We start from the raw sequence: 60,948 nt of genomic DNA, 5'->3' as shown, positions 1-60,948 counted from the left end.
TCAACAATCCCTTAAAGAAACAATGTCACTTTATTAGAGATTCAATATCAAACACGGGCTCATATGTAAAATATGACTAGATTACTTATGACATTTCTCTGTTATACATGGATTTCATAGCATTCTTCACTGCGAAGCACACCACAGAGTTCCTGTTGTGAGCTACACTACAGGTGCAATAGAGTTAATTGGCATCAGCGTAGACAGTACTAAAGAACTGATACAGCATGGTCTTTTGTAATTATAGTCTGCTTCCTCCACTTGAGAAAGGTGTGATAGCCTCTCTGGGAGACTTTCTTTTGTAGCAGGCACAGGGATAATGTCTGCTGTTCTCTAACTACTGCCATAGGGAGTCACAAAAGCACATTTCAGTGGAGGACATGGATGGGGTAGGATTTTGCAAGACACCCCATTACCTTCCCTTCGAGCGGAGGTGGGGGGAAGCTCACAGCCCTCTCCCCCTCGTCTCCTCTGCCCCTTCCCTTTATTCCTGTGTTGTTTCCCTGCTGAGCTTCTCTTTGGGCCTGAATCTCCTCTCACTTACACCGGGGTAAGTCAGGAGTAACTCTGCTGCACCCAAGTTATGCTGGTATAAAGCCAATGTAAATGAGAGGGAAATCAGGCTCTGATTGCAATAGCCATTGAATGTCAATGAAGCCGACTACCATCCCACACTCTGAAATGGAAACTACCTTTGCTTTTGCCCTTCTTTATACAGCCACTCTACAAAGTGGGAATGAGACAGAGGGTGAGAGACAACAGAAAGGGTAGAGGAGAGAAACGGGGGAGACAAAACAAGGCCAGGAACTTTCCTACCTGGACTAGGCTTCTCATTTATGCAGAACCATTTCCTTCTTTTCCAGGTTATCTCCCTGGAAAGGGCATAAGAAGGCCCCTTCCTCACTGATAACAACATGATGATGCATATAGAGTCCCAGTTCAGTGCTGTCTGCACCTTTGACCTCTCTCAGTCTCACTGAGTGCATCCGCTCCAGGTGACAAGCCCTGTGCCTTCACGTCTCTGGGGTGAAATTCCACAATTCTCCCACTTGTTAGGGGTGGGTGGATGAGGTGCAGCATCCCGTGTACCAACGGTGATTGCTCAGTGGGCCCAATTGAACTTGGGTGTCCTGCAAGACTTCCTTTTGGGAACACAGAGACATACAACTGACTTTTTTCAAACAAAGTGCAAAGCTCTGTGTCTCTCTCTCCCCTGAGCACCAGGGGTTCAGTTTTATCCACTCCAAAGTTCTTTGCTGTAGTTTCCTGCCTGGATTTTCCCCGCTTTGTACAAAGCCAGTGGTGTTGAACTCAGCATGGTCAGAGGTAAATTTCAAAGGGATTGACACCTGCTTTCTCCTTTTCTATATCTGCAAATGGGGAATATCAAGAGTTATTGTCCACTTTCTGGCCTATCCACTGTCTACTACTGTTGGAAATAACTCCATGTAACTATAGTCGCAGCCACACAATAAAAAACAGCCAGACATACCACATTTTATAAAATATTACAGACAGCCTCCACATCCTTTGTCTAGGGATGATAGTGTAAGTAAATTATAATGCCCCTTCCTCACATCCAACATCACAATTCCTCCGCAGCACCATGCTGACTTTTCATCAGGCCTGCAAAAATTGGACATGTCCAAGGTATGAATAAAGTCTTATCTACCCCACAAATTATAACTGTATTGTAACTGACTTGTAGTAGGAAGAGAGCCTGAAACATAAGCTCTTGTATCAGAGGCCTGGTATGAGGCAGGACCTGCTCACAGAATCTGGCAAGAACAGGGCTGATATTGCAAAAACACACATTCCTAAGAAGTTCCAAGCACAGAGTACACATGCAAACACATCCCAATATCAAGTGGTACCAGAACACCCCAATATCAAGGATGGTACAAAAACATTCCCCAAGAATTACAGAAACACACTGACCCCTCCTAAAAGATAAGGTCAGGATGACAGTACATAATGAAAATGTTTTAATTGAACCAACATCTACAAGGTAATAACTAATCACATCAGGGGACAGTGACTAACTATGTTGTGACGAACTGGGACTGTTCTTAATGTGGTCTTTGAATGGTGAGTGTTGGCTGGGAAGTGTGGCTAGGATGGTCTGCACTGGGGGATGGGAGACTGGCTGTGAGGAAGAATACCTGAGTATGTAACATGAGAACCCAGGAAGGGGTTAGAGGCCAGGTGACACCTCTGCCCGGGAAACTGAACAAAGGCTGGGGGGAGAGTTTTCAGAGCGACCTAGTGGAATGGCTGGGAGGCAGACAGGACTCTGACCTCCTAAGGGGGCTGTGGTGCCCTGGGACCCCAAGATGCCTAATGGGGGGGGTGGTCCTGTTGTCTGTGCCTGCAAGACCTGTCTTGGACTGTATTCCTGTTGTCTAAATAAACCTTCTGCTTTACTGGCTGCCTGAGAGTCATGTCTGACTACAAAGTGGGGATTCATGCAGGACCTCTGGCTTCCCCAGGACCCCGCCTGGGCGGACTCGCTGTGGGAAGCGCACGGAGGGGCATAGGCTAAATGCTCCCAGGAGAGACCCAGGAGGTGAAGCTGTGTAAGCTTCTTGCCCTGAAGACAGTCTGCTCCAAGGGAGAGGAGGCTCCCCAAAGTCCTGACTGGCTTTGTGGGGAGCAGTTCCAGAGCATCGCCCGGGGACTCCGTGACATATGTCAAAGGCAGTTCTAACTTGTTTGTATCAGGGTATAAAACTTTATCTCAGAGGAAGTATCTTTGTCCAGCTGAAGGAGAAATGGAAAGTCCTGCCATTCACTAAGTTGCATCCATTGTCATGGGCATACATGTCTTAGTATCCTTGTAGAGTCTGCCAGGTGCTATTACTGTGCTTTGTCAACAATAAACGTGGCCTGGTGCCTTCGTACCTTAACAGATCTTGTGATCATTGGGCAGTTCACTCGAAGTCTGTTGTGCCAGCTGACTGTGCAGAGCTGGGGCAGCACACAGGGAGAACACACACACACAGCCAAACATCTAACCACATGACTCACCAAATTGATTTCATTTATAGGTAGGATCTTAGTATAGGCAAGCAGTGGTTTGTTTTCGTGTGCTTTCCTTGTTTAGGGGTGTTTCAGTGAAACAAGACCACCTTTCAACCTATCTGTTAAAGCACTTGCAGTTCCTCTCTCAGGGCAGGTGAAATTGTAACAAATACCAAATCCAGAAAGTTATTCAGTATTCAAAGTATTTAAAAAGTGTTAAAAAGTTGCAAAAGGAAAAAGAACCAAACAATCAGGACATTCCCATGGGCTGCTGGCAGCTTTGGTTTTTGCAAATATTTATAGCAAAAGGGAAGATTTTTGCAGATGCTGAAAGACACTGAAAGACACTTCTGCATTTTAGCATTCCACATCCTGTTCCCTCTTGCTCACTCCAGCTTCAGTTTTAATAAATCACAAAAAGGAACTGTGATCAGCCCAGTCAAATATTGCTGATTTTGGGCAATCAGGTCTTGCAAAAGAATGCTAGCAAGGAGCTTTTTGCTAGTTGATTCTATGCTCTTTCTCTGCTCCTCCTGTCACCCTCCCTCTGACCAGTTTCTGAGCTACTGTAGCGAGGCCTTGGGACACCCCACAGCCCCGCTAAGGGCCGAACCTCCCCGAATCCCAATGTGGGCGGAGGCACTGGGTCAGGTGCTCGCCCCTCCGAGGTCACGGCCCCGACCCGGAAGTATAAAAGCTCGCCTGCAGCGCTCAGTGGAGCCCAGGCCAGCGGAGAGAGCAGATGTCTGTGGCCAAGCTCCTGCTTGGGAAACAGCCGCAGGCCACGACAGGCCTGCTGAGTCACCAGGCTGGACGAGCCTGCCCCGTGCCAGGTACCCTGAGGAGGACTGGCCAAGCCTGCCCCGTGCCAACTACCCTGAGGAGCCAATGCTGGTGGAGAGCACCGATGACAGCAAGATGGCCCAGGAACCATATGAGGGGGAGTGTGGAAGTAGCCTGGGGTCAGCCGACCCCAGTCTGGCTGCTGCACTGCCAGAGCTGATGTTAGTGTGTTGCGGCCAGGATCACCACTGACAGCAGTGAGTTTCCGTTGCTGCTAGGGCCCCGGGCTGGGATGCAGTGGAGTGGGAGGGCCTGCGTTCCCCCTGCCTCCCACTCCTTGGGTGGCAGACTTCCCCCCCTTTTTCCCTGGCCTAGAGAGGCTGGGGGCTGCTACAAACCCCGATCCAGCCCCTGCTTAAGGACTTGGGCCTCTGACTATTTGCTTGCTACCCTGCCCTGGCCTAGGGCCTGGGCTGCTACCAACTCCGACCCAGTCCCTGCTTAAGGGCCTGGGTATTGGCCTAACTGTGTGATTACTGCCCCAGCCTGATTGGGGCTCGGGGCTCTTTTCGGACTGTAGCAAAGCCGTGGGCTACCCCACAGTCCTGCTGAGGGCCGAACTGTGGCCCAAAACTACTACAGCTACATTTCCAAATATGATGGGCAAACTATAATGTCTAGTTAAAGTTCTTTGTGTTTCCAACCAGGGGCTCAATTCTCTACTCCCTTGCACCTTGTGCAGGCATAAACACCAATGCAAAATGGGTCTCAGACACTGCCATTCTAAAGTGATAGCATTTTACATCTCCTTTGCATTCACTTTTCACAAATACTGTATGGCAAATGACTAAATACACTGCAAGGCCATGGAGAATCAGGCTTCAAGACATTAGAGACAGAATCATGACTGAGGGTATGTCTACACTGCAATGGGGACTCAAATCAACTGACCCATGTTAGGGGATCATGGCCTTGAGCATCTACATTGTATTTAAACCCGAAGTTAAGACTCTGTTAACCTGTGCTCAACCTAGGGCTCTGGTGTCCACAGGGCTGGCTTTAGAACGATTCCCCAGAATTGGGCCCTACAGATAAGAGGGCCCCGCACCTTAGACGCACCCAGCGGCGGTCCACTCTGGCGGCATTTTGGTGGGGGGCCGCTTCGGGGTCTTTGGCAGCATTTCAGCGGCGGGGGGTCCTTCAGTGCCACGGAAGACGTGGAGTGGACTCCCCGCCGCCGAAGTGCCACCGAAAACCCAGACTGCGGAATCAGGCCCTGCAGGTCCTAAAGCTGGCCCTGGGTGTCCACACTGCAGTGAGCAACTCTGAGGCAAAGTAACCTACGGTTACCATACGTCCGTTTTTTCCCGGACATGTCTGGCTTTTTGGTAATCAAACCCCCGTCCGGGGGGAATTGCCAAAAAGCCGAACATGTCCGAGAAAATGCCGGCCGGGCACTTCCCCTCCCACGGCTGCTCTGTTTAAGAGCTGAGCTGGCCGAGCGCTATGGGCTTCAGGCAGCCCCCTTGCCTCCGGACCCCAGCCGCCGGCCGGGCACTTCCCCTCCCGGGCTCCGGCGGTGCAGGGTCCGGAGGCATGGGGGCTGCCCGAAGTCCGAGTGCTACCGGCTTCACGGCTTGCCAGGCAGCCTCTAGACCCTGCGCCCCCGGCTGGGAGCTTCCCCTCCTGGGCTCCAGCTGCTCTGAGGAAGCGCCGGCAGGGTCTGGGGGCTGCCCGGCAAACCATGAAGCCGGTAGCACTCGGGCAGCCCTTTTCGCGTGGCTGGGAGTGGGAGGGAGGAGGGGTTGGGGTGGGAAGGGGCAGGGTTGGGGCGGGGCTGGGGTGGGAAATGGGCAGGGCCAGGGCCCCATGGAGGGTCCTCTTTTTTTATTTGTTAAATATGGTAACCCTAAAGTAACCATATCCCATGGTCCCTAGCATCCCCCACCCTGAAATGTGGCCACTCAAGCCTTAGGATTGTGGTGCATTCTGGGAAAACTTCACTGCCCGCCCTGCATATTACAAAGAAGCAGCTTGATTTGCAAAAGGCTTGATGGGTTTGCTCTCCATTGCAAACTCAGGAGGCTCTCTTATTGTGTGCTTGCACATCCATGATCAGAAGAGAATGGGTTAATGCTGACCTGAACTGCTGCTGTTCTCCAATGGGGGGGGGGAATGGGGAGGCTTCCATTTTCAATAGGGTAGATTGCAGATGCAATAGAGTGGATTGCAGGCAATTGAGGAAGTTGTCCCATGGAATTGTCAGATATTTCCAGCTGACTCCTGGGACCTGCAGCAACCCTGCAAAGCAATAGGGCTTGGGTCCTGGGTCCTGGCTTGAGCTTGGGTCCTGGGTCCTGGCTTGAGCTTGGACCCTCCAGCCCTGCAGGGTCCTGGGACCCTGGATCTGAGCACTGGATTAGTGAAATTACAGTTTAGCTGCAAGAGGGGTTAGCTTTGAGCCTGGGCTCAAGCTTACACTGCAGTGTAGACATACCCTAAGAACTAGAAATTGCTGAGGCCTGACCTTGACAGTCCCTTTCTGACCTCAGGCAAGTCACTGAGGGTATATCTACATTGCAATTAAAGCCCCCCAGCTGGCCAATGCCAGCTGACACAGGCTCATGGGGCTCAAGCTAAGGGGCTGTTTAATTGTGGGGTAGACATCTGGCTTGGGCTGTAGCCCAAGTTCTGGGACCCTCCCACCTTGCAGGGTCCTAGAGCTCAGGCTCCAGCCCGAGCCCACAGGTCTACACCACAATTAAACAGCTTCTTAGCCTGAGCCCTGGGAGCCTGAGTCAGGGCCAGCCACGGGTTTTTAATTGTGGTGCTGACGTACCCACAGTACAACATTTTTAAAAGTTCCACTACTGATTTGGCTGCCAAACTTGAGAGACCTTGTGTTTGTTTTACAGGGTAGCTGAGATCCTGCAGTTCCCATTGACTTCAGTTGTAACTGGTCACACCTGGGAACTGGCTAACTGCCTGACCTTTGAAACTTTGTGCTGCAAGTACTTGAGAACAGGTTATTAATGTCACAAAAGAGGAATGCACATAGGGCACTTCCCTGTCACTACAGGCAACTTTTGCCTAGACCCATATTTCCTTTGGACTAAGGTACGATAGGGTAATTAGAAGTCCATGGCAAGGTAAGGTACAAGCCTCTAGAATCTGGTTTATCACCCAATTATTTTAATTTTAAAACCGTATAAATGTGAAACTAAAAATAATGAAAATTAGTCTTAGATAAATTGGGCCCAATCTAGCCATTGACTTGAATGTTGGTACACTGGAGATTTGTTATATCCATTACCTAAAAATTTCCTGAGCAAATACCAATACCTATCACTTTTCACTTTCAAAGCACTATCACATAACATCTCACAGTGCCCGAGAAACAAATATCATTAGCCCCATTTTATGGTTGTGGAGACTAAGTAATTTGCCCAAGGGCACAAGTCAGGTGGTGAAAAACTACCTTGTGGCATCAACTCTGGGGAAAAAATGAGCACACCAGGCAGCTGCTTAAAAGGACTATTTTTCTAACATCCCCTTCCATTTCAGAAATCTAGTGGCATATCCCTGAGATCAACATTATTAGAATTCTCTCAGCAAAACAAATTTGAGATGAATGGTTTTTGTGTTGCTGTTTACTTGTTTGCTTCTTTCTGGGCATGCGGAGAACACCTTTATCTCGGTGAAATCTCCCTGCTTCAAAAGGCATTAGCTAGCAGCTAGTGTTTGGCAGCCCTGGCCTGTCAGTCTGCATCTCACTCTCGCTGTGTGTCCTTCATCTCTCTGAGTGTGATATTTTTGCATGCAATTCATGTGGAAGGAAAGGTCCGGTTGAGCTCTGCTGTCACATACACTGTGGCAGGGAAGGAGGGAATGAAGGGAGAGTATAGAAGGGGAAGGGAAAAGGAGACATTTATTTTCTTTTGGTCTCAGCCATCAATTTACAAAGCTGCTGTTGAAGCCAATCAGAACAATCAAAAAGCCTAGAGCTGACCACCCCTGAATTTTGAGGTATGTGACACCTAGATCAGATTAGTGCCATTCATCCCCAAAGATTCCAGAGTTCTCTACACAGGGATCACGTCACCCGCAGAACTGCAGCCAACTCTGGGATGGAACGTGGCAGCTGTTTAACAGGGCTCAACAGTTCTATTTAAGGAAGTGAAGAAAAATATTGTATTCAGTTCAAACCCCAGAGTGACTTTAGGCAGACAGGATGGAGTTACTGTTAGGTAGTGCCCGGACTTCCAAGTTGAGGTCAGTATGGTTAACTGATAGCATTTCTGTTTGATAGAGGTGTTTTTTTTTTTTTTTTTTTTTTTTTTTTTTTTTTTAAAAAGCATAAAAAACTACATTCAACACCCTCCCCAACTTCAACCCCTCCAAAAAACAAACAACCCCCCATGTTAAAGAATATTAACATTGCAAAATCAAATACTCCCAAATTAGTAAATAGCAATATTAAGATTGTCCATATATGGTCCCCTTGCACATATACACCCCTGCACTCCTCTTACCCCTCTCATCCCTCCCTCTGCTTCTACTCTCTCCCACCTTTTGCCCACCTCTGCTTCTGTTCTCCCTTCCTGGCTCCTACTCCTAATCTTCTCCTACAAGCATGCTTCCAGTTCCAAATGAGGCACACAGGCACCGGCTTCTAATTTTCCTTGGGGGTGCTCAACCCCCGTTCAGCCCCAGATGCTGCCCCAACTCCACCCCTTCTCCCAACATCCCACCTCACCTCTTCCCACCCCCACTCTGCCTCCACTCCGCTTCTTTCCTGCCCTGTTCTGTCCCTTCCCCCGAGCATGCCCAATCCCTGCTCCTCCCCCTCCCTCCCAGCGCCTCATGCATGCTGCGGCATGCAGGAGGCGCCAGGAGGGAGTGGGAGGAGTTGATCGGCGGGAGTGGGGGGGGAAGATGGGGAGCTTGGCTGTCGGTGGGTGCTAAGCTGGAACACCCATGGAGTCGGTGCCTGTGAAATGAGGTGTGTGGTTGACCGGTCAGTTTGTAACTCAGGTGTTTGTAACTCTGAGGTTCTACTGTGCCATATTTGTGTGGCAGTGACATATCTTTTAATTTCTGGTCCCCCTGCTTTAACAGCTAGACACACTCCCTACCAGAGCTGGGCCCAGAACATAGATTTCTTAACTTTCAGTCCTCTGTATTAGGAAAATGATCTAAATGCCTTCCAAGCAGTGTCCCCTTTTGTTTACGTACAATAAGACTCCTGCAGAAGCCGCCTCTGTATGGAGGCCTACTAGCTGCTGTAACACAGAAGCTCTGAGAGAGGTCACCGGCTGGCCCCTCTGTTGATTTGACTCTCGAGCATTTTACTGGCCTGAGGAACTGTGGAGAGATCAGAGGTGGGACCCTCACAGCTGATTAGACATATGCTGTCAGGGATGAGCAACTGCAAATATGAGAAAGAATTAAGTCAGCTGCTGAGGAGGTGTCTTGCAGTGACACTTACAACAGATTGTATCTGTCATCACATGACAAACCACATGTCTTTACCCTTTATTTTTATAGTTTGCCAGTGAATTTGGTACTCAGAAAAGAGAGAGACTAGAGGCAGTGGAGGAAGGCGAAGAGACATACAGATGGATTTTGATATCAGTTATTATCTGTTTTACAGTAATGCTTAGAGGCCACAATTCAGCAACGTACTTAAATACTAAACTTTACGCGTGAGGAGTCCTATTGGTTTCAACAGAACTTCTCCCTTGCTTTTAAAGTTAGGGATGTGCTCAATACATTGCTACATAAGGGCTGAGTTGAGGCCCCGTTGTGCTAGGCACTGAATAAACACATAGTCCCTTCCCTGAAGAGATTACAGTCTAAATAGATAAAGTGGACAAAGGGGTGGGAATGGAAACAGACAGAGGGAAAGTGATTGACCAAAGGTCACACAGCAGTGGTATAGCTGGAAATAGAACCCACGGATCCTGAGCCTTCAGCCAGCATCCTAGCCACAGAGTAACTCTGGATTCACCTTAGTGTAAACATGCTCCATATTTGGTCCATAGGGCCAGATACTGTGGAAGTTATATTTTTGCATGGGTCTGTACTAGAGCTACGGAATCTGTTCTGTGGGAAATAGTGACATTTTGAAACTTGTTTTGGTTCCGAATCGGAACAAAGAGTCAACATTTTGAAATTTACCACAGAATGGATATTCAGAAAAATTTCCGTGTGGAAACATCCACACATTTCATTTCAATAACGTCAAAACACTTACTATAATACAAAGTATTAAATATATTATTAAAGATACTGTATGTAAATATATCAAAATTAATAGTGTAACATAATGGAAAAGTTTAGATGAATTTCAACAAAATTATAAAGTTGAAACTAAACATTTTTATTTTATTGAAGCTAAATGTTTCAACACTGTCACTGGAAAGTCAAAATGATTTGTTTCAACTGACTCTCACTGAAAATTCATTCAATCATCCTATTGCCACACAATGTGTTGATTTTCGCAAACTCCATTTTCTGATGTGTTGAATTTTTTCCTACCCTTTCTAGTCTGTATTCCCAGGGAACCAGGCCATTTAGGTCTTGGACAGCTGCTAATACAATTGCTGTTGGAAAGGGCACACAGGGTCATTTTCTTATAGGAAATAAGCTTTAAGTGCCCAATTCACCATTGCCTTGCCCTGCACCTGATGCCACAGTTTGCAGTCACTTTGCACTAGTGTCATGTAGTGCAAGGCAACCCAGCGTTGAGCTCTATGGCTCCAATCCTGTTCCTGTTAGTGAAAAGTTTTGGTACTGGCCTCAGTGGAAGCAGGATCTGCCCCAAACTCTCTGTACCCTTGACTGGACCACTGATGCCAAGGCATAAGAAAATTTAAAAAAAGACTTTGCACAGTCCAGGTGGCAGATTGTGGGCACTGACAATCAAAAGGTGCAAAAAGCTGATTCTAAAAATGGATTTTGATGCAACGTGAAGAAAAAACAAAAACAAAGCCACCCAGCCCCACTACCTTTTTGTAATTCTAGCACTCTATGCAGCCTGTCTGTACCTAGCACCCCAAATGCTAACAAGTCCTGAGGCTGAAGCACAGTTTTAAAGTACTGTCTCACTCGCTGCTAGCACCTCTCTGTTCTTCACATTGTCACATTCTCCAACACGTATGTGTGTGTAAAAAGGAAGAGACCTTTAGGAGTTTAGAATCCATCATCACAAGGCAGTGGGAGAGAGCTTTGTCTAATGAACTGGATACAGGCCAAAGAGTCAGGCAGCTTGGGTTCTTGAACGTCTTGTTCTAGTACAGCTGCTCATCCACTGTGTACCCGAGGCAAGACACTTTTTGTCTGTAAGCCGGGTCCTCTCCTACCTTCAGTCTAATTAGCTTTTTGGGGCAGGGACTATGTACAGTGTTCATTACAGTGGGGTCTTCATGCACTACTGTTATGAGTAATAATAAGCAGAAGCACCAACTGAGCTTTTGTAATAACAGGATGTGCTGAAAGATTGCATTTGGTGGTTGGTGTCTTACACTTATGCTGACAGGGGTCAGCAGCAGAGAAGTGGTGGCTCCACAACTGACACGGGGCATTGTTGTTAAACTGCACTGTTTCCCAGACACAATCACATCTGTTCAATTTTGGTTTAGGTTCTGCATATTGCAGCTGTTTGGAGCTGGGGACAGGATGGTAGGGCTGTCAGCTCACCTGCATTTGGAAGGCGACACCTGCAAACTCACTATCCAAAATATTCTCAGGAGGACCTGAGCTCTAGCCGCTATCCCAAGAGGAATAGGTTGGAGATGGGAAAGGGAGACAGTATCAAGGGCAAGGGATAGAGGAGAGAGAGGACCAGGGAGGGGGTTGAGAGAAAATGATTGGAAGAGATTGGGGTAGAGGGGGGGAAACAAGAGTTTCCTTTAATCAACATTTTGGATCTGTCATTTAAGGGGGAAGAAGGGGAGTGGCTGTTAGCAGTGACAAAAATTGGAAGGACCCAGGCCCATGCTCCTGCAGATGCACCTCCCATTTTCTCTGAAGAACTGAGAATTATGGGATGTGCAGCCTATGTCCTCTTCCAGGCTGAGACACTGTGAAAAGGAGGGATACAATTTCAGAGCACAGTTCATCATCTGTTCAGGCTTGAAAAGGGTTTTTCCTAATGGCCTCACTCTTGACATTTCCCACAGGATGGAAATTTTGAATTTGGCTCAGTTCTGTCCATAACTGACACATCAGCACTGTGGGATAAGACCTTTGTACCACCCTGTCCAGGTATCCTGATAGCAAAGGCTAGTCCTAGATGAGTCAAAGGAAGATATAAACTCCCCATAATGCAGCCAGCCAGGTGGGCATTGGTTTATGGGCCTGAGCCAAAGCCCATTAAAGGCAGGAAAAGATTCTTATTTACTTCAGTGAGCTTTGGATCAGGCCCCACGTATATAGTATGATAAGTGGAACTGGAGACAGAAAGCTAGGTTTCAGGATGGACCTAGTTTGATGTGGCACTACAGGCTCAGGAATGCAAGCTGGCTACTACCACCCAAACAACACCTCAGAGTAGAACACTGGTCTCCCAGCAGGCTTAATAAAGATCTCTTTCCTACAACTCTGCCTGTCACATCACTTACTAATGTGAGGGGAGGGATGGGAGGAATTCTTCTTGAACATTGTGGCAATTATCTTCTAGGTCTGAAGCATGAGATTTGAGGTGCGGGAATCATGGCCTCTCCTCCTCTCATTTTCTCTTCCCTCTGGTTCCAATAAATCCTGAAATGTTCTGAATCCCAAAATGACAGAGGTGTGTGAGGGAGCTAATGACACTGTGGAAAAGCACATTTCTAACTGAGAGTGAGTTGTCATTTCAACCTTTCTGCACTGACTTTGATGATGACATGGTGAGAAAAGGTCCTATTGTTTATAGGTCTCTAAGTGATTTTGCGTCATGACTGAAGTGAATCCTGCACCACTGTCTGCAGAAGGAGAAGGAAAGTGACATGCCTGAAATGTCATCTTTAAGGAAAAAAACCTCTCTGAACTGCACCCCAATTGCACATACAGAAAGCATAACTGTCACATTTCCATTGTTCCACCAAATGCAATAATGTCTTCTTTGGTGAAATGATCAATCACTCATAAAGACCTTTAGTGAGCGTTGCCTCTGCTCTGATGCCCTGGTTCTAAGTGTAGCCTGGACTACTGAGTTCATGCAATATCCATTTTGTAAATGTCAGATTTCACGTCTCCTATGCTGGTTTGTGGGAAGTGTATTAAGTGCAACTAAGGTTCTCTGTGTATGCACTGTTGTGTCTCCAACATCCTTAGTACATTAGTAGCCTTTCTCTCCTTGTAGCTGATTGTACTTTTGAATTTGCATATGTCTGTAGGTTGTGTTCTCACTTCAAATACTTCACTGCTATTTTCTTGTTAAGGGCAGGGGAGAATCAAAGGCAGTAGCTCAGCACACATGATCAGTCTTATAATGTTAAATTAGTGTATATAGCGAGCTCATGAACAACCCTATGATAATAAATTAGTGTACATAACTGAGCGCTCAGGACTAACCCTATAATAACATATTTGTGACATCAGCAGAAAACTCAAAAACAAGCCGACAATAACAAAGCCACCATGTGCAGCCCAGTACTAGAATAGTAGGGGGAGCTGTAGGTTAGATTAGAGGTAAATTTATAGAGCTATTATGGGAGCCACCTGTAGCTAACGGTATCTCTTTTTTTAGGTGCTAAATTAACTCACAGGGCATTTTTTTTTAATTAAAAAGAAAATCAAGTATTTACAGCTAGATGGAGCCATTGACCTATCAATCCCAACAAAAAAATCTATTATGTTCTATCAAGGGACCTTCATTCCAGACTTCATTCCATGTAGGGTGTGGAGAAATTTTTAAAAACACCATAATAGAGGCTGATACCATAGATATACCCCAAATTAAAAAAAAAAAAGTAGCAGAACCACCCCACACGCAAAAAATGCCACCATGGCTAAACAACAGAGTAAAAGAGGCAGTTTGAGACAAAAAAACAAACAAAAAAAAACACACACACAACTTTTAAAAATTGGAAGTCAAATCCTACTGAGGAAAATAGAAAGGAACAATCTCTGGCAAACCAAGTGGAAAAGTATAATTAGTCAGGCCAAAAAAGAATTTGAAGATTAACTAGCAAAAGACACAAAAACTAACAGTAACTTTTTTTTAAGTATATCAGAAGCAGGAAACCTGATGAATAGTGGGGCCACTGGATAATCGAGTTGCTCAAGGAAGACAAGGCCTTTGAGGAGCAGCTAAATGAATTCTCTGTATCGGTCTTCACTACAGAGGATGTGGGGGAAATTCCCACACCTGAACCATTCTTTTTTGGTGACAAATCTGAGGAACTGTCCCAGATTGAGGGGTAAATAGAGGAGGTATTGGAACAAATAGATAAACTGAACAGTAATAAGTTGACAGGACCAGATAGCATTCACCCAAGAGTTCTGAAGAAACTTTAGAACTAGGTCTTGTCTTTAGGCACCAGAGCAGCTGCACCTCTGTAGCAATTTAGTGAAGACCCTCCTATGCTGACAGGAGACCTTTTCCCATCGGCGTAGTTAATCCACCTCCCCAAGAGCAGTAGCTATGTTGATGAGAGAAGGTCTTCCATCGCCATAGCACTGTCTACACAGGGGTTAGGTTGATATAACCACATTGCTCAGGGGGTGTGGATTTTTCACACCTCTGAGTGACTTAGTTATACCAATATAGGTCTATAGCATAGACCTGGCCCTACTAACTGTGGTATGTAACCTATTGCTTAAATCAGCTTCTGTACCAGATGACTGGTGGATAGCTAACAGAATGCTGATTTTTAGAAAAGACTCCTGGGGCAATCCTGGCAACTAAAATCCAGTAAGACTAGTTTCAATACCAGACAAACTGGTTGAAACTGTAGTAAAGAACAGAATTATCAGACACATAGAAGAATACAATACATTGGGGAACAGTCAACATGGCTTTTGTAAAGGGAAATCATGCCTCACCAATCTACTAGATTCTTTGAAGGTAACAACAAACATGTGGATAAGGGTGATCCAGTGGATATAGTGTACTTGGACTTTCAGAAAGCCTTTGGCAAGGTCCCTCATCAAAGGCTCTTAAGCAAAACATGTAGTTGTGGGATAAGAGGGAAGGTCCTTTCATAGATCAGTAATGGTTAAAAAATAGGAAAACAAAGGGTAGGAATAAATGGTCAGTTTTTACAGTAGAGTGAGGTAAGGGTACCCAAAGGATTTGTACTGGGATCAGTACTGTTCAACATATTCAAAAATGATCTGGAAAAAGGGTAAACAGTGAGATGGCAAGGTTTACAGATGATACTAAATTACTCAAGATAGTTAAGTCTAAAGCTGACTGTGAAGAGTTACAAAGGGATCTCACAAAACTGGGTGACTGGGCAAGAAAATGGCAGATGAAATTCAGTGTTGATAAATGCAAAGCACTGCATATTGGAAAACATAATCCCAACTATACATACAAAATGGGGTGTAAATTAACTGTTACCACTCAAGAAAGATATCTTGGAGTCATTGTGGATAGTTCTCTGAAAACATCTGCTCAATGTGCAGTGGCTGTCAAAAAAGCTAACAGACCGTTAGGAACCATTAGGAAAGGAATAGATAATAAGACAGAAAATATCATAATATCATTAAATAAATCCATAATACTCCCATATCTTGAATACTGTATGAAGTTTTGGTTGCCTGATCTCAAAAAAGATGTATTAGAATTGGAAAAGGTACAGAGAAGGACAACAAAAATGATTAAGGACATGGAACAGCTTCCATACGAGGAGAGATTTTAAAAGACTGGGGCTGTTCAGCTTAGAAAAGAGACAACTAAGACGGGATGTGATAGAGGCCTATAAAATCATGAATGGTGTGGAAAAAGTGAACAGGGAAGTGCTATTTACCCCTTCACATAACGCAAGAACCAGGGGTCACCCAATGAAATTAAGAGGCAGCAGGTTTAAAACAAACAAAAAGAAGAACTTCTTCACACAATGCATGGTCAACCTGTGGAACTCATTGCCAAGGGATGTTGTGAAGGCCAAAAGTATAGCTGGCTTCAAAAAAGAATTAGAGACGTTCCTGGAGGATAGGCTATTAGCCAAGATGGTCAGGAATGCAACCCCATGCTTTGGGTATTCCTAAACCTCTGACTGCCAGAAGCTGGGACTGGACAATGCAGGGGTGAATCACTCAATAATTGCCCTGTTCTGTTCAGTCTCTCTGAAGCATCTGGTACCGGCCAGTCAGAAGACAGGATACAGGGGTAGCTGCACCATTGGTCTAACCAAGAATGGCCTTTCTTATGTTTTTAGATGTGTGCACTGGGCTCAGATCTGTGGCTTTGTTCTTAATAACAATAATAGTTACCCAGTTCTAGAGCTACTCTTCTATCACTCCTCTGATTCCTCCAAAAGAAAAGAAGAAAGACCAAGTAAAAAAGGAGCAAATATTGTGCCATGAAATTCCCCAGAGCAATCTCATTTAGCTTGAGAAAAACCATAAGATGCTACATGCATAAAGCTTGGCCATCTGGTGGGGTGTCTTGCTACCCATCCTGAAATACACGAGACTGTCTCCGTTGGAGTCTTTCCTATGTTCTGTAACAACAATCTGGATTTCCACGCAGGGCTCAAATTCTCAAAAAGTATTTCCCAGGCCCTCCTCACGAGGCACTGGGGCTCAGGGCTTCAGCCCCATGGGAGGTGCTGGGGTTTGGGGTTTCAGCTCCTTGGGAGGTGGGCTCTTGGCTTCTGCCCCGTGGGTTTAAAAGTGTTTACCGGAGCTCCATTCCGCACAGCTCCGGCTGAATTTAAGCCCTATTTCCAGGTTTATTTTAGGTGTCTTTACTTGAGCACACAACAATATGATGCGACTGTCATTGTGCACTGATGCACTGTCACAGGGTGATCACATTTGCATCACTCACAATGCAGTATCACAAATTCTGACTTGGAAAAATAAAATCTGAAAAGTGGAAACCCTATTACTGGAAGACTGATTTTGATATACAAATAGTGTCAGTCTTAACTTTGAGGCTACATCCTTCCCATCAATGAGTTCTCCAGTGCTAAGAGAAGCTGAATTTTGTTCAGGTCTGGAAAGAACTCATTTCATGAATGAATTGTAGTGAGCATGAATCCTTTATAGCCTGGTTTATCTATAAGATAACTTTGTTCCAAACCTTGGCAATTGACTGCTGAGAATGTGTGCATGTATTATGTCCTCTTAAGCATTTATCTGGCTGACAGTCTGGAAAATGCCAATGTTCAAAGTGTTAATTATGTCGGAGAGTTATACGAAGATGAACAGAGATACACAGAGCTCCCATGAGATATGCTTAGAAAAAGGCATGAGAAAGATAGGCCCATCTGTTTTGATCAAAACTTCTAATGTACACTTATGAGACAAGTCAAGGCAAGAAACCCAAAATAGGCAGCTAATGGATGACATAATATATCACTAGATATTTGTAATGACTCTGTCATACTGTGTTGGGGTTCTAGTAAGTGACACCATAAATCCCAAGAGTAAAGCTTGAATTGCCAGAATGCCAGGATGGAATTGCAATCTTAATTTATGTACATTTTTGCAGTGCATTATCCAACACTGTTACACACATGAGAGAGATCCTTGTTCATGCTAGGCTTTAAAAGGTAATGCAATGAATTGTTACATTTCTCTTACTTATTTCCTCAGAAATCAATCATACCCAGATCTGGAACAAAATTATCCAGTCAGATCACCTATGCAAATGTGTACATCCAGACTGGCTGCAGGTAATTCCATGGCTGTGCTTGATCTTATTAGAGTAAGTAAAGAATAGGTGTTTTGGGTCTTTAGCTTCACCTTTGCCTAGCTAGCTTTTGGTGTAAGCCTCTCAGATCTCAAAAGTTAAGCAGTGGTGGGCTAGGGCTGTACTTGTATGGATAACCTTTGAGGAGCATATAGGCCCTGTAAGATATGGTGCTGATGATTCAGTAGGTGTCAATTCTCCCTCTGAGTTAGCACTGACAATGTGAAATACCATACTGTGGGAGGTGCTATTTTTGTTTTTTTGTTTTTAAAATCCAGCATCAGTAATGTTTATATTGCTGATGCTCTCATGGGCCTCATTGTGCTATATGAATATGTATGAAAATTGGGGCCCTCTCTCAAAAAAGCTTACAGTCTAAAACAAAGGTCATGATGTCTTGTGGTCGTCAAAGACGCTATAGCATTTGTCATAAGAGGAGGTATGTTAGTTATGCTGTCCTGGCTGACTTCCAACTTTCTGAAGCAGATAGACTGATAATATGGAGATACCTAAGGCGGGACTCCATGTCACATCCAGAAATAAATAAATAAAAACGTTATGCTGAATGCATATTAGGTCAGGAGGGCTCTGTGCTATAGAAATGGAGATTCTGGTACCCATTGACAGCTGGAAACAGGAAGAAAGGTCAGGGTCCTTTGAACTTTTCTGCTGGCTCTGCCCTGCTATTACAGATGTTCTGGATCCAAAGGAGGGATGGTATTAAGACTGTTAGCATTCAGTTGTTTGATTTCTGGTTTTACCAATAATACAAACAAACAAAACAACCCTCCTCCCCCCCAAAAATATCACCACCTTCTTCATTTTCTCTCCTGCACGAGAGGTACTAAAGACAGACCAACTCAAAATACATGATGACCATGACACTGCTGTACTAGTGATGAGTGTGGTATAAATGCCAGACAGACTGGAGAGATGACCTCCAGGCTCTATCTTTTTGAAATTTAGCATCACCCCCTTACTCTGAGCTGTGCTACATTTGATAATGGCAGCTAAAAAGAGAGTAGGTCAATAGTGGAAAAGCTAATGCTGACCTTAAATAAATGAATGCAAGGCATTTGGGAGAAGCTGGATGAACAGGGCCCAAATTATATAGCTGTAGGGCTATGAGTAGGGAGGAATGGATAGAATTGATGTGTCCAAATCACAGAGCTTTCATAACTTTCTCTACATAAATTAAAGTATGGCGGTTACCTTGTTCCTTCACTTATGTATATGTCCCTTCCTTCCTTAGGATCTGTAGCCCCAACCTACCCTTCCCAGTGTGCCATGGAACCATAGAAAGGAGAGATTTATTATCACTGGTCATACAGTCTATAGTGTGGAAATAATGACCATTGGCATATCTCTTCTTTTCAGGAGGTGTGAACTTAGATCCCAGGGTTAGAGGAGCTGTTGTGTTTGTTTTGTGTTCCAGGTTTTTATTTGTTTCTTGTTGACATATTTCTTTCTTACAACAATCTTTGCAGTGGAAATATGTACAGAGCAACCGCATGGAAAATTGTTACTTATTGCTTATCTGTACTGTGTCTTGTTTATTTGTAGCTTTTCCCAGTCAGAACTCCTTGAACATAAATGAATGACTAGTGCCATGATAAACTCCATTATCCTTATCACACGGAACTTGAAAAGGACAATCAGATTACAAGCTGAAGATGGTAATGAGAAAGGCTTCTGCTAGTACTGCTACTCCCTGCCAAGAAATACCCTCTTACGGTACTTTCTGTAATGCTGTAGCTCATTGCCCACTTGCACATTATTATTGCTCAGTGATAGCCAAATCCTGCAGTCCTTGCTCTGGCAAAATGTATACTGACTTCTGTAGAGTGTTACCTGATTAAGGACTGTGTAGGAATGAAAGAATCTGGGCTCAGATCTCAAAAGTATTTAGGTGCCTAACTCCCATTGATTTCATGTAGCAGTGTAACTTCTTGCCCAATAGCAATGCAAGGCATAATACACTGTTACTCAGTTTGACCACTTCCCAGTATTACTACAAGTATTGCTTCTTGTTTACAATGTCACCTGAAAGTGAGAACAGGCGTTCGCATGGCACTGTTGTAGCTGACTTCGCAAGACATTTACGTGCCAGATGTGCTAACGATTCACATGTCCATTCATGCTTCAATCAACATTGCAGAGGACATGCATCCATGCTGATATGGGTTCTGCTTGATAACTATCCAAAGCAGAACGGACCAACGCATGTTCATTTTCATCATCTGAGTCAGATGCCACCAGCAGAAGGTTGGTTTTCTTTTTTGGTGGTTCAGGTTCTGTAGTTTCCATATCTGAGTGCTGCTCTTTTAAGACTTCTGAAAACATGATCCACACCTTGTCCCTCTCAGATTTTGGAGGGCACTTCAGATTCTTAAACCTTGGGTTGAGTGCTGTAGCTATTTTTAGAAATCTCACATTGGTACCTTCTTTGTGTTTTGTCAAATCTCCTGTGAAAGTGTGCTTAAAACAAACATGTGCTGGGTCATCATGATGACCTGGGATAGCTGGGATACTGCTATAACATGAAATATATGGCAGAATGCAGGTAAAACAGAACAGGAGACATACAATTCTCCCCCAAGGAGTTCAGTCACAAATTTAATTAATGCATTATTTTTTTAACAAGCATCATCAGCATGGAAACATGTCCTCTGGAATGGTGGCTGAAGCATGAAGGGACATATGAATGTTTGGCATATCTGGGATGTAAATAACTTGCAACGCTAGCTACAAAAATGCCATGCAAACACCTGTTCTCACTTTCAGGTGACATTGTAAATAAGAAGCCGGCAGCGGTATTTTCCCTAAATGTAAACAAACTTGTTTGTTTTAGTGATTGGCTGAACAAGAAGTAGGAGTGAGTAGACTTGTAGGCTCTAAAGTTTTACTTTTGAGTGCAGTTATGTAACAAAAAATAATCTGCGTTTGTAAGTTACACTTTCATGATAAAGAGATTGCACTACCGTACTTGTATGAGGTGACTTAAAAAATACTATTTCTTTTGTTTATAATTTTTACAGTGCAAATATTTGTAATAAAAATAATATAAAGTGAGCACTGTACACTTTGTATTCTGTGCTGTAAAAGAAATCAATACACTTGAAAATGTAGAAAAACATCCAAAAATATTTAATAAAATACAATTGGTATTCTATTGTATAACAGTGTGATTAATCATGATTACTTTTTTTGAGTTAATTGCGTGAGCTAACTGCAATTAATTGACAGCCCTAGTAAAGAGTTAAGACAAAGTGTGCCAGTATATGGCACACAAGAACATGTAGCATTGCTGATGGATTTTGTAGGACCAGTAACTTTTGTTGTTACTGTGCACTGCAAAAGACTTCCTCTGTGTGGCTCTTTACATCAGCTTTTAATATGGTATCGGAAGTAAAAGAGTTTTTATTCCTTTATTTTTTGTGGCAACCGACCCGAGGCACTGAGCCATTTTGGCTGTGAGCAACATGCTGCTCCCTGCCACAATGCAGATCCAGGGAGATATCTGAAAACTGGAGATTCTTCAAGGCCTCATGGATTTATGTCTATCGGGAACTTGAGCATATCTTTGTGACAGTTAATTACTCTTTGGATTAGTGGGAAATAGAGCCCTTAAATACAATAGCAGCCGGTGACACTGAATACTGCCAAGCTCTGTTTTCCTGGCATGGAATTCCAGAGACTGTTCTTGCAGGTAATGAACCTGCATGCCGGTTGGGAAACTTCACAGTTTACAGAATCAGTAGAATCTGAACATATCACAGGCTCTCTGCACCGTGGCCAGTCTAATGGCAAAAAAGAAGCCGCTGTCAAAACTGTCAAGAAACTATTTTGAAAAGGCAAACTAAGATAACAAAGACCGTGAACTACATTACTGGACTGGAGAAATACACTTAAAAAAAGGCATGGGCAGCAACCCTGTACAGCACCTCATGTCACCCATTACAAAGACTCTACTGCCTATAACAAATAAACTTCTGAAGCCAGCAGTAGTGGAAAAGGTGACAGAACAAATAACTCTGTGGTGACAGCAAGCCAAATACTACTATGACAGAGGAACCACAGAGCTCCTGGACAACCAAAGACAGTACTACTAGCACCCGACAGAGACAAGAGATGGAGGGCAAGGACAGGTATGCAAAGACTAAGATCACCTCCAGTAAGTGAAAGGACAACTCCACTGTCTCAATTGTTATTTCCTGAGAAAAACCAACGCACAGTTTTTTAAATGAGGCCCACCATGCGGATGCAGACACAAGGAAAAATGGCAACGAAAGGACTTCACCTATTAGGGACTTCCATAAGATGGCAAAGCAGATGCCAGAAAATTTAGGAGACTAGAAATCTCAGGAGGGCAATCAAAGCCACACAGAATGGAAAAGTAGGAAAGTTGCCTAGTAATTTCAAAGCCTGTGTAGTTAATTATCAATTCATAATTTTCCATTATCGGCAGAGAGATATTATGAGAGTTCTGAGGTGTGTGTGTGTGTATGTGTGTATGTGTGTGTGTGCGCGCGCGCGCGCGCGCAACAGAAGATGTGCCAGTAGATGGTGGTCAAGACTATGTAGCACTGTTTAGGGGTTTTGAGGACCAATAAAGTTTGCTGTGGTAGAGTGCCTCAAATGGCTTCCTTTGTGCTCTTTACACCAGTTCTTAATACAAGCTAGGAGGTTCTTCGTTATCCATGAAAATAAAAATGTTGCCAAGATTGAGATCGTCCCATATAGATATAACACATTCCTCTTAGCTTGATTTTTGTAATGATCAGAATTACCTTCAAATCTGTCATTTCCACAGTACTCAGGTGACACATCCCTAGTTCCTGTATATGGCTTGGAGCTCAGCTGTGAAAGCAGCCACAGGAGTTGCTCCAGTCTTAAGTATCTAGGGTGTGTATGTACGTGAGAGTGTGTGTGGGATTAAGGGAGGCAGCATTGCCTCATGGATATAGCATTGCACAGGGATATAGAACATCTGGGTTCTATTCCTGGCTCTGCCACTGTCCTGCTGGGTGACCTTGAGCAAGTCCCTGCCATCTCTGTGCCACAGTTTACCCATCTGTAAAATGGGGATAATGATACTGACTTCCTTTGTAAAGCACTTTGAGATCTACTAATGAAAAATGTTTTACAAGAGCTAGTGATTATTATGTCAGCTACCACAAAAATGTTTCTGTTTTCTTTATGTACCCACCCCCAGTTGATACAGTAGTTTGACTGAAAGAAAGATGGGCTGGTAGCTGAAGGACAAATCCCTGAATTGGAAGTGTTTAGCTCCAGAGCTCAAGATCTGGACATAGATCCGAAATGCGAAAGCTATCATAGACTCAAAGCACAACCTCCACCTGTCTCCTCACCCTGGTGGTTTTCAGGAAGCACTGGCAGGCCACTCTCCCACCCACTTTACTGGCACCTTCAGGGAGGCTGCCAGGTTGAAATACTGACCATCTGAGTTTTATTCGGCCTTCTGGGCTGCTCCCTCCCACTGACCCCTGGAGCTGCTAAGGAACTTTGCAAAGGCCTCTGGGATTTGTAAAACAGCCACAACATTTCGGGAGCCCATTCAGAATTGCCTTCCTGTTCTAAAAACCTTTCCAGACTCCTTCATGGACTCTCCCTCTTGCCCCACCTCAATCTAGAATCTGTCTCTTTAAACTATCTCACCACTTTTAGTGCAAGAGCCATCTCTTCCACAGCCCCAGCCCTCTGAAACAGACTTACCATCTCTCTCTCTCATCAGCTGAAAACGCATCTTTTCTCACCAGGCTCTTAATTTCTGCCTCCTTCTGCTGTGATTGAAGATGGTGAAGTGCTTTGAGATAGAGTTTTACATGAAAGACACTCCACAGGATCACATTACATTGTATTCTATTCATTCATCAAATGCTCGCCCACTCTATCCTTAATGTACACTATTGAGTTTCTCCTTCCTTTCAAAATGCCACGAGTTAAAGTGAGAGTACCTGCCTTTTAATACCCTGGTGCTTATGGGGTTTAAATGAGGCACTTCACATTATTCAGACATACAAGAGATGTCTTGTGTTTCTGGGGGAAAAGCGGCATCATCTGAAAATGTTTTTAAAACATCACACCCCAATGCAGCGCATCGCTGGTAAAAACAGAATTCAAACCACTGACATGTTGCAGTGACACTAATAAATGAAGACACTTTTATCTCCCATCATGCAGCCCACTGTGTTAGAACCCATCAGAAATCCTTTATGTGCCCAAATCCCCATTAAAATAAACAAAAGAAACAATAGCTGTGTTCTGGCATCCTTATTTTCTCCACATGCCTTGTGAAGGCCACGTCCTGCGTTACTCATCTCGGCACATTACCTTTTGTTCTGCTCTCACAAGTTGCATCGTTATGTTAAATTCTCAGGGATCGGCACACCATGTGATTGCAATAATAAGCAAATATTTTATTTATAAGCGTGGCAAAAGCATATACACGATATCATCTCAGCGGGGCTAGTTCACTTCACCTCCTGTTTATGTTTAACTCTGAAGTTTTGTTTCCTTCCACTCTCTGCTTTTGGTAGCTCCTTCTAATCACTTTCTCTTTCACCTTAATTGGAGCAGAACATACAGACACCCATAATAGGATTATCAGAAGCAGTTGTTTGCATTTTATTATCATTCATTACTGATGGGGTTTGGCTTCTAGAGTCATTATCAAAACAAGGGGCCTGATCGATGTGGCTCACGCCAGGCTCAAGGCAAGGGGGATCTTTGCAAGTTCCCCACTCCTCATCTTGTTTTGCAGCACTTTCTGACACCCCATGGAGCTCTCCATTACACCTCATTTGGGACTTGCAGCAGTCCCTTCTACCTATGATGTTGTTATGAGCTAGGTCAGGGATAGGCAACCTATGGCACGCGTGCTGATTTTCAGTGGCACTCACACTGCCTGGGTCCTGGCCACCGGTCCGGGAGGCTCTGCATTTTAATTTAATTTTAAATTAAGCTTCTTAAACATTTTTAAAACCTAATTTACTTTACATACAACAATAGTTTAGTTATATATTATAGACTTATAGAAAGAGACCTTCTAAAAATGTTAAAATGTATTACTGGCACATGAAACCTTACATTAGAGTGAATAAATGAAGACTCGGCAACCACTTCTGAAAGGTTGCCAACCCCTGAGCTAGGTTATGGGTTGAGTTAAAACCTCACTGAGTTTGAAGGTAAACTTTTCCTTCAATTAATGGAACAGTCAGAATTAGCCCCCACCTAAGACAAAATAAATATGTGAGCCCGCCCAGGAGCTTTTCCTGAATATTGTTTTGGGTTGGGGGAATGTATGTGTGTGAAGGTGGAATAGACAAAAAAAAAAAAAAAAAAAAAAACAACAACAAACCCCAGCAACTGGGAAAGAGAGAGAGAGAGTGAAGGCTGACCGTGGAAGAAACCAGGGGAGCGGATTTTGGTTCAGGGATGCAGCCTGAAATGAGTGCTTTTGGAGTTGTGGGCAAAAGAAGCTTTTTCCTACTGTTTGATTCCTTCTGAGTTCAGAGAAACAGGATTTTGTACATTCTTTGTAAATGAGCACAACTGCATCAGAGAAATACTGGACTATGACCAATTTCTTTTCCTAACTGGAACTACATACTTGACTCTCAATATTTGACTAGCTAGTTGAGTCAAAAGGGTTAACAGTACTTATGTGGCTCCTATTACAGTAATATCTGATCACTGAAAAAGTTTTATCCTCACAACACCCTTCTGAGGTAGGGCAGTGCTATTATCCCCATTTTAGGGATGGGGAACTAACATACAAAGAGTGACTTGCCCAAGGTGTCACAGGCACTTTGGTGGAGCAAGGAGTTGAATCTGGGTCTCCAAGATCTAAGCTAGGGCCCTAGCCACTGGACCATCCTTCCCTTCCAAGCCAAGTTCTGTACACAGCTCCCGCTATGACTAAGTGGGTCATTCAACATTTCAGGGAGATCAGCTAGGTAGGTGGATGGGTATGAAAATGAGCCTTATAATGGGAAGCTAGCTTCAGCTTTAACTCGCTGCAACCCCGCAATACATGTCAAGGTTAGTAGGATCAAAATTGGACCAATCTACTGTTTTATATATGAGTTTGCAAAGTCTGTGTGTTTCTTTACTAGTCTGATAGTTTTGTTAATGATTTCCATACTCTTTGCCTTGAAATAAGTGTCAGGCACGCAGTATACCACATAACAGAGGATATATTTCACGTTTGAGAGTTCAAGGGGTTATCATAAACTCAACCCCCCACCCCACATAACCTTATTGTCCTTTTAAAATGAAAACTTCACACTCTCTCTCTCGCTCGCTCTCGTATGCAGATATCAGAGCTTGATGTCCAGATTCTGTAACCAGACAATAGCCTCTGTATCAAAAAAGGCTAAACATTGTAAACTGCTCTCCAAATGTTGTGCTGGTAGGGTGACCAGATAGCAAGTGTGAAAAGTCGGGACAGGGGGTGGGGGTTAATAGGAGCCCTATTAAAAAAAGCCCCAAAGATCGGGACTGTCCCTCTAAAATCGGGACATCTGGTCACCCTATGTGCTGGGCACTGTTCTACCACATGAGTTGTTGTCTGTGCTGCTGCCCCACAGTCACAGCATGGGGAGGAAACCAGGCCAAGCCGGTGCATGGCCACAGCAACTCTGGAGAAGCCAGAAGGCAGCTGTTGAGCCCGGTCCAGGATATACAAGCCAGGAGACAAGGAGGCAAGTGCAGTGATGGACAGAGAATGGGGCATCAGTCAACTGGAGATATAACAGGTTGGTTCCATCTGTTGCAGCTCTCCAAGCAGAATTAACAGTAATGGCAACTCATTGCACATACAGACTGGAGGTCGGTGTATAGTTCAAACAGCCACAGCTTCAACGTAATGTGTATAGTCGCTCAGCCCATGCCTTGTGCTGTTGGAATGCACCATCACAGTGTTCCAGGTGGGCCTTTCTGTGTCCCTATTCCAAGAAGTAAATAAAAAGGAACTACACTAAAGGAAAAAATTTTGAGTATTTTTTTGTAGCTAAATATCATCCATTTTGTTCTGTGTTAATCACTCACTGCCTCGGTTAATTATGACTCAGGTTTAACACCATGTTGTTAAACTCATGCTGTTTTATGCCCTTTTTGACCAAAATCTAGCCTCTGTTAGTCATTCCATCATACTGTGTAAAAATGCATGAATTCAATACCAGTTACCTTTCCCTTAGATAAAGAAATAAGTGTTTATTGTGTCAGTAATATGGAAGATTACGAGCTTGTTTCTGCTCTCACACACTCTACAATTGGTATAAATCACAAGCAATTCCTAAGAAGTTAATGGAGTAACTCTAGTGTAAAACCAGCATGAGATCAGAATGCAGTACTAGCTACTACCATTTCCTAAGCAGGTCTCAATTCCACAATATTTTGCGGCCCTATTCGTTGTCACCGTGAGCCAAAGGCATCCCGGGTGTAACTCTACTTCAGTAGAGTTTAGTACAATCTGAATTACCAAGGTAAACACACTTACAAAGTAATATCTAGCAATTTGCAAAACCACTAACTATAGACCACTGTGCTCAGGTTCAAAAGAAGGTTTTGTAAAGGTTTCAATATTAGCATTCATTTGAATCAGAGAGTGGTAAATTCACAGAATGTTGGGGGAGGAGGGAAGAACCAGCCTCCATTAAAACTGCAATTACAGGCATTGATTCAGAAAGATACTTACCCACATTAGTAACTTTAAGCATGTGAGAAGTCCCACTGATGTCAACTTTCTGAACCAGGACCACAATACATAACTCATAATGAAATAAAAGGTTTTGCCTTCTCTACTGTACCATTAATTCTACTCCAAACAAAGGCCCTGATTCAGAAAAGAACTTAAGCATATGATTTTTCTCCCATTGAAGTCAGTGAGATATAAGCACATGCTTAAAGTGAAGCACGCTCCTAAATGCTTTGCTGACCCTGGGCCAAGGTCCATCTGCATTGCCCACTTATCTGCCCTCTGGAAAAAGTCACAAAGTTAAGGTATTTTCATTTGATTGTCATGGCTTAAGTAAGTTTTAAGATTCCTTCCATTATTGCAATGGCTGGGGCCATTTGTGGGTGTTCAGGTTTAACTCTTCAATTGTCAGTCTGTGCAGTGGCAGTGCACTGAAGGAAAAAGGAAACCAAGTGGATCCTTATATCCCACATCATGGCAAAAGTATCCCAGAAAACCTCCTTCTCCTCCTACTTTGCTCTAGCACAGTATCTGGGGTGTGTGTGGGGATGACTTTTCTGGAAGAAACCATGGTCCTGAACAATAATCTTTCTGTGGCCAGTAGAGAAATATATTATTGTCTAGGGCAGTATCTAGCTGGTCTCTAATGCACTGTATACCTGCTGTATGTATTTTTGTGGGTTCAATTTTTATTGACCTATAATATTGAAATTGAAAAAAAAAGAATGAAATTAATGGAGATATCCCATCTCCTAGAGCTGGAAGGGACCTTGAAAGGTCATTGAGTCCAGCCCCCTGCCTTCACTAGCAGGACTAAGTACTGATTTTGCCCCAGATCCTCAAGTGGCCCCCTTAGGGATTGAACTTACAACGCTGGGTTTAGCAGGCCAATGCTCAAATCACTGAGCTATCCCTCCCCCATATCAAGCAGACTGTCTGAAAAAGACAGCACCTTCATCCACATGGTAAGGAAATAGGCTCTCAAATGATTAATTAGCCTTCTTCCAGCCCCCAAGGGGGAACCTATGTATTAAAATCACATCAGAAAGAATCATCAGAAAGAATCTGGACATTAAAAGAAAGGAGATGAAGGAGGAGGAGGCAGTATGGCCCAGTGGCTAGGGCCTGAGACTCTGGAGACCTGGGTTAGTCCTGACTTTGCCTGCTGGGTGACCTTTTGAAAGTGATTTTAACCACTCTGTGCCTCAGTTTCCCCATCTGTAAAACAGTGAGACCGATACTTACATCCTTCTGAAAGCACTTTGGCCCAGATTTGTAAAGGTATTTAATGTGTTGTGGTGCTCACCGTGGGAATGCCTAACTAATTTAGGAGCCCAAGTCTAATTTTCAAAAGGGATTTAGGCACTTAGGAGCCTAAAACACTTGAAAATGGGATTTAGGCGTTGTCACTCAGCACCGCAATCTTTATATACCTTAACAAATGTGGGCCTTTGAGATCTACTGGGGAAGAGAACTATATAGGAGCTAGTTATTATTATTTGGTGGGACGAATGGGAGGAAATTATTTGATAAGCTACACATATTACATACATACAAGACTATCAACAGTTTTCTGATCCAGCCTAAAACATATGATTTGGGGAGCAGTCCCATGTGTGTTGGGCAGTGTAAGGAGAACTTGGTTGCCCAGTCTGCCCATCTGTTTCAGGCAGGACAGGGAACACTGCCAGACTAATATTCTAGTAGGGAAGGCAAGAAGGTAGCTTGATACCAGATGAACTATGGCAAAGGGTTACAGCTAGATAATTAAGGAGAAATAGTGTAAAGTGGACACAACTGTTACACATTTTACATACATGCAGGGAGCCAGGACTAGAACTGTCATCCCTCAACTCTAAAAAGCATAAGCCTTTACTAGCTGACTTAAAGGAGAGCTCTTGTAGGTCCCTTATGCTCGCCATATGCCAAGTGCTGGAGGAGACATCATTCACTCACAGATGCAAAGGCAGGACATTACAGTAGTGGGGGGTAGGGAGACCACTGTGGACTCCGAGCCCCTATGCATATGGAACGGAATGATGGAGTTTCTTCAGTGGGTTTGAACTAGAATAAAGCTACTATCCATTATACCCTAAATGGAATTTCATTTATTTCCAACTCGGAGTCCCGGATTTTCCTGACACTCTTTGGAGCGTTGCTCTCAGGTTAAGATGTCAGCGAAAGACATTGATGACATTATTAGTAGTGTAATCAAGCAAACAGATTTCCCTTTGTTTGTCTGAATTACAGTGATGTATCAATTCCCGCATTTCATGGTTTTTAATATGCCATGAATCAGGCAGCATTGGTTCTGCAGAATGCTTATTTATCCTGTGTGATAACAATGCATTGCATTTCTATCGAGACGTGCATCTGAGGCTCACAAAGAGCTTTGCAAATGCTAAGCCATTACATAGCGCAGCACATATCATCCCTTTGAGGTAGATATTATTAATTACATCCCGCTTCCCGAGCAGAGGAAAAAGAGGTTAAGTGACTCATTTGCAAGGTAACGTGGCAAGACAGTGGCATAAACTGGGATAGAACTGAGCACTTCTGATGCCCTGTCCCCCTAGCTCTAGCCCCTGGACGAAACTCTCCTCACTTTTGATGTTTTCTAAAGGGTACAGAATAATATTCAAATAACCATCCAACTGTCTTATAAGAGGGAAAGGAAGGAAGGTTTTAGTGAGTGGATGAACTTGTTACACTTTGGAATGACACTGGAATTCTGAGCCTGGCAGGGCCGGCTCCAGGGTTTTGGCCGCCCCAAGCAGTCAAAAAAAAAAAAAAAAGAGCCGCGATCGTGATCTGCGGCGGCAATTCGGCGGGAGGTCCTTCGCTCCCAGGCGGAGTGAGGGACCGTCCGCCGAATTGCCGCCGAATACCTGGACGTGCTGCCCTTCTCCAGAGCGGCCGCCCCAAGCACCTGCTTGAGAAGCTGGTGCCTGGAGCCGGTCCTGGAGCCTGGACTGAACAGAATCTTTGCTCAATGGACCCATATGGCCAGTTTCCATTTTAGAGAGTCATTTGTTCTGGTTCTCTGTGAAAGAGAAAGATGGAGGGAAGCAGAGTCTGTATAAATCCCCTAGAGGATAAAATTGGAGCACCAAACTTCTGATGGAGTGGGGAGGCATTGAAATCTGGAACTGGTCCACTTGCCTTTCATCAGGCACTGTCACTCAGCCAACAAGCAATGCCGAAGTTTCTTTAGATTCTGCCGTGGGGACTTATTAGACCGTCTCCCTTTGGTGCAGGATCATTTTATGATCCCACACTGTGTGTTATTATCGGCAGTTCTATATATTCCAGAGACGTCAAAGAAAGTCAGAAATCCACACAAAACAGTTTATGCCATTAAAATAAAAATAAAACAAACAAACAAACCAAAACAAAACAAAACAACAGAAAACAAGACAATTTCTTTATTGAAGATATGGGTCCTGATTAGCCTTGCAGATCTGAGGTCATCATCAATTCCATCTGTTGCTGGGACTGCAGCAGCAAAAGAAGAGACCTAGATGAGCTTAAAAAAGAAAACCAAACAAAAACCTACATTTTTTTTGAGAAAAACTACAGTTTTCTTGATTCCCAAGGATTCGGGGCCCTAATTGGGAGAATGTTCTTTGTTATTAGATATTTAGCATTTACCGGTATGCAATGCTTTATATGCTCAAAGTGCTTGACAGATATTAACTAACAACTCTGAAGTGAAATTGTTATCTTTGAAGGGAGATCACTGCCAGAGCTCCTCCTTGTGGCTGGATATGGTGTGGTGGCTCTCTCCCCATTCTGGTACTCCTTGCCGACAGCCATGTTAATCCTCTGGTGGTCCACCTCTTCCCATGGTTGGCTCTCCAGCAAAGTCATGGTTTATTTCCCCACCCCTTCTGGGATAACAAAAGTCCAACTAAAAGTCCAACAAGTGTCCCAGCACAAAAGATCCTTCTGTCTCCTTTGGGTTATTCCTCGGCCCATTTTAGAGACATCATCTTCAGCCCCACCCTGGGCTCTGTAGTCCTTACTTCAGGCTTGTATGCCCCTTCCCGGGGACTGGTAGGGAAACTCCATCCAACCCTCTGCTCTGGGTTCTAGCCCAGGGACCCTATATTAAGCATCTAGGTCTGCTCCTTTAGATTTGTTGTTTCCCTGAGCCACTTCCTACCTCCAGGCCCCATATGCTGCTTCCCTGCAGCCTGTGCTTAACACACCCTCTGCTCTGGCTCCTGGGCCTCTGTCTTCTCCTTAGATCCTCCTAGTTCCTGACTATCCTGGAACACCAATCTTTCAGGTCTGCCTCTCTGTGCCTTGCCTCCTTTCCAGAGCCCACCACTGGGATTAATTCCATCCCTGTGGCCTTCTGCTGTCTGCCTTCCCCAGGCCCCTCTCAGAGCTAGGAAACTCCCTACCTCCTCTCTCTGGGGTTTCTCTGCTCTGGATAATCCCAGAGAATGAGAGCAGACTCTTTCTCTCTGCAGCTCTCTTCTGCTCTCAACTTCCTCTGTTTATAGTCCTCCCTCAGCTTCTCCCTTTCTGGACTTCATCGTCAGGTAAGCCTAGCTCTCCCTCCAGATGCATCCTGGTCTGTTAACTGGCCTCCTCAGGCCCCCCTTAATCCTTCTGGAGCCTGTGTGGCATACCTGCCCTATCACATATCCCCATTTCACAGATGGGCAAACTGAGTTATGGAATGGGACGTCACTCACTCAAGACCCAAAGGAAAGCAGTCAGTGGTAGAGCAAGGATTAGAACACAGGAGCTTCCAAGTCTTCATTCACGGCCATCCTACTAGGCTATCCTTTCTCTAATATAGGAATGAATTAGGGCTGGCACAAATGCTGGAGAAGAGTACACAAGGAAATTCCCCATCTCTTGTGTCCCCCATGGAGGGAACAGCTGTAGCTTTTCTGCTCACGTGAGTGCTGGGACTGCTTCCTGCTAGTGCCCACAGGGTGTAGTAGTCAACTAAATGGGTCAGGGAGAAGAAGGAAAGAAGTGGGGCACATAAGTAAGGGATTGTAGAAGGAGTTAGGAGAACAGTGGAAGGAAATTTCCTGTTAAACGGGGGGGGGGGGGGGGGGGGAAGGGGGGGGGGGGAAATACCTAAGGCTCATAGAAAGGAAGTTTACAATGGCTTTCTGAGAGAATCTACACATACAAGCTTACAATTCACTTTCTGTGGATATTTGTCCTTGCAATGTTCAGTTGCACACGCGTCCTGGAAAGCTGAACACAAAAGAGTCCCCAGAAATGGAACACAAAAGAATCTGTTTCAAAACAAGGATGAATATTCATGGGGATTTTTCTGAAGCGTTCACCCAGCTCTGTGTGACATGAAAATTAATTGCTTCTTGTCTGAGCTCACCAGCAGCAGCTCAGCTGCTTCCTTACACTGCAGTTACAAGGAGAGGGCTCCTGAAGTTGTAGCAAAAATGTGATTTGTCTGCCTTGTTTCCATCCAGTCAGGGACATCCAGCATTCAGATGTGCCTCTGAATCACTGTATTCTTTATATCCTCTAACTTGATCTTAAATCACTTTATCTTCCATAAGGAGCTTTCCAGGGATCAAATCATACCTTTCAATAGAAGTCTCCATTTCTAGCATCATTTCTCCCCCTAGCCTACGATATGTATCTTTTGATCCCTTTAAATGTTTCTGCTACCTGAAATAATTTTCTCTTGAAGTGCATTCAGTCTGCCCTATCTGTTCAATGTTGTTGTTTCTCTGCGATATCTTCAATCAATAGAAAGGCTGATCATTGATGTCTGCATAAGCGTGGGGCCATTATTCCTTCTCCCTCTCCCCTTGCTGCTGTTTAACATGGTGAAGAACAGTCTCGAGCATGGGAGGCTTGGATTGCAATATTTAAATGAAATAACAATTCTCTTTCAAGGCACACGGTTGTAACCCTCTAGATGTCACCAGACCATGGCTGCTTGAAAGATTGTTGAATGGTGGGGCTAAAAGGCTGATTTGCCAAAAGCACAGGCCCCTTAGAGGGAAGGTCAAGAGCTGCTAGTAACGTGGCACACATTTGAGCAATTGCGATCCCAACTAGTGACAGGTGCATGGATGTGCGCGTGTGCACACACACACACACACACACACTACATACTACTAAATATCCTTTCCTTTCTCCTGAGGTTCCTTTAGATTGTAAATTGTGCTCATACAGTGCCCAGTACAATTGGCCTGGCTCTCATTTGGGACCTCTAGATGCTAATGAAATACAAATAATAACACTTAAAAAGGAAGGCTTAAATGAGTCTTTGATGTATAGATTTAGTGGGCCATATAGGCAGAATTCTTTGATTGCTTCTTAACCCCATAAAGCCACAGCCTGTGTTTAGGAGGATGAGTGGGGTTTTTGAAGGGGATGCATGTAACTGTGGCAGCTATGCTCAACCTGCAATAATTCTGTCCTTGGGATACTGTTTATCTCAGAGTCAGCAGTATTTTGTACTGTAATAGCTTCACTTTTAATGTGTGCCATTAAATCATACAAGCAAATTGCATGATGGGCAGAATTCAGCATCATACCTCATGTCACCCTAATCATAATACCACCCCTGGGGCTACTACCCCCCACTGAGGTGCAGTCTGCTCCCCACATGCACCAGCGCACTCCACGAATGGATGCAGAGCAGTCCCTGTTCTCCTCCAGCCTGTTGTGTTTGCAGCTGTAGTTTCACAGGTGTAATAAAGGTTTGGCACATAGGAGAACTGTTAAGAGACTGATATTTTCTCCCTGGCTCCCAGTCACATGATATTGATTAAGGTTGGAAAAGGTTAAACCCCTGTCACATAGCAGTGATCATTATCCACCGACTCCAGGGACTACTATTACAACATACAAAAGGATGAACAAAATTCAGCCATGAAATGCAGTTTCTCCTCTCAACCACTAGATGCCTCTGAGAGCCCTTCGAGTCAGTGTTTGCCTCTGATAATTCAAACTGTTACTAGGGAAAGAAAGCAAAAGATATTAGATAAGTCATGAGAAAAATAGCGTCCTGGCATTTGGGGTATATTTTAAAGATTAAAACAGTAACTGCTGCATAAATGTATTCAATTCAAAGGCTGACAGAAAAACACTATACATATTAGGGAATTTATCAATAATAGGTGATCTGTGTAACAAGGATGAAAGATTGTTCCCCCGGGCCATGCTGATAGAAGCCAAGAAATTAATATTACAGAGATGGAAAATAATCTTTTGATTACCCAAAATAATAGATAGTTCTGCAGCATCAGTGAGAAACTTAGAAGCTCTAGTGAAGGTATCCTTCAAATTACAGAACACCCCAGAGACAGTTAATACACTCATTTTGGTCTTGCTTTAGCAAAGCATTTAAGAACATAGTTAATTTTAATCAGGTGCATAGTCCCATTGGCTTCAGTGGGAGCATGCACGTACTTAAAGTTAAGCATGGGCTTACTGTGCTCTGCTGTATCAGAGCCAGATTGCTCAGCAACTAGCAGGATCAAGCAGTAAGGCGCCGAATCAGCAAGGTATTTAAGCAGGTGCATAATTTAAGCATGTAAACAGGTTTACTGGCATCAGTAGGACTCGTCAGATGCTCAAAGAGAAGTTCCTGCTTAAGTACTTTGCTGAATTGAGGCCTGAGGACCTGATCCAAACCTCACTGAAGTCAATAGATATTTTTGTGCTGATTTCAATCAGCTGTGGATCAAGTGTTATGTATTCCCGATAGAGGAATACATTTACTCAATTAGGATATACAAGCAGGGCCGGCTCCGGGGTTTTGGCCGCCCCAAGCAGCGGCGGCAATTCGGCAGAAGATCCTTCGCTCCGAGTGGGAGTGAGGGACCGTCTGCCGAATTGCCGCCGAATAGCTGGACCTGCCGCCCCTCTCTGGAGTGGCCGTCCCAAGCACCAGCTTGCCAAGCTGGTGCCTGGAGCCGGCCCTGTATACAAGGTATATATTTAAGATCCTGGGGCCAGGTCCTCAGCTGGTGTAAATGGGCATAGCTCCATTGATTTTAATTGAATTATTCCAATTTATGCTATCTCAGGATCTGGCCCATCTTGTTTAGTGATGATACTTTTCTACTTGTAGTATATGACAGTTTCTCCCCAAGGATCTCAATGTTCTTTACATTTTGGATTGGCATCACTATCCCCATTGTAGAGAAGGGTTAACAGAGGCACGGAAAGGTTTCATGACTTGCCTAAAGCTACACAGGGAATCAGTGGAGGAGGTGGGGAAAAAATCCAGGTATCTGGACTTGCAGCCTCCTGCTTTAACCACTACTTCCCGCTACCTTATTGTTATCCTTTCTTGAGCTCCCCTCCTTTTCTCTTTTTGGTACTATAAAGAGCTCTCTTGAACTGTTTGGAGGATCCCAACATCAAGAGACTGCAGGTGAGAGCAGTGACTTATAATAAATAATGTTTCTCCCTGTGAACTGTCTGTTGCTTGGCTCTACAAATGCACTCATTCTGTAGCTAGGGAGTGGTTTTGTCCCCCCTTTCTATTTTTCTTCTTTAAAATATTTTATCACAGTGTTTTCCTTGGTTTGCAGCTTTGGGCCTTTGAGTGTCTTCACCTCCTGAAGGAATTTCACAAATAAATGGTGGGTGAGGAGTTCTTGGAATTACCCAGTGCGAGCAAGACTCAAAAAGAGGCAAGCAGGGAATCCCTTACATATATATTTTATAACACCCACCCACTCAAGTTGGTTTAGAAGAACCTATGCTCTAGACCAGTGGTTTTTAACCTTTTTTCATTTGCAGACCCCCTAAAATATTTTGAATGGAGGCATGGACCCCTTTGGACATTCAACCTGTGGTCCACGGACCCCTGCCATAGAAGTCTTAGACTGAAAACTGACTGAACAGAATTCAATTATAAATGTTGCATATGCTTAGCACAATATGTGATGCAGCGTGAAAAAGGGCGCTAAACTGTGGGCTTCTATGGTAACAACAACACTTTCCCCCTACTTACAAGGGCAAAACCGGAATCACATACTTTTGATTGATCAGAAAAACAGAATGCCTTTTTCTGGGATCTGAAACTTTATTTTCATAGGCACCAGGGGCCTGTGAACCACAGGTGAAAGACCACTGCTCTAGACACAATTTATATGTGCAGTCACTGGAATTGCACATGTGCTTATGATAATTATGTATGCAAATTATGTATATGTACATCCACACCTAGTACTTTTGAAAATCTGACCTTATTACTTTCACTCCTTGCCCTCATAATAGGGAAGTGGAGACTTGCATCTTTGTCTTTTAAAACGTAACTTGTATATAATGTATTGCCTCTTTTGGGCTCAATATATTGAAGTTAGAGTCTATGGAAAGAGCTTCATTGATTTGTGAGCTGCTTTGACTGTTGATTACTTTTATGTACACTGTGGACATAAATACACCAGTTCATTCTGTTGTCTATGTAGTTGATACATTTAATAAAATAAATTGAAATACATATTGAAAACATCCACCCACTTCATCTTACACATTCAACTACCCAACAGATACTGTACATGTAGTGAAGTTTAGAAGATCTGACATCTATGTCCTACCATGCATGCAGTGTATAAAATATGCACTAAACACACACACACACACACACACACACACACACACACACACACAAAGGGTCTAATTTCCTGATACTGTAGGTTTGTAAACACACCACAATTGTTCATGTAAATCAGGTAGCTGTGCCCAGTTGCACTGATTACCCTTGGTGTGTACAACTACTCAATGTGCAAATGCACAGATTCAACATGCAACTGAAGAGCATTTTATGTGTCCACATATATGCCTAAACTGTCTATCTGGCTCACAGAGTATAGTGCATACAGCATATTGAATGATATTTGCACATATACACTTATAGAGATGAGTTGTTCCTTATGGCATACACATTGAATACCCACTCCTTGTTGCTCTTTTTATTGATTTGTAGATAAGGAGGTAGTTGGCACAAGTTGCTGTCACAGAAAAGCATATGTTTAGGTGTACCCACTAACTCTTGTAGTTCTCCTGTCACTGGCAGTAGCATAAGGACAATTTGTGTTTCAAACCAAGCTGTAATACACTTCCTAGCCCTGGCAAGTACTCAGAGTCACAGTTCCATGGCAGCAAGTCTGATGGTAAAGAGAACCTCTGAGTCACACCATTGGAGATGTTGATCTCTACCGTGGTGAGAAGGTACAAGAACAGAAGGATGGGGGAAAGGGAGAATGGCTTGGCTGAGAGCACTGAGCTCCCAGTGACCTATATCGGTCAGAAATGATGAGGTTCCAGATCTGGGCCTTCAGCAAGGCTGGGGCAGTGCAGAGGAGGCTGGCTGGGAGATGTTTTTGTAATGCACGTGAGCAGTGGAATGCAGCATTGGAGAGTCAGGTCACAGCATTTAGCTGGCAAGTGGACCTTCAGAGCTTTGGATACAGAGATGTCATCAATTTCTCAGAGAGTTCTTCTCTCCTGAATTTGAATGTGATGAAAGAGTTTCCCAGGTTGGGACTATTTCAGTCATACACAGAGGTTAGATTAGCTCCATTTCATTTCCCTTCACACTGTTCTTGTCACACCCATCCCTCAGGTCCCCGGGACTCTTTCTCTTCCTGCTGCTGTGACTACATGTTTCTCTTCTCCCCAACTACCCCTTCATAAAATCATAGAATATCAGGGTTGGAAGGGACCTCAGGAGGTCATCTAGTCCCATCTCCTGCTCAAAGCAGGACCAACACCAACTAAATCATTCCAGCCAGGGCTTTGTCAAGTGAGACCTTAAAAACCTCTAAGGATGGAGATTCCACCACCTCCCTAGGTAAGCCATTCCAGTGCTTCATCACCCTCCTAGTGAAATAATGTTTCCTAATATCCAACCTAGACCTCCCCGCTTCATCTCCCAACTGCCACAGAATGCTAGGGAACTGTCAGAGTCCAATATTCCATCCCTTTGCCTGCTAAAGGGGCATAACCCAAAACAGTCTGCTTCATGTTTGAACAGGAATGCCATGCGATAAACAGTGCTAGGCAAGTGCAACCCTCACCATTAGTGAGGACTGGACAGAGGACTGACAGTACTAAAAGTGTGAGCCTCTACCTCGGGAGCTAAAGGAGTGTGAAGGGGTCCCACTTCCTGCAAGTGGGCCTCCTTGTGGCTAAGTCTGGGAATTAGTTCTTGCCCCATCTGGTGCTACTTCACCCTTCTTGGCCTCTTGCCAGACTTCCCAGTCCAGGGCAAGACCCCAGGATCACCTCTCCCTGGATCACCTCCTTATCCCTGTCCTACTCCTTTTCCCTCTAGGTAGTGACTACAGATTCCTTCCCTACAGCCTCTTCTTGCACTCACTTCCTGGTTTATAATCCTATTCCAGCTCCTCTCCCAGCTGGGATTAATCTGCAATTAGTGTTTATCAATCCCTGTCTTCCCTCCAGGTGCATCATATGAGGTTAACTGGCCCCTTCTGGTCCTTGTTAACCCGATCTGGGCTTGTGTGGGGTGGACACCCTTTCACAAGGAGTAACTCCCTTAATGGATAGCTGTAGTAAACTCTTATTCTCATATGTAAACCATATGAACCCGAGGAGGACAAAGACTCACACTTTTCCAGGATCAGACAGCACCATCGAATATTCATTTATCAATGGAATGTTTTGCCTGGGCCTCTCCAGACTTTGAAAAGGCAGCTGCAGTTTGCAGGGCTATCCAGACTGCTTACACCTGGCATCCCCTGGTGAGCAGCCGCCTTGTTTACTCAGGTGTTCCTTTTCTGCAGTTGTTTGACTCCCCTGGGAAACCTTGACCATTGAGGAGCAAAGGGCAAAACTCAGTTCTCTTTGTTTAGAGAGGGACAGTATTGTCTGAGTCTGGGACAAAGATCAACTAGAAGCCATAACAGAATCTCACTTGAGATGCTTTCTGGTGAGAAGGAATGGTCTGGTTTCTACTCCAGCGCTGTCTCTGCTGAATGAATGATCTGTGTGATGCTTTATTGACTTTCATATGCAGAGAGTGAGACAGAACCTTAGACTATCAGGATCTTGAAGATACATAGATTCCAAGGCCAGAAGGGACTATTGTGGTCATCTAGTTTAGCCTCCTGTATAACAAGGCCATAGATTTCATGTAGTGATTCCTGTAACAAGCCCAGTAACTTGTAAAAGAGCAGGAAAGGGGACTCCATGCATCTGCTTTATTGAAGGTGATATACACAAACCACACTGTAGATACAGTGTAAAGGATTCAGTCCATTAATCCACGTAGCAGATCATCCAGATAATCTATTCACTGTGTCCCATTTCCATTTTCTCTCTGTGCCCTTTGCCTATGCGTCTCTTTTCAAAGTCCATAATAATCATCTTCATCATCCAGTTTTAACACCCGCCTTAACTGAACTCCAGGGAGCAATTTATTTAAATGAAATGTCCCTGTAATTATTTTAATTAACCCCCCCAAAAAACCTTTGTTTGATTACAATGAAAAACTCATATTAGAAATTAGTGTTAAATGAGGTTAAAGTAAATGGTCCCGGATTGGCTGATGACTAATGTCTCCTCTTTATCCACAGAGCAGGGAGAGTGGTACTGAAAGCTTCACTCATGCCACCTCCCAGGCACTTTGCCGATTGTGTTGCTGGGTTTTCAAAAGGGCTTGATTAGATTATAACCATTTGTAGCTTTGCACGATACAGGTAAGCAAATCTGTCTTCAGCGTTACATCAGTGACATCCCCTCCTAAATACAGCAGTGAAGCATTGACACCAGACTGTGGCTGGTCCCCTGAGTGGATGCATAGGAGTGGAGGGAGCAAAGAACCCTCTGCCCTTTCACACCCCTCACAGGGACTAGCCACAGATGCAACTCTTGTGCTCCGCCAAGACAAAGGGCTGGGTTATTGCCTCTGTAGGTGCTAGTCTCTCCAAAGGGGGTTGGAAGGATGTAGAGCCAACCCTTTTTTGCACTAGCTGGTAGAGCTGGCTGAAGAAGGCAGTACAAGTTGTTCCCTGTATGTTCTAAGGGGTGGTGCAGCAGCTGTGCTCCCCAGGAATTCCAGAAGCAATTGGTGTCTCTCAGAACTCCGCTTAGAGTGGTGCAACTTCTGCATAGCCCTTAGTCAGAGCAGTGCTCTACTATATAAGATGTTCTTTAGCTGGGTGTACAAAGCCGATTCCTTCCTTCCCTTTAAAGCATTAAGTACTGGCCCGTGGTGGAAGCAAAATATCAGTCTAGCCTGACCAAAGATTGAGCTGATATGGCCCAATCTTCTCTTCAAACCTGATCTGGGTTAGAGGGGTGTTCAGGCCCATTCAGTTCTTGATTTCTCTGCTGAGACAAACATTGACTCTATCTCCCCTTGTAAGTACTCTCACACCTATTATCAAACTGTCTGTACTGGCCTAGCTTGATTATCACTTCAAAAGTTTTTTTTCCCTTAATTAATTGGCCTCTCAGAGTTGGTAAGACAACTCCCACCTGTTTATGCTCTCTGTATGTGTGTATATATATCTCCTCAATATATGTTCCATTCTATATGCATCCGAAGAAGTGGGCTGTAGTCCACGAAAGCTTATGCTCTAATAAATTTGTTAGTCTCTAAGGTGCCACAAGTACTCCTGTTCTTCTTTCTGCTGACACTGCCAGTTAAAACTAGATGTGATGTATACAAAGCCTTTGGGGATCGTTATTTGAAAAGGGCTGTATAAGAGCTAGGTAATCGTATTATTCCATCAGCCCAGTAAGAATGGGACTGAGAGACACCCACTAATTTCCCATTGGCCACTGAACAGGCACCAGGTAATTATAGCTTTTGGTACAATCAGCCCAGGTGATATTTGAAGCAGCACCCAATCCCCTGAGTCATCCAGTTCCTACACATTTAAGCATTTGTAAGCTCTGCTAACTTTTTCTGAGGTCTGGTCCACACCTAAAATTTAGGTCAACCTAGCTACATTGCTCAGGGCTGTGAAAAATTTTACACCCTGCGTGACATAGTTAGGTCGACCTAACCCCCACTGTCGATGCAGCTAGGTTGATGGAAGAATTCTTACATTGACCTAGGTTCTGCTTCTCATTGACGGAAAAACCCTGCCGCCGATGTAGGAAGCCTCCATGCTACAAGCACTACCCTGGCATAGTTGCAGCACCGTAGCTGGGCCGCTGAAGCCAAGACATATCTGGAGGCAGCACGATCCATCTGGATGGTGGCTTCTTAAATGGATTTCCTTTTACGTCTAATGGGCTAGATAACATTTCTCATTGATACAGCTCCCAAAGGGGTCTATGAAGAGATAGAAATGATCTTTAGTGGTTTATTCTATCTTCTTGGGGCGACATTTCTCAGCTACATCCAACTTGTCCCCTCCTCACTACAGTAGCTGCATCACACAATTCACATCAGCGCTGTGGCTGTCCCCTCTGCCCTTCTCTCAAGGCAAGATATAGGCCCTGATTGAAATGGGCTTAAAAGCTCCTGACATTTTCCTTGCCATGGCTCCATGTTGACTAAGATGAAGAGAAGCACAACTCTCTCCCCACGAGTGGCCCTGCAGGCTACAGCCTCATGCTGATCTCTTCTCCTTGTTCATCGGCATATTCAGACAGGAGGCTTTGGGCCACGGCTCCAGAGGGAGACATCACTCAGAAACGTCAAAGGAAGCAAAGTCATTCACTGCTCTGCTTTCCTTCTTAACGTCTTCACTTGGGCTTCCGAGGAAGATTTTCCACTGTTGTTTAACCCACTTGTTCCTTCCATCCTGACATCACACCAATGCTGCCTGAAGCTGTTCTCAGCTAGCAATAGCTGCACACCTCACATATACCTGCATGCTCCTTAAGGCTGCGCTGACTCTAGGTTAGGCCCAGTAAATAAATAACAGGGGGCATGGACCAAATCTTCACACTTCTTGGGGACTTCCACAGGGATCAGAAGGGAAGGACATCCCCACTGCGAGTCCATAGCAGTCCCAGTTCTGACATGGTTGGAATCTTCAGTGGGTGTCTGTGCCTGGCCCCTGCAGAGGGGTGAAGGGTGGGACAGGGAGCAACTAAGCCTTAAATGTGTTGATAAAACAGTCTAAATATACCTGAATGGTGTAAACCTCAAGGGAACAAAGGCGTTATGTAGGGTGACTTTAAGGGTGTAGAAGTAGGCAAGATAGGATGAATTAAGAAAAGAGACATTTAGGGTGGCTATCAGGAAGCCTGTGGAATAGTTACCTGGGGAACTGGTGGAAGATTCATTGTTTGGGACATCGAAAAAACCATCTAGACAAAGGACTATCAAACATAATGTACGGAACCATCCTGCAGTAGCCGTAGCAGGATTATGGACTAGGACCTAGTCGCTGGTGGCCTGTTTTTCAAAGGTACCGAGCACCTGCAGCTCCCATTGACTTCCATAGGATTTGTGGGTACTCGGACACTTCTGAAAATGAGACTATCCGTCCCTTCGTGGAGCTATCCCATTGATGTTTCTGTGATCTCTAGTTTGCATTGCTCAGCCCAAGAGGTTTATTGCTGGTCCTGGCTGCAGTGGGCCACAGCATGTTCTTTGCTGTGCTGATGGCCCATTAGCCCATTGTCATTTCGGAGGATGACACAAGGCGCATCCGTGGAAGTACCATGCACCTCATGCGTGAAGCATCTTAGCAGTTGCCTGTGTGTCCGTCTGCAGCTTACAGATCTGTCACAAACAGAAGGGTGAGTGAGTTGCAAAGCTGTGTAAGGAGTGGACCAGTCCAAGTGAATGACAGGCAGCATTGCTCATCTTGTTAGTGAAATGTTTGCTCTCCTTCTCCCATTGAGGGATGGCACATGCTGCAGCCCCTGGGACTCTGGTTAAATATTTAAATTTCATTTACCAGAGCAGCAGGGGAAGATGCAAATTATGTTTTATAGGGAAATTATTTGCTGGAGTGCAGGTTAATTTTTAATTGCTCAGATCCTCCCCCCACCCCGTTGGTCATCATCTCATCTCCAACCTGCATTTTTAATGCCCTTTTAATTTGCTTGAGTGATAGGGTAAAAGGAGAGTGGCTGGAGGAGGAGGAGGAAGAAAAGAAAAGAATTCTGGCTGCATTATTCCTGCTTTTGGGTTGAGGGCAGCCGGGGTGTCAGCATGTTCTTGCCCTTCCAGCCCCCAATACCTTACAATGTTCTGCTACACTTCCACACCCAGCACATTTGGCCTCCACCTCCCTGTGGATCCGACACTCTGTATTTCCCACCTGCATGTGGGCACAAAATAAATCTGAAGCACAGCCAATAAATGTAAAATCATTATGAGTTGGGCCAATTTTCTGGCTATTTAAAATATACGGCGCCGCTGCACTACATTGTAGTGCATGTGGATGGAGAAAGCTGGATTTATAACATCGTGCTGTACCTTTTAAATATCCGAACGAGCCAACTTCTTAAATCTATCTTAGCTCCTGCTACACCATTGCACCGCCAGACACTGAGAATGGCACAGGCTTCCCACTGACTGGTTTTAATAATGAGGGGCATTTTTACTAGTTAAAAACATTTCAATGGAAACTACAGAGCCTTGAATTAAATAAATAAAATGTGAATTAAGGGGCTACCACGACTTAATGATTGAACCGGATATCTCCATTTATCCACCTATTTCCTCTAATGTCTAACATATAGGTGTTCATTCTAGCTTATTACATTGGTATCTGAGCATCTGCATGGTGGAATTACTGCCCTGTGTGCTGTGAAAACCCAGGTGATGCTTCAGTTTGTGATTAAATAGAATTACCATCTCATATTCTTCCTCGTCTTTCCAGTGCTCTGCCAGAGGCAATCTGTTGCAAAACAGAGCAGCGTGCTGCAGTGTACAGTAGGCAGGGAGATACTGATAAGATGTGAATGCCCAGGAGGGGGGAAAATGGTTTTTGGGAAACAACTAGGAGCAAGGGGTGAAACTGATCTAAGGAAAATTTAAATTGAAGATGAGGAAAAACACTCGTGAAGTGTGGTAGACTGTGGAATTAGCAGATTATTAGATGTTCAAAAGGAAGATGCAAGATTCCTTATGATGGGCAATTATGGGATAGTCTGCTTGTAAAGTAAATTTCTTCATAACCCAAGGAGTATGTGCTGGGCTCATGCTCTGATGCTGGAAGGTTAATTATGTTCCTCATATTTTGTGTACCCTATCAAATATAAACGTGGATGTTCTCATTCATATGACCATGTAATCCTCTTTTTAATCCTACTACACTCTTGGTTTCAGTGACTTTATTGTGGCAGGGAGTTCTACAGGTTAACTAAGTTGTGTTGAAATTTATTTCCAATTAACTTGTTGCCTTTCACTGGATCATGGATCACTCCCTGGAAGGAATTCCATCGCTGTGTTAGCCAAGACTTCACAATGTCTGTCCGGGAAGTACTTCAGCATGTCTGCAGAATAGACTGCAAAATACATCTAGATCATAAATTCTAACTCAGCACAGGTCAGTGGAGACCAGCGTTCTATTCTAATGCCTGTGCAGTGGCTTTATGAAATGAGTCAGTTGACAACTCTTAGGCTAAATACTAGAGCTAAGAGAAAATCAGAATTTCTATCTGCTGGGAAATTTGTATATTTCAATATTTCTCCCACTCCCACCTGAATTCAAGTAAAAAGTTGAAATATCAAATGGTTTCATGGAACATTTCATTTCTACCATTTCAACATTACCAAAGAGGAATGTTTCATTTTGCTTTGTTGAACTGACTCCAAACAAAACATTGAGTCAGATCAACATTAAATTAGGTTTTGCTGCCATGCCACATGGGAGCTGTGGTTTTAGGTATCATGTCCCTATTCTATCCTATGGGTCAGGCACCCTGGCCAGACCACATCTCAATTTTGAAGAAAATGAATTTTCATTGAAAAATAATTGATGGAAAATTCCCAACTAGATTTCTATCTTCATTTAAGAGGCCACCATAATTTACACTAATTGTCACCCCTGTTGGGAGTTTCAGCAAAGATGCTGAAGACTGAATGGATATGAATGATGAACTAGTCTCTCGCCCTAAGAGATGATCTCTTTGGGTCTGGGCTGAGGTACATTGGCAGGGCAATGTGGAGAAAAAAAAGCAGTTGTCGTGTCAGACAGGGTGAAATGAAAGAAGAAGTGCAAGATTGCAAAATTGTAAGTTGATGATAGAATGGATCACTTTTGGGGGCCATTTCATGCAGAGATAAGTAAATACTAGTTTGATAGAAAATAGAGAAAACCATCAAAAAAGTGATACCAGGACTGAAAGATGAGACAGAGGGAGCTTAATTTATATAGTCTAGAGAAGAAGAAGAAAAAAAAACAGAGGAAGCATGATCAGTCTATAAATGCCTTCACCAGAACAATATATAAATATTTGCAGTATGAAATCATGAAGACAAGTTTGATGGAAGACACTATGCAGGCTACTGTAAAATACTACAAATAAATAATGGGATATGTTTGATGATCATAGTGTGTCCGTGATTCTAACATCCCCTGAAGTCTCCATCAGCATTTGTTTTCTTTTGCACTTCTTTGGATCTGAGAGACATGGCTATAACTACAACATGAAATCTGGCTGTGTCATGGGGTTCACTACTCACCACTGGGGCAACTCCTAGTGGCTTATCTGGGGATTTGCTCTAAACCAGCCTCCTTTCAGTTGTTCACCTGTGGTCACTCTCCTTTCCCTCCCCCCCCACTCCAGATTCAAGCTACTCCCTCTTTGTAACCCAGGATGCTCCCACTCCACAGGTTGGCCTGCCAGTCAGGTCCCTACAGTCCTCCACTTTTGAGGTAACAAATTCCCACTGGACAAACTGTCTCAGACAATCTTCTTAGCCACTGCAGTCTATGCCACTTTCTCAGTAGCCAATAGGGGAACCTGAGCTTGCCTACTAATCTGGGCTCCAGCCCAGGGAACCTGTGTCCAGCAACTATGGTTCACTTACTCCCAGACCCCGTCACTATCTCCCTGGACCTCTTCTTACCTGTCTTCCCTATTTTATGCCACACACCCCCCCCCATCTGGTTTACCACTGGAGCTTCCTCTGCATCTACTTTACCCCCTCTTGGGTTCTTGCCCGAGTCTGCATTCCCAGACTGGATTCCAGGGCTCACTCTCCCTACAACTCCCCATCTCTTGCCAACTCCCCCACTCCCTAGGGAGTGACTGCAGAATTATTTTCTTGGCAGCAAGATAGGGAGGTGGTCGAGGTGCCATCACTGCAGAGATTGAAGAAAAGGGTAGGTGAGACATTAGTGAGAATGATGGAGTGACTAGTTCTGCAGAACATCAGGGTTCAGACTGTGTGGTCCTAGTGGTCTTTTTCTGGCTCTTACAAGCTATTACTGTACCTTGATGTCATTTTTTTGCATGTAATGTAAAGATTGTACAGTTTTGCACTTCATGAATGCTTAAGTTGACATTGTGCACACTCATAGACTCATACTCATAGACTTTAAGGTCAGAAGGGACCATTATGATCATCTGGTCTGACCCCCTGCATGCTGCAGGCCGCAAGACCCTTCCCTGGACTCTGCCGTTGAAGTCCCCAATCCCGTGTTTTAGTGACTTCAATCGGCTGAGACCCTCCTCCTGCTAGTGATCCCTGCCCCATGCTGCGGAGGAAGGCGAAAAACCTCCAGAGGCTGAGCCAATCTACCCTGGAGGAAAATTCCTTCCTGACCCCAAATATGGCGATCAGTAATACCCCGAGCATATAGGCAAGAGTCTCTAGCCTGACCCTTGTTGGCCATTATGCTATTCACGTACCATTGCTTGGTTTTCCTTGGCTACTATGTTTTACCATTAAACCATTCCCTCCATAAACTTATCCAACTTAATCTTAAAACCAGACAGGTCCGTCGCCCCCACCGTTTCCCTCGGAAGGCCGTTCCAATATTTCACCCCTCTGACGGTCAGGAACCTTCGTCTAATTTCAAGCCTGAACTTCCCCCCGGTCAGTTTATATCCATTCGTTCTCGTGTCCACATTAGTACTAAGCTGGAATAATTCCTCTCCCTCCCTTGTATTTACCCCTCTGATATATTTAAAGATAGCAATCATATCCCCCCTCAGCCTTCGCTTTGTCAGACTAAACAACCCAAGCTCCTCTAATCTCTTTTCATACGACAGGTTTTCCATTCCTCTGATCATCCACAGATCGATTCCTGTAGCCTTCTCACTGGCCATGCAGCAAACAGGTATCTTTTACTCCAATCCTAAACTCCCACAGAAATTGTTACCTCAGAGAATGTCCTAAGTTCACCAGCCAACCAACATAAGTTCACCTGTCATCCCCACTATAGATTTACAGATATTAAGGCCAAATTCTCTCATTTGACCTTCTGTAGTGCACAGGCCATAGAATTTCACTTGATAATTCCTGCATGAAGCCGAGCTACAGTAGGGCGGTACTAGAAATATCATTAATGTGTGTGCGGAGTTCAGAAGTCATGGATGTCCTCAGAAAGAAACCTTAAGTAGCATTCAGTGCTAGAACAAGACTTACTATGCAACAATGCTGTACAACATTAATATCAGCCATGTCCCATCCCTTAACTCTTCAAAGGTTTCTCCTCCCTAACCCTAGTTTCTCCCATCTTGGATCCACCCTACTTGTTCTGCCAGATGTCTGTATTTATTAGATCTGTGTTTGCTGACATTTCTTCTCTATAAAAGAGAACTCATCTCACTACTGGTTGTGTACTGTTCCATCTGCTTTGCATAGATGTCTTGCCTAGAAGCCTTTGATCAAGTTGATGTTCTAAATCTTGGTTCTAGTTCCCTATTCACCCATTTATTTTTTGACCACTCCTAGTATTAGACTTCTAGTTTCTCTTACTATCCATATTTTCTGCTTGGGCCATTTGGTTATCAGTCAACTTACAATTCATGCCTTCAGCTCCTATACCTCATAACTGAGGAAGCTCGATGGCTGAATACTTCCCCCTACTTCAAGATGATTAGACATGACCATTTCTTAGGACTACATGAGATTCCATAATGAAATCAGAGTAATGGTCCATCTACACTATGGTCTGTCCTAGATCCAAAAAGCCAACATGAACCTGGATAATTGTGTACCTATACCATGGAGGACAGGGTGGAGAATTCCTTTCCATCCCCCTACAAGCTCTCAACCTCTGGCTTGAAGCATGAAGATTGGAAGCCCTAATAATATCTGACCCAATTTCTAGGTCTACAAATGTTTCAGACCTGCACCAACCATCTTCAGTCTCCCTATCAGTCTTCAGCATGATTTCCAATCTACAGTTCATGCTTAGCTGCTGGCCCACTTGTATAATGGCCTCCATTCACCACAGTGGGACACCTTCAAATACAATTTACTTTGACTCAGTGTGCAGTTACATATGACCGTTTCTCTTGCTACACACTTAGGAAACCTAAAAATAATTTTCCTCTAATGTCACTGCTGCATCTGAGACTCCAGCCAAAAGGCATCAGAGCTTTGTAAAGAATGATTTTATTTTTTATTTTTTTAAAAGAAAGACTACTCTTTAATAATTTCTCTAGCTCTACTGATACATTGCTCTTCAGAGGGAAGCGCTGGTTTTTTGTTAAAGCTGTGGAGGAATGACATTTCCATGGATTTTAATTTTATGTACAAAGACACTGCATCAAATTGAGGAGGGTACAAGTATAGAAAATGGATGCCAACTGTGAAAATTCTTACAGGAGTGACAGGCAGCAGGATAAATGGCCAAGCTATCTAGAATAGAGGATATTCCTGTGCTAATTTTAAATTAAAAAAAAAAAAAAAAAGCCAAACTTCAGATAATGTCCATTTCTCCATCTCCACCAACTATCTAATAGTACTTTGCTTCTAAAGCAGTACTTCTGAGACCAGAATTTGCCTTTTCTCTGCTGGATTTTTGCAGTATGCTAAGCTTCCAGTTTCTAATGGATTCAGACCACGTATCTTGTCCAGTAATCTACGAATTTTGCACAATTTTAATCTGGGGAGCGGTGGGTCTTCAGTATCTATATCAAAACCTCATATAATATGAACACATCAGCTAACTTTTTCCCCAAATACAGAACAGAAATCTTTATTGAACGTTTCTCCTTTTTTTGCATTGCTATTTACAGTTCTACCATTTCCATCTATTAATGGACCAATACCATTGTTAGGATTCCTTTTGTTCCTAATATACTTAAAATCTCTATTTTATTTCCTTAACTCTACTGGCCATAGGTTTTTTCTTGGGAGCTTGTGCTTCCCTTTACTATTTTCTACAATTCAGTTTTCTTTATGGAAATAATGGAGCACCTAATAAGGGACTCAATTAATAAAGAAGTCAAGGAAGGTAATATAATTAATGCCAAACAACATTAGCTTATGGAAAACATATTTTCTCTCTTTTTAATAAGATTACATGTTTAGTTGACAAAGGTATCAATGTTGATTATGCTTATTAGTATTTATTATTTGTCTTGCAGTAGCACCTAGAAGCCCTAGTCAAGGACTAGAACTCCACTGTACTAGGAGCTGTACAGACAGAGGAAAAAGACAGTCCAATATATTTAGACTTCAGTGGGGCATTTGACTTAGCACCACACAACATTTTGATTAAGAAACTAGCATGATACAAAAATAACATACAAAATGGCCATGTGGGTCCCCCACTTTTCTTGGTGGGGTGCTAAGACACCACCTCTGGCCCCTGCTCTTGGGGTCCAGGAAGATGGTAGAGGAGGGAAGCAGAGAAGGGGTCTGGGTTTGCTCCTCACTCTGAGTCCTAGCCTCTCTCAACCCCTGTGAGTTTCTTACCCTCTTCCCCATCAGGTAGGGTTACGCTTGGTCCTTGACACTGGGATAGGGTCACCCTTCCTCAAGTGCTCTGGTCTTTCAGTTATCAGCAACACACCTCTAAACCTCAGTCCTCTCTCCTTCCTTATATACCCTGTCTGCCTGAAGCAGAGTTTTTTTTAATTAGGTTCCTGACAGGGCCTTAATTAACTACAGGTGCTCCAATTAACCGGTAGCAGCCCTCCCTAGTCTATAGGGAACCACTCCTTAATTAACCTAGGGCTTATATATCTCCCCTCTCCCACTGCTCCCTGGCCCTGCTATATCACACATTAAATGGATTAAGAACTGGCTAACTGTTAAATCTCAAACTATAATTGTAAATAGGGAACCATCAATGAGTGGGTATGGTTCTAGTGGGGTCTAGCAGGGATCTGTTCTTGGCCCTACATTATTTAACACTTTTAAACATAAAAAAAAAAATCATGGAAGAAAACATAAAACCATTACTGTAAAGTTTGTAGATGATGCAAATATTGGGGGAGTGGTAAAGAAGTGGTTATAAGCATTAAGGGTTGAGGAAAAACTCTTTTCTGATTCAGAGGGGTAGCCGTGTTAGTCTGAATCTCTAAAAAGCAACTGAAGAAGTGAGGTTCTTACCCACGAAAGCTTATGCTCCCAATACTTCTGTTAGTCTCAAAGGTGCCACAGGACCCTCTGTTGCTTTTCTGATTGTACAGTTATACCCAGGAAGGACTGAATTTGGGATTTGCGGCACTAAAAGAACAGGCTGCCACCACTTGAGCTGAAGGAGTATCTCCTCTTAGTAGTGGCAGTAGTAGATTCTTATCCTCTTACGTAGGCTAGTCACTAGGCTGGGAGACAAGACAGTTAGCTAGTCTGTTGTAACTGCATTTGTGCTGTATTTCTTTTGAGGTATTTCATCATCTGGAGGATATGAGACCAAAGTCAGTCCTCTCATAAGCAGATGCCACTTTCCTTCAAGTCTGGGAGGGCTGTATTTTGGCCTAAAGTGCCAGTGGTAATGAGATAAAATGTGCCAGAGCAAGTCCTGATGTATTTAACCATAAATCCTGCCGAGTCACAGTCAGAAAGAAGCTGGATCTTATGAGCCAAATGCCTTTACCCGAGGGCTTCTGTTGTGCTACAGCTTGATAAGAGAGACATGCTGTATGCTCTCCCAAGCAGCCAGCAGAATTAATACGGTGGCAAGACTGCAAGATAAAACTAGTGAACGCTTAAAAGAAGAAGAAGAAGAAAGTCCAGCATGATGCAGGGGAAGGATCATGATGTGAATAATAATGCAGCCTGCCAGGGGAAACAAAGGCAGGGAGAGTGATAGCCTGTTACACACTTCTTGATGCTCTTCAGAGCACTGAACCAGGTCAGCTGCAGCCATTAAGGGTATGTCTACACTGCAGTTGGACACCTGCGGCTGGCCCATGCTAGCTGACTTAGGCTTGTGAAGCTCAAGCTAAGGGGCTGTTGAACCACAGTGAAGATGTTTGGGCTTGGGCTGCAGCCTGAGCTCTGGGACCCTCCCACCTTGCAGGGTCCTAGAGCCCAGGCTCTAGCCCTATAGCTGGGGACCAGCAAGCCTGAGTCAGCTGGCATGAGCCAGACAGAGGCTTTTACTTGCATTGCAGACATACCCTAAGGCCTTTTGACAAAATTCAGGAACAGGAGGTGAAAGCAATTTTGCACTGCAGACAACAGACACAATTTGGTAACTCACACACATTCTTAGGGAGTTGGGATTAGACTCCTGGTCCATCAGCTCCAAAGAGGCAGGTTTCTAACACTACGTTTTATATAGTTTAACAGCCGATCGCTTAGCCACTCTGTGGGCCAGCTGCTAAAAAGCAACAGCACAGACGCATACACAGCACATTACATATTCTTTCTGCAACCGGTAGGTCGCCAATGCTTGTTCTGAGCTCCAAGGGCGCACGGGAATTTAAATCTGCTATTGGGCACCACTCTGTAACAACTCCATATTCCTTATTTGCCTGATGAGATGTTGCGGCCAGAGAGGGTGCTCAAGTTATTTCAGTTGCATGGCCAACACTCATCTGGAGTGCTGGAAATTACTAGCCCCAGGATGAAGGCCCTGGTAGCTGGCAGCAGGGCATTGTAGATAATGGGTCTGCATCTCTTCAGCATCTACCAGAAATATAGTAAATCACCCACCTGGCCATGCTCAGAAAGAATTGCAAGATGCATCTCTATGTCTGGGCTTCCACCTGCTCATAAGCTATGAACTACCAGTCTTTTAGCCACCTGGCCAAACCCACCTCCTCTGCCTGAAAGCTGTGTGGTATAGCAGAGAACTATGATGGCTTTTTTCTGCTCCTAGTTGTAATTCTTAATGACCTCATGTCAGTAATATAAAATTCATCCCGATATATAAGTGCTGTATAAATGCCTGTAATGATAATTCAAATGATGATGTTCTTCATGAAGCTTCTGTAGTATATAAACCAGAAACTCATGTGAGCAACAAAAACGACAGTATTTACATATATGACTAATAATTAGCAGATACACAGATTTGTTTTTTAAAAGAAGTGGGCACATTTATTAACTTCTCTTTCCAAATCTCCAGTCATCTGCCCCCCCCACCACCCACGCCAAACCAAAAAAACAACCCCCCAGTTCATTTTATGAAGGCAATCCTCATACATTCTAATGTATTTTAAATAGTTCTACTCTAGTCACCTTACTTAGTGGCTTTATCAGCAAAAGGAGGTCTTGCTGTTAAGGCAATGGGTGGGAACTCAAGAACCTCAGGTTCTGTTCCTAGTTCTACTACAGATCTTGGGCAAGTCACTTAATGTCTGAGGTCTCCATCTGTAAAACAGGGATACTGTTACTTCCCTTCTCCCATCGTTTGTGTCTCTTGTCCATGTAGACTGTAAGCTTTTGTGGGATATGCACTGACAACGTCTAGATTATGTGTATTTACTGCACTTAAAAAAAAATATAGGGCCTCTAGGCACTAAGGTACGCAAACAATAATACTCTGACCTGGAAGGATGATCTTTATAGGTCAGCAAAGGGGTTCAGTCAACTTAACTTTTTCAGTCCTGGCCTCTCTCAACACATAGGGCAGTTTTGATGATAGATTCTATGCTAAGGACTCCAACCTACTGGGAATTGCACTGAGACACCATCTCCTTCCCTATCTTTTGGGCTGTAGGGGGGCTCCCCTTGGAGTTATGCCATGACACAAGTCTTCTCATAAATGGAGTTTAACCTGAATAGAAGTAGGGATTTATCCCTCCAACTCCCTCCCAGTTTTGGCAGTTGCATTCTCGCACTGGGCAGCCCTAATGGTTATCCTGGAGGCTTTCAGAACCTACTGTATAGCCCCAAAGATGATTGACCTGATTCTCCTTTACACAAATGTTCTGAGCAATGTATTGGGCCCTTTAAGGGGGTTAAATTACATTTACACTCACTTTAAGGCACCCTTCCCCTGCCACAGCAGGGTAAAGGGCCACAATTGTAAATAAGAATTGGAACCGATGTGGTCTCAGTCACTGCGAATTAGTCCATAACAATGCACAACAGTGGAACATGTTGCAAATAGGTGCAGCTCATGTGCCTCTGGAGAACTGACACTGTTCTAGGATTGGCAGAACTGTTAGGATGTAGCAGCTGCCTTTCGCCCTCCCGATCCCCAGCATCCATGCCCCTGTCTGAGAGTGAATTCTTCAGCCTTTCATTTTGTAGGTGAATGGCCCTTAGGAAACCAGCAGGAGGTTACGTCAGAGGAGCTCTGTAAGCTTCACTGGAAGACTTCAGCGAAATGTAATTTAAGGAGCCAAATTTACATTTTTTGCCCATTTGTAAGATTCATCTCTTCCCAGCAACAGGGGCCAGAAACACATCCATTCCACAGCCATCAGAGCAAGGATGTGAACTATGCTCTGAATGCGCAAAAGAAAGGGAGCCAGCACGGAGATCTGAGATAAAATGACACATACACCACAGGAACGTACGTATTTCACACAAACCATATGCATTGTTAGGGTCAGTCACATCAGGCGACTCCCATTTGCTTCCTCCCTGTCCCCCACATTTCTTAGGGTTTCACCCCAGTACTGACCAAAAAAGATGGATAGCAAATCACTGAATTCCTCTTCTAGAATATCCATGTGCCCTGACAATAGGAAACAACTTGGTCCCACTGAATTCCTCCCCAGTATTCCCAGTTTTCTACAGTGCAGGTTCTCTGTCTGCTGAGGCCATCATTCCAATAAGCTGAGGAAGTATGCTGAGTTAACTTGACTTCTGCACTGTCTACAAGGTCACATCATTTAACCTCTCCATGCCTCAGTTTCCCCACCTGTAAAATGGGAATTATGCTGCAACCACTCCTGTGTAGAGTGCTTTGAGATCTATAGATGAAAAGAGTTATAGAAGTACTAAGTAAGAGGATGATGATGATTATATGTGGAAAACACCAATTTAGTGAACATTTCTGATATCCATATAATATGGAGTAAGTATGAGTATCTTACACAATGTCATCCCTTCACCAGATCCTGCCAGCACGGCAGAGGGAGAGGGCTTGGAGGTCAAAATTCAATGGGAAAATGCTTCTGTGGGCTTCATCTATGATAGGTGCTGCAGTTCTCCTTCTGTAAAATGGAGATAAGAATAGCCCCACACCTCACAAGGGTTGTTGTGAGGATAAATCAATTATCATTAATGAACCACTTAGATACTACAGTGATGTGCCCCACAAAATAGCTCCAGTTGTTCCCCCATACTCGTTCCCCCCACTAGCTTGCAGTCTCAGTTTCCTTGCTCAATTTCTTTATCTCCTCAGCTCCTTGTCCTCAATTTCCTTGCCCAGCCAGTCCCCATCTTCCCCCTCCTACCAGCCTCCAGTTCCACTTCCCTGCCCGCAGGATCCTTATCCCAATCTACTACTTCTCCCCACTGGTCCCGTTCTGGTCCCTGCTACATTCCTCCACACTGCCTGAGTGCCAGAAGTGGGGGCATGGAGAGTACAGGAGAGACAGGCTCCCAGCTCTCAGTTCTGATGCCCAGCCCCACCCCACCAGCAGCAGCTGGGAGCTGAACTTGCAGGGGGAGTCCTGCTTGGCCCCTATTGCCCTGGGCTGGAGTGTATTGTTCAGTGCAGACAGAATCTTCAGAGTTTAGCTGTGAAGCTCCAACAAGTCTCTACTGAGGACGTGTGAACTGAGATTTTTTCTAAGGCTTATAGCATGGCCAAATGGAGGCACTTTATTATGGGAACATATTTAGGTGTCCTGTTTGAAATGCTGCTTCCTGACCATGAGGGTCCCAGTTTGAGACTTTGCTGCACACACAACAAATCCGACCACTAGAAGTGGACTCCGTTCACTGGTTAAATTCATTTTAAGGTTGGGCTACCTGTAGGTGCTTAAGAGGGGAACACACTTCAGCAACCTGCCCAGCGATGAGGGTTTCTTTTGCTGTAATAATTAGAAATCAAAACCAGAGCATAAGCTGTCTTGGAAAAATAATAAATGTCACAGACACTGAGCATAAAAGTTCTGATTTAATCCCAGAGAGGAACTGCTAAAATTTCTTCATCTGTGCTTTGCCTATCATAGAGACCAATGTGCCTTTACTTAGCAAAAAATGATTGCTATGGTGACTACCTAGCCACCCCTCTCTCTGGCTTATCACAGCTTAATGCAAGTCAGCTAGTGCTTAGAATTTAGACACCATTATCCTGGTTCTGAATTGAGACCCAAGAGTGTAAGTCACCTCTTCACCCATTGGAGGGTAGACTGTTTTGTTATTATCTCCCTCATTAAAATAACCCCACTGAAGTCATCGAGGAGGTACCAGTGCAAGACATGTGACTTGATTAAATAGTGAAAACTTGTCACATGAAAGCCTTGACTTTGTCTTCTATAGTGGAGGCTGAAGGTCCATCTGGCGCAGGAGGTGCTAAGTACATATACTGTCAGCTACCAATGAGACCAAGCCTGGTTCCCATGCCACCTTCTTAATAGAATGGTTAGGGATTCCCTCAGTGACAAAAAATCAGCAAGGTGGCATGTACAGGCATGGCTGGGGGTGTGACTGGAGCACAGCTGCCAGATATCCCTGGCTGCCAGAACAAGCCTTCAGGGATGTTGGTAACTGGGCTCAACTTTGAGTGTAAGCTAGCATGCAGCCACCTTCCCCAGCCCCCTGGCCAGACTAGAGCATCTCAATTAGCAACTGGGGACATACAGGTCAGGTAAGTCACAGAGCATATCAGGTTACTCCCAAACATTGTACCATATGGAGAATGAGGCTTGGGAACTGTTCTGATTTTTATCCTTCCCTTTATCCTCGTTCACCTGCACATCTACTATAGTGATATATGCCATCGTGTGCCAGCAATGCCCCTCTGCCATGTACATTGGCCAAACTGGACAGTCTCTATGCAAAAGAATAAATGGACACAAATCTGACATCATAACATTCAAAAACCAGTAGGAGAACACGTCAACCTCTCTGGTCACTCAATAACAGACTTAAAAGTGGCAATTCTTCAACAAAAAAACCCTTCAAAAACAGACTCCAACGTGAAGCCGCAGAACTGGAATTAATTTGCAAACTGGATACCATCAGATTAGGCCTGAATAAAGATGGGAGTGGTTGGGTCATTACAAACCCTAAACTTAATTTCCCCAATACTAATTTCTCCCTACTGTTACTCACACCTTCTTGTCAACTGTCTGTAATGGGCCACTCTCTTACCACTTCCAAAGTTATTTTTCCTCTCTTGGTATTCTGCTGTTAATTGATTTATCTCATTAGACTGACATCCTTTCATGTAAAGTAACTCCTCACTTAAAGTCATCCCGCTTAAGGTTGTTTTGTTGTTACGTTGCTGATCAATTAGGGAACATACTCATTTAAAGTTGTACAATGCTCCACTCTTAATTTGTTTGGCTGCCTGCTTTCTCCCAGTGCCTCCCACCCGCCGGCAGACCCCGCAGATCAGCACCTCTCCCCTCCTCCTCCCACCTCCTGCCCATGGCAATCAGCTGGCTTGCAGCATTTTGGAGGCAGGAGGGAGGGGGGAGGAGCAAAGACTCGGCGCACAGGTTCCCCCTCCCTCCCCTGCCTCCCAAATGCCGCAAGCCAGCTGATTTCCCCGGGCAGGAGGCGGGGAGCCTACACCAAGTCCTCGCTCCTCCCCCCTCCCTCCTGCCACCTAAATGCCTGTCTCCTGAATGCGGCAATCAACTGGCTTGCGGCATTTAGAAGGCAGGGGAGAGAGGGGGGAGGAGCCAGGATGCAGTGTGCGGAAGTAAAGGGGGAGGAGGTGGGGGAGGAAGAAGAGGCGGGTCAAGGGTGGGGGCTTGGGGCAAGGGGTGGAGTGTGCGGGCTGAGGGTTGAGCCCCCCGCCCTGGTGCTTGCAGAGTAGGGGAAGCTGCCCTGGAACCTAACCCCCCCCATTTACATTAATTCTTATGGGGAAATTGGATTCGCTTAATATTGTTTCACTTAAAGTCGCATTTTTCAGGAACATAACTACGTTAAGTGAGGACAGCAAAGAGTCCTGTGGCACCTTATAGACTAACAGACGTATTGGAGCATGAGCTTTCATGGGTGAATATCCACTTCGTAAGATGTATGTCATCCGACGAAGTGGATATTCACCCACGAAAGCTCATGCTCCAATACGTCTGTTAGTCTATAAGGTGCCACAGGACTCTTTGCTGCTTTTACAGATCCAGACTAACATGGCTACCCCTCTGATAGTTAAGTGAGGAGTTATTGTATTTATACCTGCTCCTGTATTTTTCACTTCATGCATGTAATGAAGTGGATTCTAGCTCACGAAAGCTTACGCCCAAATAAATGTGTTAGTCTCTAAGATGCCACAAGGACTCCTCGTTATTTTTATCCTTCTCTTTGTAATTGCAATAGCTATTGTTTGTAGAAAGAATTTCCAGTGGCTCAGAGATCCCTGGATTTCTTGCATTCCACTCTTCATTGTGATGAAGTGGGGAGAAGGGGAAAGAGAAGGGAAGAAATTAGAGTTAACTGATATTGGGAGCTTATCTCCTGCAATGTAGCCCACACGGCAATTTACCACTGTGTATTACTGCCAAACGGGCCTTAACACTGGAATGGGTGATTTAATTAGTGCTATGCTCCCATTTATAATTAAGTTTCTGTTAGTTCAAGCTGAAGCTAGATTTCATAATAAAAAAAATATTAAAAAAAAATCCTGTGGGAATTTTCCTGGTAAATTAACATTGCGGATTTTGATGAAGTGATGCTTTTAATAGACTGTGGTATTTGGAAAGAATCTAAATCAAGGCAATAGCGTTAAAGTCCCATAAAAGTCAGTGCCACATGATAATAAATCTAAATGCAAGGAGGAGGAATAGCTGTTGGATGGGGTCCGAGAAGACTGAACAATCTGGATGATTCAGTTCTCCAAGTCTGTCTCAGTGGCAAAGAAGTGGCAACAGGCAGAAGGGATGTTTCATTAGAGCGGGGCAGGAAACTGTTTTCCCATCTAGTGAGAATTGTGGAGATGTTGATCATTTTTTTCTGTCCCAGATCAGGGTGGAAAGCTGAAATCTCAAACATTTTGCACACCAACAAACCAAAGAACATTTCAAATCGGGTCATTCGAAACCTTTTGTTGTGATAAATATGAAATGTTCTGTTTCTGTTTTGACCTTTTCAATTTTTTTGTTCACTTTTTTTTTTTACTATAAATTAACTTCAATTTCAAACCGTCATTTTGACCCTTAAATGGAACTTTTTAATTTAGAAAACATCAGAATTAGTCTGCAGAAGAGAAGATTAGTTTGCAGAAGAGAAGAATGAGCGGGGATTTGATAGCTGCTTTCAACTACCTGAAAGAGGGTTCCAAAGAGGATGGATCTAGACTGTTCTCAGTGGTAGCAGATGATTGAACAAGGAGTAATAGTCTCAAGTTGCAGTGGGGGAGGTTTAGGTTGGATATTAGGAAAAACTTTTTCACTAGGAAAGTGGTGAATCACTGGAATGAGTTACCTAGGGAGATGGTGGAATCTCCTTCCTTAGAGGTTTTTAAGGTCAGGCTTGACAAAGCCCTGGCTGGGATGATTTAGTTGGGGATTGGTCCTGCTTTGAGCAGGGGGCTGGACTAGATGACCTCCTGAGGTCCCTTCCAACCCTGACATTCTATGATTCTATGTTATGACAATTTTGAAACTCTTTTTTTCAAAAGTTTTTTGAAATGGGAAATTCATTGAAACCGACCCTTTCATGCTAATAGGTTTAGTTTCAACATATTGGCTTTTTTTGACCCCCAAAAAGAGCAATTTAAAAAAAAAACACTCCCAACCAGCTGAAATGTTCACTCTTCTCCTGCTGGGCCTGATCCTGCGAGGTGCTGAACGGGCACTGCCGGCTCTCAGACCGCAGGATCAGCTGCTTTGTACGTTTCTTTCCTGCCCATACCTCTGATTGGTAAAGGACAGGGGATAATGTATAGGTTTATAGAACAATAAATCACTACAGAACAATCACAGCAAAACAAGCTCTGATGTTACTCATGAACACCAGTAAATGCATCTCAGGTGGGGTAGGGGGGTGGGAAGCTTCACTCAAATGAATGCAGAATAATAACGAGGTAGCATCTGGGTGGGAAGCTGGTGCTCAGCAATCATTTCTAAACAAACACCCAGGCAAAAGCAGAATGTATTTACGCTCCATCTCTGGAGATGAATAACAAGGTCTCCTGGGCTGTTTCTTACCCCTGACATAAGCTGAGTTTAAGAAAAGGGCATCTTTATTTTTACCCCTCAGAAGAATCGGTCAGCCCCTGTGTTAGCTCACTTGAGCCAGCAGAAACATTGCTAACTATATTATCTATTGCTTCTATAGGATCACGCATCTGCACAGCTCTTAAAAGACGGAGAGAAAGACAAAGTCTCTGCCCCCAGGAACTTACAACGGGATCGACCCAATCTTTGTTAGAATCCATGGAAAGACTCCCATTGATTCAGTGGGAGTTGGGAGGGTAAATAAACATACAGAGGGAAGATGGGGAAAATGTGCCATGTGAAACCGTATCATTCTAAATTGTAGAGTTCTGGCACATTGCTTGTAGGCCTCTCCAGGTTTGCTCCCATCCTTTCTATTTGTTATGGACCAGTGATCCTTCATTGGAGTTTTCCTGGCACAAACGCTTGAGGAGAGCAAATTTCGAAGTCGCACTACAATGGACTGTGGTTTACCTCACAATTTAGTCTGTAGATGACCAGATTCTTGGGGCAGGGACCTGTCTTTTTATGTGTCTGTGAAGTACCATGTCCAGGTACTATGCTATATTATACTTACAAGGGAAAGGTTGCTGTAAGGCCAGTGATTAATATTATGCTCTGCACCCTGCCATATGGGATTTGCTGTTTTAATTTTCAGTTCCTTGACACCACACTGGCCTGGGCCAGGAATGACACAGGCATATTGCTCAACTTTCAGGGGAAAGGGGTAATACCTTGTCTTATTCAACAGCACCCTTGAGGTCAATGGAAAAGCTGTGGGGATCAGCTCCAGAAGGAATCCCGTCTTATACTTTTGTGAAGGGTGGTGGATGCAACACAGGGTGGGAGTGAGGGGACAGAAGCAAAGAGGGCTTTAATGCCTCCTTCAATTCCCCTTCTCTAGAAATATTGAAAACCAAACTCCAGCACTACTGGACTCCTGTTTGAAGGAAGGAGTTTTCAAAGGATCAGTCAGTTTCCTGCCCTCCTGGGTCTCTCAGCCTCAGCATCC

General features: G+C 44.1%; 1 long non-coding RNA gene across 1 annotated transcript; it reads left to right on the top strand.

The window, feature by feature from the left end:
• The first annotated feature begins 3,751 nt into the window (after window positions 1-3,751).
• On the top strand, window positions 3,752-19,921 carry LOC117875583. The gene is made up of 3 exons (XR_004645292.1): window positions 3,752-4,061; window positions 17,560-17,639; window positions 19,220-19,921. It is a non-coding gene; the product is annotated as an uncharacterized LOC117875583 (long non-coding RNA).
• The last annotated feature ends 41,027 nt before the right edge of the window (window positions 19,922-60,948 follow it).

This window comes from Trachemys scripta, chromosome 3 (genome assembly GCF_013100865.1).
Source record: "Trachemys scripta elegans isolate TJP31775 chromosome 3, CAS_Tse_1.0, whole genome shotgun sequence".
Taxonomy (NCBI): Eukaryota; Metazoa; Chordata; order Testudines; family Emydidae; genus Trachemys; species Trachemys scripta.
Note: the sequence above shows the minus strand (reverse complement) of the source record. Positions and strands in the feature narration are given on the sequence as shown.